This window comes from Sinohyriopsis cumingii, chromosome 3 (assembly GCF_028554795.1).
Source record: "Sinohyriopsis cumingii isolate HCF-2022 chromosome 3, ASM2855479v2, whole genome shotgun sequence".
NCBI lineage: Eukaryota > Metazoa > Mollusca > Bivalvia > Unionida > Unionidae > Sinohyriopsis > Sinohyriopsis cumingii.
Window position 1 is genome coordinate 38830064 of NC_142963.1, and position 72089 is coordinate 38902152.

The 72089-nt window shown below is 35.0% G+C and overlaps 2 long non-coding RNA genes across 2 annotated transcripts; both read right to left on the reverse strand.

Annotated features, from left to right (window-relative positions):
• Positions 1–42157: 42157 nt before the first annotated feature.
• LOC149802725 (uncharacterized) lies at positions 42158–44455 on the reverse strand. Its single transcript, XR_016419933.1, has 2 exons — positions 44340–44455; positions 42158–42615 (listed from the first exon to the last, which is right to left on the reverse strand). It is a non-coding gene; the product is annotated as an uncharacterized LOC149802725 (long non-coding RNA).
• A 2422-nt stretch (positions 44456–46877) lies between these two features.
• LOC149802726 (uncharacterized) lies at positions 46878–49778 on the reverse strand. Its single transcript, XR_016419934.1, has 3 exons — positions 49718–49778; positions 49253–49383; positions 46878–46973 (listed from the first exon to the last, which is right to left on the reverse strand). It is a non-coding gene; the product is annotated as an uncharacterized LOC149802726 (long non-coding RNA).
• Between the last annotated feature and the right edge of the window lie 22311 nt (positions 49779–72089).

The window sequence follows — 72089 nt, forward strand, 5'->3', positions numbered from 1 at the left end:
TAGAATAAATATTATAAATACGTGTCCAAATGTAAACGATCCTTCATTTCTAGATTGCGTTCTTGTTTGATTTACGTTTCATGGTCGTTAAATCCAACATTGAGAGGATTGTCATGTTCTGTCTACTATTCTTATTGAACTTTTCTATCATGCCAGGTTTCCATACCACATAAATTTTCAGATGTATGTTCTTGGCTTCTTTTCCCTACGTCTAAAGATTATTTAGCTACACTCGGTAAAGGCGAGTATCCATGAAGCTGATTACAAGTTTATTAATCAAACATGAATCCACTTTGATGAAGAATGAATGAATGCAATCGTTTAAAAGAATTACAGTTAGCAAGAAATACATGTCCAATTATGCACAAATTATTCTTGTTTTGTTTTCCTGGTCCATGACATCTAAAAAAACTTCATCGTCTCTTTCAGCCTCAACACGCACGAGGGTTTTGGTCACTATAACATGGCGTGTTGATTGCATAGAGTATGATCTTGGATATCAGCTGATGGGTTAATGGTCAGTAAACACGGCGTGCCGATCGTATATGATGGGGTGTTAGTAGAGAATTGAGTATTGGTCACTACACACGGCGTCTTGTATAGTATATGTGGTGATCGATCGCAATTTTAAACAAATTACGTTTGCATCTATGTTTTAAGCCTTAAAAATTATTTGAGTTCAAATAAACATTTGCGGCCATATACCACGCATAGTAAATTTCTGTTTGAGACCAAAGCGCCCCAGCCATATAAATCTGTGGGCGAATGTTGAATCCCGTTTAAGGCCCAATCCTCAACCCCGAAGATAACAACGTATGCGTGTTACCTACTGTTGTCTCTTTGTATAGGTCACCAGCAATTGAGATAACTGAAGAAGAAATATTAAATAGTGTTACTGCAAGTGTTAAAATCACCAACCACTAAATACCGAAACTCCCATTTCAAAGAAATCACTTAGAGGTATCGTGAACTGGTGGACCTGCCAACTGAACAAGAGCTTTCGTTCTGTTACTATTGGCCGTTAAAGGTGCGGGTTTAGATAGGTAAATGGCAGGGTACCTTTCTAATACATCGTGTTATATTCGTCAACGACGCATTAATCCAATGGTTGAGGTCTATTTTAAAACTTCTTGAGGATTCAGCTGTCTTAATTCTTAGCATGTGCCCCAACCACGAATGTCTTTTGGCTAAACTATCAATATGTGTGGTATGTGCATTCAGTCGCTGATATGCAATAATAACAATAACAACAACAGCAGCAATACTACTACTACTAGTACTACTATTACCATTACTACTACTAATAATAAATATATTACCGTTTTCGCGAATGGAGTCTATGGGTACGTCATATCATGAATGCATGCAAATATAATTTTCGCTCTTTACAAAATAAATTACCATAATCAGTATAAACAGTTACTAACCCTTCTCCAAAAGGATTTTTTAAATAAAACGTAAGGGGGAGACATCTTGATTTTGGTGACTGTATTGGGATTTTCTTTTGAGCCAGGATAGTTTAAAGCTCAGGATAAACAATTTTTATGTCAAGAATATAATGACTTGGACTTGTTATAAATCAGAGGAAGAAAATTTCTCACCCTGTTTGAGCCCTCAGATTTCTTTTTAATAGATCCGACACCACCCTTTTCGAAAATAAAATTGTATGTCTTCTATCCAAAAGATCGTCACTAACTTTTGTTCTCATGGGTATTCCACGGAATGCTTTTTTGTCCGGGTCTTACTAAAAGAATGCTAGTATTGGTTTGAGGCAATATTTAAAATCCGTTGAGTTCTAATTTATGTAAAACTTTAGTTTGGTGTAATGCATTAGCCAGAATAATTTGTAACAATGACAATTTTAAAGAAATTATCAATACTTGCAGGTAACACGCCACTATTTAGAATTGTTCTTGATCTGTATAATTCTTGCTATATGTTTTTAAATTGTAACATTTAGCAGTGAGTTGATCGTTAAGAATAATTAAGGGTTAATAACTTTGTATTTTAATCTATCACATAAATATGTAAAACAGAAATTATAGGCGTTTGTTTACATATCTAATTCTTACACAGACTTATTTTTACTTTGCTTCCATCAATCGTATGGATATTTCTGTGAGACCATTCTTAAGTAACGGTCACAATGCATTAGTACAAGCAATAGGTTTATATTCCATAGTTCGTACACTGCATTGAAGTCATCAACTATCTTATTGATTTCTTCATCATTCTGCCTTTTATCGTTTGCTCATATTACAATTGAAGCTGAGATTGTAAAGTATCAACATTTTCCAGAAATGTTTTAGTTTCCACCATTCTAGTCTCTAAGGCAGATGTCTCGTGGCTTCTCCTTGTTCAATGGATTGAAAGTAGTGTTGTATGCTTCGTATTTCTCCATGAAGCATTGTTGCATCTCATGCAACAGTCGTGAATAACTTGGATGTATTAAATATATTGTCCCATAAAGTTAAAAAGTATATATATATATATATTTCTACTACTCTATAGGCGGAAACTTACGTAAAACATAACAAGCAACTTAATTATCAAAGTTATAAAGGAAAAATGTGAGAGGAAATTGCAGTATTATGAAGTGAATCCAAGTTATTCGTTATAAAGGTCTGTTACAGTCCTAAATAAATAAAAAGTTCCTGATATATTTCAATAAAAGAATTATTCTGGTCTTATACAAGTGAAAGTTAATCTGCAATTAAAAATATTTTTGCCTTGATATGCCTAATATCAAAGATTTGTTCTTGCAACATCAAGCTTTATCTCAACCTCTTCTTGTTTTTATTTTTCATTTATGTTGATGAAAGTAACGGGGTTGCGATCAAATAATACAATAATCTGAGAAGGAGCTGAATTAATGCACATTTCAAGGTGTTGTAAAACCGAAAGTAGGGCCAAACACTTCTTCTTGAGAGTGGAATAATTTCTCTGGAGAATATTTAACTGTTTTTAGAAATATCCCGAAGGATGATCCACATTATCTTTATATTCCTGAATTAATACGCTACCACCCCGTACATCACTTGCATCATCATACACTTTAAATGGTTGACTGAAACATGGAGCTGAAATAAGTGGTGAACTCTTAAGTAAGGCCTTTAATTTATGGAATGCCTCCTCACATTTTCCAGACCAATACAACTTGGACTTCTTACATAATAAAATAGTCAGAGGCTCAGCAATTATGGAAAACGTTCAGAAAAATTTCCCATAATATCCAGCCATACCTCCAAATCGTATCAGTTGCTTTTTATTGACATGAACAGGGAATCTCAGAGATATCTTTAACCTTAACTTCTGCAGGCTTTGCCTGTCCATGTCCCACAATATGTCCTAAAAGTTTGACAGAAGCTCGGCAAAAATTCACTTTTACTTAGATTAGCTATCAATTTTGCCTCACTCAATCAAACGAGAAATATCCCGATAGTTTCCTGGTGATTAATGTCTGCAGGAATCGCTGTAAATACTGAGGTCGTCAATGTATGCATCATAGTCATTTATACCAGATATTACCACGTTTGTTAAGTGCTGGAATGTAGAGGGATACTTTTTCTTACTACATGGCTTTACATTATATTTGTAGAGTCCATCTGGAGTAGCAAAAGCCGAAAGTTCTTTTGTTCTATCCGTAAGTGGCATTTGTAATAATCCCTTTAACAGGTCATTCTTGGTGCCATATTTTGCATTTCTAATCTTGATAATGCAGTCATCAATTCTCGGTATTGGAAATAAGTTTGTTACGGTGTTGTTGTTTACTTTTATCTAGTCTGTGTACATTTGGAAATACTTATCTGGTTTCGGTACAATAATACTAGGCAAGCTCCAGTTACGTTTGCTTGGTTCAATAAAGTCATTCTACAACAAATATTCAACTTTCTTATTCAAACATTCCTGCTTGAGAGGATTCATTCCGTAAGGGTGCTGTTTTACAGGTCTTGAATCTACAATTTCACCATGATGGTAGATATTGTTTGTTCCAGTTGGAATATCTGGGAACAAGTACTCATATTCATGTATGAGCTGCTTGACCTCACTCGTTTCCTACGGCTGTAATGTATTGTTTTTCAGATTCTTTAATATTTTAGAATGTTTAAAACTGGTTGTACCAGATTCATTACATTTCGGTTGTGCCTTATCATTTAAATCACCATCGTGAGGGACAGTCATCTTAATTTATTGAAAGATTTACAGAGTTTTCTCGATCAACATACCCGTTTAACATATTTGTCTGGTGAAGGAGTCACTTCTGTTTTCGCCTCCCAGGAGTGTTGATATAGTGTAAACAACTTTAATGTACGTTTATAAGGACATACTATCTAGCTTGAAGGGGATTTTGGAGCAATGGCAAGAGAAACAGAACTTTATTACCAGGCTGAGACGTTCTTACCTTTGTAGTTTTCACCTTCCTCAATGTCAATTTTGAATGAGTACACAGAAGATTGTTTGTAACTATTTCACAATAAACCATAATCTAAAAGATTAATGTCATAATCCTCTTTTAAAATAAGTTTTTCTTTTAACAACTCCACATTTGCATGGACAACATATACGTAAGTTAGCGCAAAAGGAGTAAAACTGGTCAATTTACAAATAAAACAGAAGCTAGTATAACATCTGGAAACGTCACTTTTAATCTCCGGCAAAAAATGATGGAAGACGTTTTGGTAAGTCTTAGCGACTTCCGTATTACCGGGCTATACTTAGAATTTACTTGTTTATACGACTTAGGTACCACTCTAGAGTCAACGTTGCTAATAACGTTTTGAAACAAAGAAGAGATATAAGGATCTTTTTCCTTTTCGACGACAAGTGATTGTCGTTTGTCACCCTGATCAAACATGAGAATAAGTGGTTAATAGAGAATCACAAAGATCAATACCTTTTGATTGATTAGTAACAAGCAAACGTAACCTCATCAAAAGCGTGACCAACAGTTGGTTCAGCGAAATGGATAATTTCCTGATCAATTTCATTCTCAAGAGCTCTTATTGCCATAGCTCGAGTACATACACAAGCTGGGTATAAATCAAATATTTCGTTTTCGATAGGATCAACCTTTTGACACAAACAAGGCTTGTCAGTTACAAATGGATTAAAAATAACCTTATCTCCAACTAAGTTAATGCCTAGCAATAAAACAACACCATAAACGTATAAAAAGATCACTAAGTGAACAGAGACTGGCTCTGAAACCGAGTTTGTTGTTATATTGACAATAAAGAGAGGAATTTGAATAAAACCGCACTATACTCTCTGAACAAGAATACCATCAGAAGAAGAAGACTTCACAGACATAGGCAAGGTGTCTGCCAAAAAAAGACTCTAGGAAGCTCCTGTGTTTCTTAATATGTTAATCGCGATAGGATTGGTCGCATAACCTATAAGTGATACAGATCACTACGGCATGAATGGTGCATAATTCTCCATGATATAATTAGACTGGGGTTTGTTAACAACGCAAGTGTATTGTTTCCAATACATGAGCATCACCTAGACCTATGAAAAACAAGAATATCTGGAACTACTCTATCTTATAATGTTGTTTAATTTTTAACTTAAAGTAATCAGAAATAATAACTCCATTTTCTGACAATAAGTGCACATAGTAAGAGATAATGATTTTTTATCAGTCTTATCTGACGTTGGATTCTTGTTAGTTGTACCAGACTGGAATTGGTAAATACTAGCTTGAGATCTAACGATCTGCTGAGACGACAATTTACTGACTTTGTGAGCCAAGGAGTACTCGTTGGAAGTAAGAGCAACGTTTTCTTATGTAACTATCTAGTGTCCCTCACAGTAAAGTTTGACGTCAATATGAAGGCAGTTCTAAAACTCGTCGAATAATATGAGTTGTCCATTTTTGTCGTACTCTTTTTCCATCTTTTTACATTCACACCACTGGTTAACTAAGTGTTCTTTTTCCTTAGCAAACTCAACATTGGTTTGGCTATTTTTAAATTTTCCAGTTAAGAAAACCTCTACGGATATGCTTCAGGTACAAACTATATATATATATATATATATATATATATATATATATATATATATATATATATATATATATATATATATATATATTCATTCACATCGGGAGCTATTCCTATAAGTACGGTCTGTAATAATAAAGTCCAGCATTCACTTGGCCAATTCGAATTCCCCGCTATTTTAAAAAAAGGAAAATACTGATATACATCTTTCTCTTTAAAAGGAGCTACTGATCTAATATTTGTTGTAACATCAAATGCTGGACGTATGAATGAAGTGCTTTATTAGTACCATTTTTATTAGTTTTAAATTTGATTGCATTCCCTTCTCTCGCAACATTTTTAACTATAATTTCATATGCATCTCTTTCTTTTCTTGTAATTGCCATTTCATTTGCATCTCTTGCTTTTGAAGTTGTATCTCTCTTTTTCTTGCGTTTGCATTTTTGTTTCCTTTTTCTGCATTTTGTTCATGTCCATTTCTTTTTCTAATTTTTATATTTGTAATTGTTCTCCATTTTCTACTTCTGTAATTGCATTTCCCTTTGTTTCTCTCTTTAATATTTTTCAAGCTTAAGCTTTCTAAAAAAATTTTCATTCTTGTACCTTAATTTCAATTCCAAAACTTTGCAAGGTAAAACCTTATTCAATCTAACAAATCAAACTTAAAGCACTTTTCTCTAAAGTATTCTTTTCAACCAAATATGGAACCAAAATATTTCTTACTTCTTGTTGTAATAAAGATGGCTTTGCCGTTGAAAGATCATTTTGTCTGTCATATTGGAGCAAAATTCGTACTTTTGCAAGGACTGTTACCGTTCCAGACTTGGATTTAAAATACAGTTATCCACTGTAGTTGACATTTGTGAGAGCTTCCTGGTTTCAATGTGTAAAGAGAAAAGAATAGGTAAAAAGATAATTCCGAAATAAAATGAATAAACATTTCTAACAATATTAGTTTATCTGAAATTCTTATCCCGTAGGAGCCCCTAATTTTCTGTTACTAATCCCTGGTCACAAATTTATGTAACAGAAAATAAGGAAAACCAACATGTTTTACAAAACTTCACAAACAACTTAATTCTCAAAGTTATAAAGGTAAAACGTGAGAGGAACGAACAGTATCATGAAGTAAATTCAAACTAATTCTTTTAAAGACCTGCGAAAGTCATAGAGGAAAGAAGAGTTCCGAATAAACTTCAATACAAGAATTATAATGGTCCTCCAAGTACCGTGACGTTGTCAGGATGGCGTTGTCCAGAATTCATTCGAATAATTTATAACAGATTCCGAATAATAGTATAGTCCAACTAATCATCAGTTTATATTCCCACTAAGCAGTCAAAACAAATGATTTTTTTTCCTCTAAGAAATTATTTAAGAACAACTGAAAACACGAATGCTGACTTACATCATTAACACAATAAGTGTGAATGATTCCAAAAATTGAAATGAATTTGATTGCTTAATTTTATCTTTATGTACAATGGATATTTATCACTAGACCCCACACGACAACATATCCTATTGATTTTATCCGGACTAAGTATATTGACATTACCTCAAGCAACCAATGGGAATCCACATAATTATTCTCAAAACATCGATATCATATCATATCATATCATATCAGTCACTGAGGAACTATGCCACAGGCGACATTTTAGTCTTATTATTAAGATTATTATTACTAATTGTCAACAGGTGTGTGTGTGTGTGTGTGTGTGTGTGTGTGTGTGTGTGTGTGTAATTTTAACGTACCTTTAACATTTTTTCAGCCATATCGCTACGATGTCTGAAGTGTAACAGTTACTAGTGATGTGTAGCACAGGGGCATCATGCCGCAGACATGTAGCATGATGTCCCACCCATTCACATGACACCAGGCCGACTACTCGTGAAACTAACCTCTATCACATGACACCAGGCCGACTACTCGTGAAACTAACCTCTAAATAATGAGAACCTAGCAAGGCAGATGTTAGTAACATTTTTATGTCTTTGGTATGACTCGGTTGGGTTTCGAACCCGCGACCACCCGCATCCGAGGCGGACGCTGTAACCATTAGTCCACTGGAGGGGTCCAACAGGTAGTTAATCACATATTTATAGATCCTATGCAATTTGTGTTGTTAACAGAGTAAAATCGCGGACATAATTTATAAATAAATATTTACAACCATGAATAAATATTACAAACATTAAATCTTATACAACAATATATATATATATATATATATATATATATATATATATATATATATATATATATATATATATATATATATAACAATAAATGCATGCACTACAATCGCACTGTGAAAATGTATTACTTCCTCACTTTCATTTTTAATCTGACATTCATCACATTTATGAAAGACTGTATGTTTACAATATTTCCATCAATGTGGATTGAAATGACTTTGCAAAAATTAGTAGCTGTCTTTGAATATTTTTGTGTTAACAATTTCTTCTAAGTCACTTGTACAATTGAATACCACCAACAGTCCTTGATCATGTAGATGTAGATTCGTATATATGATTACTGAATCCTACTAATTAAGAGTTGTAGTTAGTTACGCAAGCTGTACATCGTCCCACATATGGGGTGGCTCCAGCCAGTGCACGGGATGAGTTCATTCCTTCACATGTCACATGAACTGAGGTGTGGGAGAAATAGTACTCATCCCACCAAAGATACCATATAAAACCTAATAAGTACTCTCTGAATTATAACAACCTAACATCACTATACAAGTAAAGGGAAACGCACGATCTAACCCTAATAATAAAATCTCATTTAGGTACAATAAGTAATACAGACAATGGACAGAGAGCCTGTATATCGAATGAGAAATGAGCGCAGATAACACGGTGTTATATCAAATGGCGTCCAGGAAAATCTAGTAGCAGAATATGGAGAAATAAACAATAAAATAATGGAAAGCAGAAGTGAAATAATAAAAACGTTTTCCTGACATCAACATCGATAGACTGACAAAAACGTATGGAGAAATTTCCCGGCATAATATTTTATTTTAATTTGATTTTCTGTCTTTTAAAAATTAAATAACAGAAAACAATAGTGTTTCTACTGCATTAAGAAAGACCTCACATAAAACAAAATTCTAGAAAAAAAACAAGTACAAAAAAACAAGTATTGCCAATCTCATTCCAGAGGACTCCATCAGAAACAAGGTGAGAATACTGAAAACCAGAAAGATGGTAAAAGACTACTCGGATGGAGTCGAAACAAATGTTCAAGTGTTTTATTTATTTTGGAGATGACACGAGAAATCTATCTGCATGTTATGTTGCGTTGCAGTGTCTGAGGGAGGAAACTTCCGACCAGCACTTGGCGGACGCATAACCGAAGCAATGATGGACATAATATATCACGTCGCTGGAGGAATTTAAAATGAGTTTGTACTCCCCAGTCTGGAGATAGACGGCTTCAGGTACTTACTCTCAGTGACAGTTATCTCGATATATGCGAGTTACATTAGCCGCAGAAATCCCGTGAAATACAATTTCCAAGTTAAAAGGCCAGTTTAATGTCAATAACTTTAAACAATCCAAAAAGGAACAAAAACAAATACCAAAATCAATAAATACCTAACTAAATAAATCAATAAATAAAGACCTTTTGTTAAAAAATCAAAACAAAACAAAACAGAAATGTAGACAACCAGGGGAGAATGTTATACAACAGCCGTCCTTACACAATTATCTATAGCTTACAAACACTATATCAAATACACATATAGCAAACACAGGACTATTGGAGATCCTTGGCAAAGATCACTAAACAAAGGAGAAAGGGAATCCGACATAGACAATGGTCTGTTGGACGGTTAAACTTCCCCATTAGCTGCGAGGAACCAGCTTGGGTATCTCAACATTAGGTAGAAATGCCCAAATCAAAAATTATTATTTAAATACATTTTTGTGTTAATTTTTTTTATTTAATCGCAGCTCAACAGAAACAAACCTTAGGGGACATACTAACACATAAAAAACTTCTCTTTTTTTCGGAAATCAGGGAGTAGGGACACTTTTCAGGTGCCCCAAAATAAAGGTTATTGTAATCACAACACAGCTTGCTGCTACTGCACTCCAAAACATTGCATTGCACTACAAATCCACACTTAGGATTCCTATGCCAAAAGTATAAACTGATTTTAATATCCATTATTGATATTTCTAAAATTCACTTTGCGATTATTTGTTTTATATTTGTGAAATGTTGTAGTTTTCTTAGTATTTTCAGGCTTAATGCCGGGGGCCATATCACTAGCTCTGAGCCCTTATCTTCCAGCGTTAGTAGTTCAAACTACACAGAGAAGGATGAAAAAGCCACAACAAAATGGCTAACATTCCTACTGAAATGGATACAACACAAGAAGATCGAATTGTTCTTGCATATAGAGAACCAGAATGCCAGATATTAAACCTCTCTCCATTCCAGAGAATGATGGACCAAGGCCGGTTTAAGTACTGCAAAGCCTCGTGGCCTAGTGTACTTAAGTCGGCGACAAAATTACAGGGCTTAGAGTGGGCGGGTGAGGGGAAAATACTTCCTGCTGGAGCGGTGTGAAATCCGCTGATTAAGAATGGAATCTTTTTTTAAATAAAAGCGAAGAAGATAAGGATTCAAGCCCAGCAACTATTTATCAAAGCTTTATGGGAAAGGTCGACAACGTTAACTTCTTTGGACTCCTCAAGAAATACCCTTAGCTGAATTAAAGATCAAGGTAGAACAAAAGTACAGTGTAAATGTGCTATGAGACAAGCTGGCCACGTTTCGGGGATTTAACGCAGTATATGTAGATATCCGAATCTTATATATGAAAGAGAAAGAAGTAAATATTGCCACCATTAATGTACATTATGGGTTTCCTTATTAAAACTTCGTACAAAGGATGCTACCAACGCCGTATATGCAGTAGATGCGGTCTCACGTGGCACCCGCCTGGATGGAATAACTATTCACTTTTTCAGTGAACTTATGCTTCCAAAATAAGGATAACGGAGGAGACATTGAACTCTAAACTTCCGGGGCATGCACACCATGTAAAGGAAAGAGACCAATAACAGAATCCTAAAGATGTATATTCCAAAAGAGGAAGATAGTAGTAACAGGATATCGTCAAAGACAAAAAGACCAACAAAAAAAACAAAAAAAAACAAAACAAAACAAAAGAACGGCTATTTCGAACATTTAGTGTCAGCTTGAAGCACAAAATTAGAACACATCTCATCAAACATACCCCAAACGGAAAATCAAAGAGCACATAAACTGATATGAGAAGGACAAAACAAAAACGAGAAAAAAGAAACAAATAAAACAACAAGTTATATTAGTTGAAAACTCGACTGTGCCCTTTTATGTCATAGTGGAACTGAATTCTCTGAATCTCTCTCTCATCAATACAATTACCCGTGGTGTGCGAGAGTGAAGATGCCGACAGTCCAAAGCAAACACGGAATTGTGAACCGACCGTCGTAAATGGAAAAGTCATACAAAATAATCCGTTCTAAGCGAAGACTTGAACTTCACTACACTTGAGACTCGAGAGACGAATGAGGACATAAATCTGATGACCACTGAACCTAAAACTAGAAGCACTTAAAAAAGCTAAACAAAACAGGATGAGACTGAAATTGAGCAAAGCATATCAGTTGTAAAGGACATGAACATGTATATATATGTGATTGAGTTCTTAGACCTCACCAAGGCCTTTAACCTGGTCAGCAGTAATGGGCCTAATTGAACTTTTAGGACGATCGGTTGAACCCCAGAACTCCGCAGCATGACAATCTCTTTCCATGCCGACATGTATGGAACAGTCGTCTATGATGGATCCTTCTCAGACTCGTTCCCCAGCAACAGCGGCTTGAAGCAGGGCTGCGTGCTGGCGTTGACATTTTTCGGGATCTTCTTTTCCCTGCTACAGTCCTACGCACATGCATACATACATACATACATACATACATACATACATACATACATACATACATACATATACATACATACATACATACATACATACATACATTACGGAATTGTGTATCGATATGTATATGTTGTCAAAAATGTATGTCGCAGAATAGAAACCGAGTGGGTTTTTGGACTAAATGAATAAGACAAACACAATGTGAGAAAGATGGAAATTTATGAATGAATTAATAAAGAAAAATATATGATGTAAAAATACAAGGATTCTCTCAAGCTCTCAACATACGACTGACTCAAATCACTCTACACAAACACAATATTCACACATTGAAAATAAACCATAAATATTAAATCAATATGAAGTACAGATCCAAGAAACCTCATGGACTGCAGATACGCTTCAAACAGTATTTTACACTACAAGAGAGATTCATATAATCTCGAATATGAACTCCTATTAAGATTCAAAATAATCTTATGAACATAACTAAGATTCAAAATAATCTTATGAACACAACGAAGATTCAAAATAATCTTATGAACACAACGAAGATTCAATATAATCTTATGAACACAACTAAGATTCAAAATCATCTTATGAACATAAAAATGCAATTGGAACAACAATTGAACCGAACGTATGCTTCTAGACCCCTTGTACAGTCGCACGATTCCTTGGATTGGCCCACACTCTTATCGGCCGCTCGCACCCTTTATGGATCCACCACATGTACAGTCATACGTATACACACGTACAGACAGCATACAGCACCCGTGGCACAGACATACGTACATACATACATACGTATGGATAGCACGGAGCCTTAAATACTCTGGAAACTCCAGACAGCTCTAAACAACATTAGACAGCTTCAGACAGCTCTAGTCATATTCACAGTCACAATCACAGTGACAGTCACAATCAGAGCGACAATCACAATCATGGCCACAATCAGCTACAATAAAACCAAATTGGTCATAATAATAGTTTCTGCATAATCTCTAGATATATTATAATACTTTAACCTCTAATAGTGACTTGTAATTCAAAGTTCAAATCTGCGTTGTAATAAATGCATTATTACGTGATAAGACATTACAAACCGAATAAGCTTCGCACATCAAATAAAATGTAAATTTAACACTTATCCCTATGGCTGGAGAACAATGGAGAGCGTACACTCCTTGACGTGATCCAAAACGACCAGTGTCGGTTTTAGAAATTGATCTTACTTAAATCCATAGGAGAGTGAGAAAAAGTCACGGTAAAATACCCGTGCATATCATGTTATTAATGTTCCTTCGTCACAAGTAATTTCTGGCGAGGTACATGTTAATACAGTCGCTTACCTGGAAAAACACGTATTCACCCTAGATAACGTTGTACGCATGTACAAAGAGAAATAGTCAAATAGTTCTGAGGCAAAACCAAGCTATTTCTTTGCCAAATTCTGTGACAATGTACTGTGGTTTCGTTGGCGCGTACAGCGTCACCAGAGGGTGGTATATTTTTCGGCTCTAGTTATTTCGAAATACTGAGCGAAACTCAGACCATGCTGCACGTGCGAATTGCTTGCAGCGGGAAAACCTAAGTACCTAGCTGCGCATGTCTGTCACAGCTAGTGTACATATAGAGCAAATTCTCTATAACCAAATTACATTATGTCGAGTCTTGTCAGGAAGCTTACCCTTTTACGGGAGCAAATCTCCAGCTGTAGAGCTAATGAAATTTAAGTATTCTTTATTACTATTCGGTTTATGACAGAATTGTTTCATACTTTAGATGTTTTATAATTTTTTCTAAATTCTGCAGAGTCAATACCTAGGTTATACACCGCCATGTTAGAAATACTATAGACTGGTTCGAGTTAGCTATTTGTTGTAACTGAACAGGCAAATTGAAATTTAATTATACGCTGCATGCATTGAACGATTAATGTAATGGGTAACGAATTTATGTGCGCGCATGCGCAACATATATCAATGCAGAAGTACTTAACCGTGTCATATGTACTACACGGTTTAGTTGTTATAATTTTAGCTGCCTTATGCCATGCCTTACATATGGTTTGATGTGGAGTCACCAGCTGTAGAGCTGCTTTATACATGCCTGCCATGCCTTATACATCGTTTGATGTGGAGTCACAGAACTCTGTGTGGTTTCGTGTGACGTATACGCTGTGTTATGGTGACGTTGGATCGGAAGAGTGTACTGGTTTTCTCGATGCGAGGGACCAAGGCTTCGCGAACATCGGGTCTATGTTAAATGTGAGGGCTCTCGAGGGATCCTTCAACAGACTGAGAGGGGCGGACCATGCGTGGGCTCTTCTCTGACCATTGACTAGAGCGAGTGGAACCGGAATACATGTTGGACGTCAAATGGGCTCCATGATATTTATATATAGTTTTCCATGTTATTTCCACTAATGCTATTTCAGCAAATTTTCATTCCTATTGCAATATCGTTATGTGAACGATCGATAGGTTCATAATTTCATTCATTCCTATCGTTATATGAACGATCGATAGGTTCATAATTTCAGTCATTCCTATTTCAATATCGGTTTACGATCGATAGGTTCATAATTACATGCATTTCAAAATCGTTATTTGAACGATACATTTAAATTTACATTCTTTTCAATATCGTTATATGAACGGTACATTCAAATTTAGCTGCATTTCAATATCGTTATATCAATGATACATTTAAATTTACATTCTTTTCAATATCGTTATATGAACGATACATTCAAATTTACATGCAATTCAATATCGTCATATCAATACATTCAAATTTACATGCATTTCAATATCGTTGTATGAACGATACATTCAAGTTTGTTTATATTGGGGTGTAGATCAAATAATTTTATTTTGTTGATCGGTGATAGGACTTAATTCACGTTTGTTTGAAATTCCATTTGTTAAATTCATGTTTGAGCTTTTTCTTGTTGAGTTAATTGTTGTTGATAGTTCCATGTTAGGAAATTTATAATTTTCCTTGTCTTTTTGTTTATAATGGTGTCAGATTTGTTAATATTTAAATTGCGTTTATAAATAAACATCTTGCAACCGCATATGCTTTTTGTGTCTTCCCTAATCCAGTCCCAACCCGGATTCATCCTGTGACAACATACATACATACATACATGCATACATACATACATACATGCATACTTACATACATACATGCATACATACATGCATACATACATACATACATACATACATACATACATACTGGTCAAAACCATGCTTAGCAATATCTTGTAGAAAACTTGGATATAATAAACTCCATCAATAATGGATGATATAAAGCGAATTCTCTAAGCAAGTACTATTATCCCCACACCTAAGAAGTTGGAAGCTGTATGTCATTTTTTCAGGTCCTCCCTGCATTCATTTGTTATTTTTATTGTTAGGTTATTGTGCTTGTTTGTTGATACATGTACTTAAATGGGCCATATTCAGAAATTAATGGTGTCCGGGTGCATCCCGACAATCTACTTTCAATAGAGGTTAAGAATAGGCAGTCGTTGCCAAATAGGGCAAATATGTTGGAATGAGCCTCTAAAGTTGAAGACTCAAACTTTAAATTTGAGGAGTCAAAAGAAAGTAATATTTCAAAGGGGAGTATAATATTATTATAATATTTAGATGCGTGTAAAGAAAATGAAAAAAAGTGTTTGTATCCTGAAGACGTTTAAATATATGTGCAAGTGAGAAGTATTTTTAAAGAGATTTTTGAAACTCGTCTCCTGCAAGTTTTAGTTAATCTGTATTAAGAACTTAATGTGTAAAATCAGTTTATTTACATAAAGGATCTGTATATTGTGAAGATGTGCGTGTGTGAGTATCTGCTGTGTGTGTGTATGTGTGTGTGACAGAGGGAGAGAGATGAGCTTTGCACTTTTGCTAAAACTTAAAACTAGTTTATTGAAGTTTATTTAAAGGTTAGTGTTAAATATATGCACTCATATTTTACAACAATGGTCAAGTACACTAATATTAAAACAAAACAAATACTGTTATTTTTTAAAGAAAATATCAGAAATTTCTTGATCTGAAGTGCGATGCAATTTTACCTTTGAATTTGACAATACGTCGAAACTGCCCTATCGGTGACCTTTATGTAGCGGTCACCTGGTCAAAATAATCCTTATTCCCCTTACCTCTGCAATTTGCTATGGAAAAGATGCTTATATAACTTATGATTTCTACGGCCAGCAGCAAAGTGTTTGCTAGCCAAACATTGGTTTCACCCGTCATTCAGTGGTCACTGGAACATATTTACAACGATTTATGTGTGTGCGTGTGTTTGTGTGTACGTGTGTGATTTGGATTTTTAAGGTAGCTTTAACAATTTTCCAGTCATATCGATACAATGGCTGCAGTGTGAGTTTATAGTGAAGTATAGCACTGGGGCATCATGCCGCATACAGGTAGCATGATGTCCCACCCAGCCACAGTATCCTGACACCAGGCCGACCAGTCTTAGCACTAACCTATTAATGTTGAGCGCCAAGCGAGGCAGCTGCTAGTACCATTTTAATAAGTCTTTAATATGACTAAACCGGAGTTAGAACCCACGATACCCGCATCTGAGGAGGAAGCTCTAACGTCTAAAAATGACTTCTCTGTGTAGGCAAATTGAGCCTTTGTTAAGTGAGGAAATAATTGTTTTATTAATTGTACAATAAGCGTATTCCAGTCGCATCGGTAATATATCTTAAATATGTCAAAGTCAAGTAAGAAAGAGGGGATAATTTTATCATAGAGGAAAGGGTATAATCTGTTTCTGGACGGTGGGAAATATAGTGCAGCCACAACAGAGATGGGAGTGCTTTTGTGAGACCGGTATATTTCAACATAAACACATTTGCATTTGCATTAAAGTTGTCTCAGATGGTGAAGATTAGTCTTTGAGTAGAGATACGATTTAGGGTTATGGATCATTCAATATTTACTAAAATTATCTGGACGTCAGGCGGAGTTTTTGTTCGTGTGTTACTTGCAATAGCCACATTTATCTTCTTTTCAATCCCTATACACCACAGTCCTCTTGCATCAACCAACTGTCTATTGATCTCGGCGAGGTGAGCAACTGGATAATAAAGATAATATTGGAATAGCTGTTTCTAAACCTAATGTTTTAAGATGACCCAAAACAAAATACAGTTATTCCTCTGTTTCATGCTCTGATATAAGGTATTATACTAATGTATTGTTATTGTGAAAATTTAAATAAAATTCTTAAGATGGGTTAAATGGGAAGCAGTAATCTTGTGCGAAATATAATTTTAAGTGATATCCAGATCTATATGTATTTCATGATTTATTTATAATAGTGCATTAAATTAAGTATTTTGATTAATAATAATAATAATAATAATAATAATAAAATTATCATCATCATCATCATCATCATGATGGTCGTCGTCGTCGTCGTCGTCAGATGATCGATAGGACTGACTCGACGGGATGAATGGATATTCCAGGAATTCAGTAGCATTTATTCCTTTTAACTACTGCGTGATGAAATAATTTGATATTCTTCTGCTATAGCAACACGTTCAAATTCACTGCTGTGTTTTACTTGTTAAACGTCAGTTTGTATAATTTGCATTTAAGGCTAGGAAGTCTTCTGCTGGAAACTCGTGTTGATATGACTTTCCGTTTGGAGGAGAGGAGACAACACGTTTTTCAAGATGGATGCCGTGTTGGTCATATTTAATATCAGATTGGCATCATTGGTATTTTGTACCAACGAGATATCTGTTATATCTAGGGTCTTACACTTACGTAACAAGACAAGGTAAACCCCAACAAATCTTCAAGTTTCTATAATGTAAATTTATTTCCTTAAAATATAAAATGCAACAAAATGAAAGAAATAAAAAATAACTTACAGTGTATGAATTCCTAGAGTATCCTAAATTGTTCTATCAATTTCACAACAATACCAAAACTGTAGAAAGGTGTTATGAATGAAGATTATGATGTGTTTATGTGGTAACTTGGAGTTCTGACTCCAAAGAGTTTTACTTCAAGGTAATCCCGTGAAATAAGAGATTGATTATTGTGCACCAAAGTTACGTGAACTTGATCCAATGCCACAGGACTGCTGCTTGAGTGCTTAGATCTAATATTGCCTTCACTAACTGATGTTATTAATATCTCTCTATCATCCGGGGAATTCCCATCATTTTCAACACTGCCATTGTAAAGACTCTGCTGAAGAAACCAACATTCTACCATAACTATATTAAGAACTACAGCCCAGTTTTTAATGTCCCATTCATGTCAAACAAAAATTAGAAAAAATTCTTCTATTCCAGATTGTATCTCATCTGAATTCAAACAATCTTTTAATTAATGTACAATATGTATATCGTCCTTGCCACAGTACTAAAACAACACTTCTGGAAGTAGTTAATGACCTTCTCTCTGCTTAGAATAGAGGAAAGATTACATTTCTCACCCTCCTTGATTTTTCTGCAGCATTTGAATCAATAGACCATGATATATTATTACTTCTCCGTCTTCAGCATGTATTTGACATTTATGATTATGAATGATGATAAGATTGAAGCCATTCTGATCACAATACAAAGACTTTCTCATTCACTTCCCTCATCTCAAAGAAGAAATATCAGCAACACCAACATTAAATTCACAGACAGTACGAAACCTAGATGTTTCGCTCGACAGTACTCTCACATTGCATTAACATGTCATGAACATAATCAAGGTTTGCTTATGCTGAGCTGAGACGCACAGTTCCATTCGCAAATATCTTTCATTTGATGCCACTAAACACTCGTGTGTTCATTAGTACGTTCAAGACTGGACTATTGTAACTCCATTCTGTCTATTTCGTCTCAATATCTACTCCAGAAACTTCAAAAAGTTCAAAACACAGCTGCTCGGATCATCCTTAGCGTACCATGATCAGAGCACACCTCCCCCGTGCTCTGTACTCTACACTGGCTATCCATTCAATCCAGAATCAATCTCTGTGCCATGTTTTACTGACGGACTCCAGTTCAACAAACCTATCCGGCCTCACCCATGTGGAAACACCAGCAACGTACTTACGCTCCTGTCCTTACAATCCTATTCTCATTGTTCCCACTATGGAAACTAAATCATTGGGACAACGTTCTATTGCACATCAGAGTCCAGCAACGTGGATCGAATTTACCACTGAACTAAGACACAAAAACACTGTGATATCATTAAAGAATGCTCTTAAAACTCACCTTTTCCGACTGCAAGAACAAATTTAAAGACGTAACAATATTTCCTACCTTAAATATTTGAGCATGTTTTATGTTTTATAATGTAATTGTGTTCGTTTTTCGCAATGATATCATTATAGATGTTTTTTTTATGTTTTAGGTGTTGACTAATATTGAAAAGCGCTTAGAGCTTCTAAAGATTAGGTGCTATGCAAAGTCCTCATGAAGACTAGTTTGCAAACGTGTACAGCAGAGTAAGAACGGCCAATCCAAGCGAGATCTCTTACAGATGAAAATACATACACATGTCGTTTGATATGTACATATAAAACCTGTTTTTTCTAATGTGGTGTGAATTAGATCCAATTAAATATTACAAGTTTTCAGTTTGTGGACTGCCAGCAAGTTGTTTTCACATTCGAAGTCTTTATATCAGCTCGTATAATTAGCGCTCTATTATTCCGCAACCTAAGCAAGCTAAATCGACGATCAGATTTAGTTTTGGGTTAAAGACCATCGCTCTACATGTATTCAAGCTAAAGAGACCGTATTAAAAATGGGTATAGAAAAGAATGCTGCTTTTTCCGTAATATTTACAATGCAGCTTTTACTGATTGAAAACTAAATGGAATTAAGAAATTTGATTAATTTACATTTTGAAGCCTCCTGTACTCATATCCGTTGTTTTAGGCATTTGTTTTTATAAAATCAAAGTCTTGATTTAAAGAGCTATATACGTTTCTGCATACATTTTAAGTTTTAAAAGCTTTGGGCCATAATGTCATGATTTTAAAAGTTGAACATCTTGACGTATAGAAATCCCTTCCAGGACACACGGTACTAATTATACGGAAGAACTGTGAACCAGTCTAGAAATGGGAGAAGAAATAATAGAGTATTTACGGGTTTGGTGGTCCATAATTGGTTAATAATGAAAATTAAAATTTTAGTAAAAATATCTTTTGAGAGCTTATCCTATATGTAATTTTAAAAAAATATAGACAAATTTCTACTGATGCAATTTTAGCATTCTTACAGGCTTGACTCAGGAACACTCAATAATAAAAGTAGCACCTGATTCATTTAATGCAGAATCAATAACATGTGTTTCATGCACATGTATGTAAACAAAATGCAGCGGGTCATATTGTGTTCTCCACACATAAGCTTGCACCAAGGTTAGACGTGCATGGAGAATTATAGGTCTCATCATCAGCACCCAGAAATTTTAAGTTACTGAATTTTGATAATGATGGTGTTTCCATATGTTTACTATTGGAGTTGAATTAGTACCGTGTGTCCTACATGCGACCTATACCATAATAGGAGCTTATTGTTTCCATGGTTACCATGTGCATCCAGAGTATCATTTTGGTGATTTTTGCATATGACAATCATAATGGAATCTAATTTTCATGGTTTGCATGTGATTTTGGAGAAAAATTCTATAAAAAAGACAGATGGGGATGGTTTTATACACTGGACAGTGGCAGTAGATAGCTCAGGCCATGGGGAAACGAGCATAGTATGGCCTGATGGCAGAATTTCATATGACGGTGCAGACAGATTGGCCTATATGGTTAAATACCATTTAACACATGCAACAATTTCCCAAAAGGGGGTGGGGGAAGATTTTATATGTAAGCCATTTATGTCACGATCACTTATGTGTCAATACTGATCATTTAACTTTAGAGACACACTCAGCAGATCAAAGCAGAGAACATTGTAAAAATCAAGGACTGTGCACAAAACTGCACATGCTGCATTGCCTCAACCTGTAAATTGCATTATTATATGTCGAGTCACATTGAATATCAATTATATCTGTCTTATTTCTTATCATAGAATTAAACTCTTTGACACCTATTCTATGTTCAGCATGTTTCTCATATTGGTACATTAAATTTTTTGGCAAACAGTATTGGAACTTTTCTGTATCCCTTTTGTTGAGGGAGCAGGGAGGGACATTTTCACTTAAAATAATAGTTTTCAACCCTTCATTCCCAATATAAGTCTGCAAAAGTCCTATCAGTATTGCATTATTTAAACAGGCAGTTTTTCTTCCCCAACCTCTCTTCATACAGTTGAAACATTCTTGATGTATAACTGCATGGTGAACATATTGCTCTCTCCCACCACACCAGACCTCTTTTTTCTTCATGTACCAAGTCCCATGATAGAGAACCTTTATAGTCAGGATGTTGCAACTGGTGCTCTCAGAACACATTATAGCACATCTCAGCATTTTTTCCTGTGTGCAGTAAGCGATATGTGTTTTGTTCACCATATATGTTGTTGTGAATAGATGAAAACAAGCTTCATGTCAGAAATATGGTTTCATATTTGAAACAAAAGCTATTTATAAAGCGAACATTGCTCTGCACTTGCTATATTAAGGAATCATTTAGCTGTAAATTAGAGCTTGCTATTTGGTTTGCCAAATCAAGATGTATTGCCTCCCCTTTGACTGTAATTGAGTGATTGCAAGGTTTGCTATGTTTCTCTTTTGTTCAATAATTTATGCATTTTATTCAGCTTTATATTAAAAAGTAAGTAATTTAACACTGCTTATAGTGGAAAGTAGCCACAGTAATGATTTTGAGACTTTTTCTTAACTGTTTATGAGTTTTGGGTAAATGTAGGTATAGATTTATGTATTAGACAACTTTAATATGCAATTCAATTCTATTACTTAAATTTAACAAGTAGTTTATGCAGTGATAAGTTTTATCAGTGTCTGCATATTGCATAGAGACATGTCTTGGCATCGCAAAGTTTTTCACACATTTCTCCACCTCCAGCATACTTAATAGCTTGAGGCGTAACAGTTTGTACATACACTTTCTGTCTCCAACATCAATGTCAGCATTATAGGAACTTTGGATAGCTTTTTCAAATTTTGTCTCTTGTTGTACTTATGTAACATACCTCAAGTTGCTATGTCTTTTGGGTTGATGCACATTTTCCCCCTTGTTGTGGGGAATATTACCAGGCTTGAAGAAATTACTATGTCTATTCTTTGCTTTCTCACCCTTCCCCATAGTTTTATCCTAAAAAGTAGCCCTTTGTTATTTAATTATTCAGTATAATAAAGCTTATGGAACTTTTCTTTGGCTTTTATACCTTTATATTAAGATTTGGGGGTGATGAATCACTTGTGATGATAGTTTAAATAAGTTTGGAATGTCAGCATCTCTTGATGCTTCATGGGTGTGTGTATTTGTTTTAGTCACAAAAGGGCAATGACCTCTTATAATTTTGACCTGTCATGTGGCACACTTATTTGTTTTGGTTGATTGATGTGAATAGAGATGCACTGCATCTTATTTCTGTGAGAGTCAGCAAGAAAAGAAATGCAATTTTGAAATTTAAAACATTTAAAAATTGTCTTATAGCCAGTGAGAGATCAAAATGCAATGCGTCATGTAATTTGATACCCTGTGATGTCATACTTGCTGATGTCAGCATGCTTGTATTTCTTTGACCTGTCATGTGGCACACTTATTTGTTTTGGTTGATTGACGTGAATAGAGATGCACTGCATCTTATTTCTGTGAGAGTCAGCGAGAAAAGAAATGCAATTTTGAAATTTAAAACATTTAAAACTTGTCTTATAGCCAATGAGAGATGAAAATACAATACGTCATGTAATATGATACCCTGTGATGTCATACTTGCTGATGTCAGCATGCTTGTGTTTCTTTTGTGTAGCATGCATGCCATAGAAAGATGACATGAAGATACAAAGGCAGAAAACAATTATTTTAATAACAAGAATAAGCCACTAATAAGTACAATACAACACAGCAACATGTAATGCGGATGCAATTTAGCTATAGGCATTGGTATCACATAAAATACTATTGCACTATTATCCATGCATAAGCATGGTCAATTCTTTCTTACAATTATGTTCCAATATCAATGAGTAAAATACAACTTTTTCTAAAAAATTTAAATATGGTTATAGGACACACGGTACTAATTATACGGAAGAACTGTGAACCAGTCTAGAAATGGGTGAAGAAATAATAGAGTATTTAAGGGTTTGATGGTCCATAATTGGTTAATAATGAAAATTAAAATTTTAGTAAAAATATCTTTTGAGAGCTTATCCTAATGTAATTTTAAAAAAATATAGACAAATTTCTACTGATGCAATTTTAGCATTCTTACAGACTTGACTCAGGAGTACTCAATAATGAAAGTAGCACCTGATTCATTTGGTGCAGAATCAATAACATGTGTTTCATGCACATGTATGTAAACAAAATGTCGTGGGTCATATGGTGTTCTCCACATATAAGCTTGCACCAAGGTTAGATGCGCATGGTGAATTATAGGTCTCATCATCAGCACCCAGAAATTTTAAGTTATTGAATTTTGAATATGATGGTGTTTCCACATGTTTACTATTGGAGTTGAATTAGTACCGTGTGTCGTTTAATAACCAACAATTTCTACATATGCTGACATAGTTACAAAGTAGACGTAATTACCAGCTTTGTCATCACCAGCCCTTCTAAAAGACACACGGGTCATCTAGAAGTAGCTTGCTATTTGTAAAATTGCATGTATGAGTTAATAGTAAAATATCGTTTCTTAATTCAAAATCACTGTTATGACTCACAAGCATGTTAATAGTCTCACTGCTGCTGAGTTCATTCCATGAGAAGCAGTTCAAAAGAACGGTGAGTTTGACAAAAACAAATAAGGGGAGTTACATGCTATTTAAATGGTATAATCGGCTTTACATTTGATAAAAAGGTAATAACGTACATTAATTCAGAAAGTATCTTTCTTTTGTTTATTTTGGTGATTTGCTGGAAAGCACTAGAAATATACATTTTATTATAGATATTGAATCACAGCATCGGGTTGCAGCAGAGTGTGATTAAAACATTAAAACATAAACCTAAGATGCGATATAGGCGTAACATGTATTCATATAATAAATTAATTATGAAAATAATCAATCAAATCCATTTCAATGTTAAGTTGTGATTACACATTAGGCAAAACATGTTTTGTATCCACCTTAATCATCTAAGATTGGAATCGGGGATATTTTTATAAAGAAAATTCGTATAAAGAATAAAATAAGTGATTCAGGAATATAATATAACGAAATAAAATTTTGGCGTATATCATACACCTTGATTATTTAAATAGTAATTCGAATTAAAAAAAGACTAATTAAGATAGACAAGGAAATAATTTCGTATTACTGGTGTTTATTTGCAACAAAAAGGCAACAAAACCCCACAAAGAAGTAAAAGACAAATGTTCCATTTTACTGAGAGGGACGTATACGTAAATGTAGGGTGACCCATTATTGTTAAATACACATTAAACCATCATCATGAATAATAATAATAATAATAATAATGATAATAATAATAATGATGATAATAATAATAATAATAATAATAAAATAGGGACAGAATATAACTCGGGGATTTTTGAATTCCCGATAGCTGTCAGATATAATATTTACCCTCTTGACATGCATGTTATGTTCCAGTTTGATAGATTCAGCATTAACATCAAAGTTCAAGCAGTGGTTCAGTTGCACTTGGGTTAGAAGCCTAGCTACGCTTACCTATGTAACAGCTTCAAGTGATGCGTCACAATTATCTGATACAAAGCAATGTACATTTAGTATCTTTTTCTAATATCATCCAAGAAGAAGCCTCCTCTCTCTCTCTCTCTCTCTCTCTCTCTCTCTCTCTCTCTATATATATATATATATATATATATATATATATATATATATATATATATATATATATATATATATAATTTCTTTACCCTCGTAGTTTTTCTGCAGAGTCTTAACTTGAATGGAAAATAGTTACACGAAGTCTCTCACACCTTTTGCCTTGAAACGGGTAGCGATATGTACATTTAGGGAGTAAAAAAAAGGAATCATGGACCAGTGTAGTAAAATCATTTCATTAGAGGGTTCTGAATGACCCTACCCCTTAGTCTATGATAATACACTCCTAATCTAAACACCCCATTAAAAATACAGAAAAAGGAAAGGTCTTGCGCATCATTATATTTTCCTACGTCTGGAAATTATCAACAATTTCACTCCTAAACTAAAGAGGATTTACCTATGTTGAACCACAAGTTCACATTACAACTAAGTAGATCAATATGACCAGAAACAACAGTTTTATATTTTTGTTAGATTTAGTGAGCAACTAGTGTCTAGCTAGGTTTTCGACGGAATTTTAAGGTGGAATTTAAAGCATGATCTGTAGATAACAATGAACCCTTGTTTATACAGCGGTCAATTTACGATAAAATATGTACAACCCGTCGGAGAGTTTTGTATAACGGAGAACAGGGTTTGGCGCGAGCACAAAAAACTAACCTGATCCTCTAATGTGGATTGCGATTTAAACAATAGAGACATAAATATGTTTGTTTAGGATTTGCCTACGTGGATATGGTTCTGTCACAGTGTAATGTATTGACAAACGACTGTTGAATTAATGACTATTTAAACATAAAACGGAAGAGTCCATTCTTTCGAATAAATAAAATAGTCTCTTATATCGATAAAAATCCCTCTTGTTTGTACTTGTTCTTGCTTTTAATACATTGCGTAATATTACGCAGTCTTAATAAACAAGTATTGTTATAGCAGGGAAAGAATGAGGCGTATCTTGCAAAGATTTCCTTCTTAATAAAATTTGACAAATTATGAAAAAATCATGAAAAAGCAATATTTGCAAATATAATATTCCTATTCTGACTCTATAACCTTTGCTCATCGATCATATTACATATGTACGGTAAATATTGCAGACGTTCTTTAAACTGAATGAATGATAACAACAAAAAAATGTGCAAATATAACACCTTTTACATTCATTTGTTACGAAAGGACAATATCTTACAAATTGAAATTGGAAGAGAATGGAATTATTACATCTAAGACGATGTATGTTGTAACTATACATTTTAAGTGGTATAGTGGGAATTGTATCTATTGAGATTAAATGCCATAGAAAGAAAGCTAAAACTATCTGTTAAGCTGCACAAATGATTTATAAAATTCATTGCTATGACAGGCCCTAAATAAATTGTATCCCTGGTAATATGACACCCCATTTGAATGGCCATTTGCTATCAATATGACTCTGAGAACCGTATGGATTCTTACTGACTGGTACTATCTAGTGTATACCTTCGGTTATCAGTCCACATAGTGACCTTAGACACACGATCGATGCAGGTGTCTATAAGTTACAGATGAGTGTAGTTTGTATGCATAGGAAGCTTCTACAAAGGTTATGTTGCCTCATGTAATTTCCAGCCACATTTCAAACGGCTTTAGGAACAATCTATTAAAATGGTGCTATCTCCTACCAGTTTCTAATTTGTTGGTCTCATAGAATGATGTAACTATATTTAGCCTAATTTCAAAGGATGTGCATTTTAAAACAAAATGAATACATGGCAATTGAGGAAACTCTAACACAGTAGACACAGACATTTATGAAAAACAAAATATTTTATACGCCGTCATTTCTACAGCTGCTATAACGATAGACGTGTATACCAATCACATATATCTAGTCCAGTTCTTTTTCAAGCCCCACATGTTTTGGGTTTCAAAGCGTGCAAAAGCACACTCTTTACCTGGTGTCATCATTTTAGCACCCATTCCAGATCTTGCGTTAATTGTGGTGGTTCTTTTCATACGCAATTTTTTTAAAATTCAGACTGTGGACGTTGCCATAATAATACATCTTCAGAATTCTATTTTGCAGCCTTCACTTATGACGGGCAGTGTTCATAGTTGATTTGTTTGCTTTCACCAGGTTGAAGCTCTGTTTCTTTTGAAGATAGGCACATAACTGATCATGACAAATACGATATGGCAATCTTCGAAACTGTATAGACTATCAAGTTGATGCGATGTCACTTGCTTTTACATAGCATAGTGGATCTCGTATATTAGTCGTTTGAAATTGACCAAATTTTGGAACAGCTGCTTTCTTGAGATATCTGTGTTCATTTTACAGACTTTGACTTATACTGGCAGCTGATGTTATGACATGGTAGTTGATGAACAACGGATATGTAATATATTTTATGAGTCCTACGTAATTTCTGTTTTGCTCAGTTTTTACTCAAAGTGGCAATATAAAGAGGACAGTTTTGTAGTGTAGAAATCTTCTGATGATCAACACTTTGCGCTGTCTTCATTCATTATTATTTCTTCCAAAAAATGCTGTATTGGTAAAGAAACGTATAATACATCGTTGTTTTAAAGTGATTCACAGGTAAAGAGTCAACATATCAATGTGTATCCTCTTAAAATATTGAAAGCGAATGGAGCCATGCATTCTGCATTCCTCTCGGAGATCCTGGCCACCCAACCAAGATTAAATGGAAAGAAAATGTGGCACGAGTTTTCCATATTTCATAAGCTGTCTTGCGAGGCAACTCTCACCAGAGAGAAGACACCCTTGATGAAGCGTGATGGGGGCATGGTGACTTTTCTTGAGTGAGACGAACTGTCAGAGATATTGTTACGACTGTTTCCTACCGTTCTTTCAGTCATAAAGTATTATGGGTTCGCCAGGTACTGGCTTGAGGTGAAATGAATATAACCTTTTGATTGTAGTGTTTGTATTGATATTTCTGTACAATAAAAGGCTAGAATGACAGAGGAGATTATAGAGAAGAACGAAGAAATGTGTGCTATTTACAGAATAAATTATGTTTTACTTTTTATTGTGTTCTCTTATTTCCTTTTTCTAATTCTCACAAGATCACAATTACATTGACATACACAATAATAATTTTTCTTCATGACCATACATTTTCTATACAACACAAGCCAAACAAGATTATTGTTTTTAATACGCCAGTGTTTAGTATATTTTAAGAAATAACAATTTTAGCATAAATACGTTTTTAAATTAGATTTGATGTAATATCATCAAAGTTGAATTCTATTAGTACATGTATTTGATTGTACTAACCCTATTAATAGAAATTCCGTCAGATAAAACCTTTAAATTAATTCTGGGTAACTCCGAATTTTCAGACAACTCTGAAAATTGTACAAATTTAAAATCTGGGCAAATCCGAATTTTGGACCAATCCAGAATTTATATAAATCAAAATTTGGGTAAAATCCAAGTTTTGGAGCAATCCGAAATTTGTATAAATCAAAATCTGGGTAAATCTGAGTTTTTGGACAAATCCGAAATTTGTATAAATCCAAATCTAGGCAAATCCGAATTTTTGACAAGTCCGAAATTGGAATAACTTTAAAGCAGGATAAGTCCGAATTTTGTATAAATCAAAATCCGGACAAATCCGAATTTTGATATTGGTAGTAACAAAACACTTTCAGAAAAGGGCTTTTACCTGAATAAAAGTAGTCATGACTGATACAAATTTTGATTTAGAATTTCATCCGAAAGGAGACAGACGGTTGTGATTTCAATATTGTCAGTCCCTCGTCTGCAAGGACGGGGGCCTTATTTATACTCTCTATACCCTTGGAGAACCTCGGATGTTTACACAAACATAAACAACGGGGATACTCGAGGTTCTCCGATACGGGTTAGAAACGAGAACGCTACCATCTCGCGCTCAGGGGCAGGGTCCAGTTTTTATGTACAAATTTAATGCCGCAATCAGTGACCTAGTATAAAAATCATAAAAAATCAAATACACAAGTGAGGTCAAAAAGGTCCATACTTTTAGATACCTATATTAAAACAAAGCATAAGAATAGTATTCACTCGACCAGAGAAGTCAATGGCAGTTCATAGCAGAAGAGGTTTATGCACCCCACCCCCTATTTTATACATGCATTTTTCACATTCAAATGCCATTTTTGACAGCATGTGGTGCTAACAGTGCAAACGCAAGCCCTTTCCCTGGATGAAAATTTTTAAAAACATTGTCTACTAAATAGTTTGATGCTATTCAGAATAGTTGTCATCCAAGCCGTTTTTGAGATACTCTGCTTGCCTTGAACCCACGTGTCTACTGTTATGGGAGGCTAGCTCTTCTTCCTAGCCAACTATTGGTATTTCACTATCAACATACTGCAGAGCAACTATGGAAGGTGTACATGCCTGACATCAATTTCAAGAACAATACAAGCCCAAAACACCTAGTTCACAAATATATCCATATCTATAAATACTAAACAATAATAGCTGAAAAAGTCACACCATAGCCTTAAGGTAAGAAATTTGCCAGGGGCCAATATACGAAACTGGTCCCTGCCACCTTAAGAATTTGGCTGAAAATGGTTTATATCAAAAGTTGTGTACATATCACATATTTAGACATTATCTAGTACAATGGTATAAAGGAAAACTTTTTGTGCACAAAACTAAAAATGGTATTATGCTTTCAAGAACGTTACCTCTTTGCGGCAGAAAGCACTGCATTATTTACATTGTGAATTAAGACTGACTGCATTTCTTGAAAGATTTCAAATTGTTTGCAACCTACAATGCTTTTGGTCTTTGTTTACCACCATAGCATCAGTACAAAATCAAAATTCCTTTACAATGTTTCATGAATGTCAAGAAGAGATCTGGAAGTTATAAATTTTAGGACGGAATGACAGAAATGCTATGTTAGGTGTCAGTGACAGAAGTAAAAAGTTTCTCTAAACTCTTCTAGCAAACTTAAAGAAATCACACATTTAAGTAAATCATGTGCTTTAGAAGTACTCTTAGGCTGATATAAAAGAAGTGGTTCCTAACTTTTTATTATCATTCTGGAGATGCTAATAGCAGCATCAGTGTTGTGTCAGTGTATATTGGGGGGGGGGATAATCGCAACACAAGTCTAGCTAGTCTGGAAGGTCAAAGTTTAATCAATTAACATTAGACAATGCTGGAATATTGATATACTGATGTGTAGGACCCTAAAACTTACAAAGAGTGACATATCAAATAAATTCATTGATACGTAGCCAATGAAATTGACCATACACATACAAATTACTCAATACAATTTAACAGAGAAATTTCTTCTCAGACACCAATTTACTTACAACTGACTTTAATGTTTTCTGGAGTTTACAAAATCATAGTAAATAATAATATAAGGTATAGAACAAATATTTATAGTGGAAAATCCAGTTCAAGGTAAAACGCATATCACCGGCTTGGCTTTTGATAAGCACGTACCATAAAATAACTCCTGCAGAAGCTAAATCTGTCCGTCAAAGTCACTCTCTTGTGCACTTAGATCAGAATGAGTATCTGGATGAGATTGAAGCTATTGTTTCTTTCAGCAGGACTAACCGATTAATAATAATCTCTTACCATGCAAACTGAGACCTGCAAAAAGAAAAGAAACAAGTGATACTGATGTACTTTTAACATTCAGTGAAAATATAACACTTTCAGAGGAGAAACTGTATGTGCGTTGTCAAATGCATGAAGCTGCCACTTAATTTTAAGCTTTTCCCCCTTTGTTAACTGAACCTAGAAATGTCAAGATATATACATAACATTGAAACATTTTCTATTATCACCCAAGTGTGAGATATGAATCTCTTATGTCAACTTAAGAGTGGGGTCATGAAGGTAGAAACTATGTCGGTGTGCTAAAACTTTCATTCTTCTCACCAAAATATAACAAGTAATATGCCATATGCATCATTATTTCTAAGACCGTTCCACTGGTGACATTCAGTATTCACAACAGTATGTTTATGTATGATTCCTCTGAATTCTATCTGCTCCTGTGGTGTTAAATACTTTAAAGAATACATATTGACATGCTATACAATTGTTTAGGTGTGTCTGTACTGAAATGTGAATATTATTCATAAAAATAGGGGTGCAAAACCTTGACAGCTACAGAAAGTGCAAGACAATACATTACGGTTACCATTTTGTTCCCATATTTAGTAAGTTATGTCCAAAATATGCTACTTTGTCATGATGTAAACAGTTCTCACATGGAGGTACAAAACACAGTTACCTCCCTCTCCAAAGAACATCACATGCAACACTAAGTAATATATGGAAAAAGGAAGGAGATATAATAAAGCTAATGCATAAAAATTATTTAAATATACACAAAGAAACAGAAAAGTATAATAGATGTGGCTGACTGCACGATCAAAAAATTATCAATTTTCCTTAAGGGGGCAGGGTCCAGTTTTTATGTACAAATTTAATGCCGCAATCAGTGACCTAGTATAAAAAATCATAAAAAATCAAATACACAAGTGAGGTCAAAAAGGTCCATATTTTTAGATACCTATATTAAAACAAAGCATGAGAATAGTATTCACTTGACCAGAGAAGTCAATGGCAGTTCATAGCAGAAGAGGTTTATGCATCCCAACCAGTATTTTATACATGCATTTTTCACATCCAAATGCCATTTTTGACAGCATGTGGTGCTAACAGTGCAAACGCAAGCCCTTTCCCTGATGAAAATTTTGAAACACATTGTCTACTAAATAGTTTGATGCTATTCAGAATAGTTGTCATCCAAGCCGTTTTTGAGATACTCTGCTTGCCTTGAACCCACGTGTCTACTGTTATGGGAGGCTAGCTCTTCTTCCTAGCCAACTATTGGTATTTCACTATCAACATACTGCAGAGCAACTATGGAAGGTGTACATGCCTGACATCAATTTCAAGAACAGCACAAGCCCAAAACACCTAGTTCACAAATATATCCATACCTATAAATACTAAACAATAATAGCTGAAAAAGTCACACCATAGCCTTAAGGTAAGAAATTTGCCAGGGGCCAATATACGAAACTGGACCCTGCCACCTCAGCAACCTACAGTACTGCGAACAATGGCGCCATTACAAATCTAACGGAACACGATCCGGGAGGCCATATTTGATTAAAATACACTGTAAACAAGTAAGGCAAAATAAAATATTGTCTTCTAATAATACATAATTATCTAACAGTTATTCGAAACATAGTGACGAGTCGAAATAATCATCAGAATGGATGAAATGAGTGTCAGTCGATCTCATTCAAAGCCGACATGTGCTTTCAACGAGGGACCGTCTCAAGGCAACGTAATCGTGTGCAACAAGGTACATGTACGCAACATTTTAAATAATTGTACTAAACATTTAGATAAAATAAAATTGTGAGACTGGTATTGCATAGTATAGAACTGTTAGAGATATACCATCGTATGTTTCAACATTATGTTGTAATTCCGAAAATGGGTACCAATATGTTTTTCCTGCTTCATTTTAACACACATTTTTATACTGAAAACATATATTTTGAAACTGAAGCTTAGGTATATCATTTAACGCATTCTATGTGTCTGTTGTTTATTATACCCTGTTGATGGTTACTTACGGATTATTCTTAATTCCATTTAATGCATACATCTGAAGAATATTTCGGATACATATCTTCCAATAATTGACTTAGTTCTTGTACCCTTTTGGCCAACTATTTTCAGAATCCACATAGTGACCATTTTCTTTATTTGACATTCATGACCAGATATTTCATATAAATTACCATCATTGCCAGCTGCTTCTTTCATTTAAATGAATTATATTATTACATCGACTGTCTGAGTACTGTTTTGATATTATTACTTATAACGCATCCTCAAGGTGTAGCTTGTTAGCGGTTTACTCTGTTATTTACATTTAATTTATAGTATTTTTTTTACCATTGTCCGTACTTGCAAGTAGAGTTTTGTTCTAGCTGTCGTTTGTCATTTTAGAACAGATGTTTACTTTGAACTGAGATCGAGACCAGATGTAAACAAAGTCTTCATTCTTCTTTTTAATATCAGTCCTTGAGTCACTGAGAATCAAAGATCAGAGTTTATAGGTGTGTACAGAGATATGAGAGATATGTTGAGAGGAATTATATTATTATTTGTAATTAAAATGTGTTTGTTGACTTTTTGGACTTGGGATTATTGTGAATTCATTTAGAGACGAAGTGGATCATAATACATCAAGGCGTATGGTACATCATCACATACAAGATTATTCTAATTTATTCGGATTATTCTCTATGTTTGGACTTGCGATAGAGCATTTTGGATTATTTTGGGATTTATTTCAAAATAGTGTAAGTTCATTTTACTGTTTTATTTTATATGGTCGAGAAATATATTTTGCTTCTTGAATTTACTAAACTTATTGCTTTGGTTTCTTTCTGTTATATCCGGAAGTACAAAGAGCTGTAGCAATTCATATAGACACAAACTAAAAGTATCAAGAGATGCTAATTGTTTATACAGATGACATTTTGATTTGTTTGAACTTTTGGAAGATGCTGATGGTCATTCTAAGTGCCTACGTCTTGCCAGTTTACAAATATGGTAGCCATCATAGTATGGAAAAAAAGACAGCAATGGAGCCAATTTTCTTTTCTCAACTTCATATTGATGCGTGACTGTTGCTTGCACTAGGTTTGTGTCAACTTTTATCATATTTGTGATTAAACTGCTTTTATAAATGCCTTTGTCAATATTCATTAAAACATATAGTTTAATGACCATTGCCTATATCGGTGTTGATTCTAATGTGAATTTAGCCTTATATTTTTGACATTTACTGTTTATACACATTTAATATACCCCAAAATATTATCATGCCGTATATGCTTCAACTTTTATATACTTTGACCAAGAAATGACCAACATGTGAGAAATAAAAGGATTTATACATTGGGTTTCTTGATTTGAATGAAACTGACATTATTTAGATATTTTGGAAGGCTTTGTTAATGGTTGTTCTTTAGAAATTGGAAGTTACCGTGATAGAAAACTATTTACATTTTTACAATTTCAGAAATATATATTTATAAATTAAAAAAGCTCTCAGAAGATTGTTGTTGTTGTTGTTGTTGTGGGGTTTAACGCCATTTTTCAGCACACGATAGGCTATACATGGCGGCCAGTTTTAATGGTGGAGGAAGAACCCGGAAAAACACCGGAAAGAACCACCGACCCACGAGAAGCTACTGGCAAGCTTTCTCACATACCCACATTGGCTGAATCCGAGACTCGAACCGACGCAGACAGAGGTGAGATGGCAGTGATCCTCTCAGAAGAAGGTGTATATATGTGTTATAATGATGCTGGACAATGCTAAATACAAATAATATAGTATTAACATTTTTTTTTTGTCATCTCAGAATTCTTGAGTGTCTTCTAGCTGAAACTCAGTATTTGTGCATAAAGGTTGCATGACTCTAATAACCACTTCTTTGGAATGATTATCAATCAAACACAGTACAGCAACAGTCATCGAGTCTCATTTTGTACAAAATATAGACCTACAGATTAATAAGCCTAAATAGATCATAGAAATCCAAAACTTACTTTTGTACTGTATATACACAATATATCCAGTCGGAGCATGTTCTTTAAAATGTTCAGTTTATTATGCACATATATGACTATAGCATATTTTCATTGCTTTGTTATATGTGTGTTAAATGTTCTGTTTATTATGTCCATACATAAATATAACTTTCTGTCAGTGCTTGTGTGCTTATGTTTAGATATATATTTATGTACTTTTAATGTGCTCTTCTGATTGAAATATCTTCCTGTCGATAGATGATTTATATCTGTATGATTACTGGTTATTTATCCACTTACAAATTTCTTGTGTGTGAATCGGTGTAAATATTACACCAGTACCTGTAATATAATAAATTCATCATTGATTTATAGACCTAGATCGGCAGCGTGCAGTTAATAGAATGTTTTTATATGCGTATGATTGCGCCATGGTCGGAACAAAATTTGATACAAGAATGTAATTGGTTATCAAGTTATATTATACCAAAACTTTAAAAGCCACGTTTTTAAATTTACGTGATATCACACACACACACACACACACACACACACACATATATATATATATATATAGAGAGAGAGAGAGAGAGACAGAGACAGAGAGAGAGACACAGAGAGAGAGAGAGAGAGAGACAGAGAGAGACAGAGCGAGAGGGAAATAGTTATATGTATGCATGCATATCTACTCTCATATAGAAAGTTTAGTTTTCAGTTATAGACAACCAGGAAGCAAAATACTTTCTTACACCAAGTAATATTTCCAGAAAGTCATTATTGCTCAAATGTATATTTAAAAGAAGGTGCGAGTTGTATGTTTGTATGTTGATCTGAACAGAAACTATTTCACCGTGCTTGGAAATGGAACAGAGGGACGTGAACCCCGATTTCAAAGGGAAAGCTAACGGTGAAAGTAGTAAGTTGAAATATTTCCCAGGGAAAAATGTTTTAAATTAATACCGACCTTTGGTTGAAAATTGTTCTTTACGATTTTTATGACGACCACAGTGTCAAATGCTGAAAGCGAACAAACGTATTTTTTTAGCTCTGATATTATTGCAAATTTTGTTGAAGTTCCTTCGCAAATGGATACAGTGTTGTTATCAAATATTACACCATAATGCCGAGAGAGAATTGTGTAAGGTTTTTGTGACGATTGTTTCAATATCCTTTAAATATATTCAGAATTACACAGAATGACAAACTGTCATATGTAAACTAACGTTGTTTATTTTAGTGACGTCATTCCCATAACGTCTAGTTTGAAAACTATCTCTCAGTTTGCTTGATTTGTTTATAAATAGAATAAATTAAAATAAAATAAAGGAACAGGAAAACAAGAGCAAAGAAATAATACCAAGAAGAGGAAACGATTAGCAAACCGCCACGCCGTGAACAAAGGACAATAACAAGATGGCGGACTGTTCAGATGGACGTTGCAGTGCTCATGTGCAAATCATGGATAATTCTGTTTATGAGACTCGCTCCAGAAAGAAATATACTGAATTGGAAACAGAAAATGAAGGTGATTGTACTGTACATGTTTATTGTGGTTTAAATGCTTTTTATGATGCAGATTTTGTGAGTGATGAGCCTGACAATGCAAACAAGGCAGATCTATGCTCGCAACCTCAGTACACGAGTACACAGAATGTTGACAATACATGTTTTGACAGAGATGCCCAAGATTCGAGTCACCGTTTTAACAGCCCAACATATCAAATGTCATATCTCAGGTTCCCAATCAGGACTATATTAGAAGACTTGATCAGGAACTAGATAATCTACCCAGAGACATGTATATTGAGAAATTGCTAGAGGTTTCACACGACAGTGAAGATATTGGAACCTGGTATAGGTCAGTTTTATTTAGTAGAGCACGAGGTTTTCCTGGCTGTCCGTCTGGATATTTGGTTGTTAGAAAGAACAGAAATGGTGTAAGTAGTTTAATAAAATATGCAAGGGATTGTTTTTCTTTAGCTATATTTATCAAAGGGGATCCTTGCGAGATCGATTCTATTTTTAGCAAGAAGAAATCAAACCCTAATGTACAAGCTGAACATTGTGAACATGACGATGAACATAGCTCAGGGCAAGCAGAACAAGTGATTAATTCAGCAAGATTCTCGCTAGCGGAAATCAAGAGTGATTGCGGTCATCTACAACAAACTGTTGTTTCGCTCAGAGAAGAGATTATATCTCTGAAGGCAACCCAGATCACATTGGTGACTATGAATGACCTTAATGCATTCCGTGCTGATGTAAACAATAAGGTACAGGCACAATCTCAAACAATAGAACTGCTCCGTAATGAGATTAAGTCACTGAAAACTACTCAAAGCGTGTTGATGAAAGAAAATGAAACTCTCCACATCATCACCGAGCAACTTAGAGTTAAGCTGATGAAATCTTTGAGTAAACCCATGTCTTATGCGGATATCGTTCGCACGAATAGTCCAGTTGTAAGTAACCTATCGTGTAGTCCCAATGGATGTGGTGATCAACGATCTCCATCAATTGCTGCTCAGAACAAGATTCATGTGTCTAACTGTTCATCTCCCGTCTTGATCGACTCTAACAAAACTGGTTGCGATACACACTGCTGCCTATCAAGTGAATCTCAGAACAGAACTGCAGTGTCCAACTGTTTGTTTCCCGTGTAGGTTGAGGCTGACGACTCTACACCAGGTACAATGGCAGTGGAGTCACGAACCGGCGTAACGGCCCAACCAGCTTTGGAAAAAAGTGGGGTCAGTGCTCTGCAAACTCTGGTTTCAAAAAGTTCGGATATAATTTCACAGACTTTTGATAGAAGACATATCGCCCCCTTCGATGGAAATATCCCACAGATTTATAAAGCCAATGTTCATCCTGATGTGACAAATGTTGTACGCACACCCATTCGGAATCAAAATAAACTGTTAACCCACACTTAACGGCTTTCTGAACAGGGGACTTCGACTTCGACCAGGATAGAGAACGTTAGGCATCCGATTACTAGCAACAGTAATGTGAAAGGTATTGACTTGAAAACCCCTCCTAGCAAGATACCTACCGTTATTGGGGGTCAGGTAGAAAGACCTAGATCATTTGGTAAATCAGGTTTAGAAATAGGTTCAGAGAGTATTGTTGGACATGAGGATGTTGATGACAATAATGAGAATTTTGTATTTGAAGGTGTAGTTAGACGTAGAACAAGGCTCTTTTATGTGGGTGGCATTGGCGTCAAATCTACTGCTGAAGGCCTCGGTAAATTCTTGAAAGAATACGATATAGATCCGTTATCCATAAAGTTTATCCACAGTAGACGTAATTGTCTATCGGCCAAGCTGACTGTATATAATTCAGACTGCAACACTGTTGAAAATGATGTAACATGGCCAAAAGGTGTTTATGTAAGAAGGTGGTGTGGGAATCAATCTTGGCGAGACAGGTTTAGTAATCGCGATCAGGAGGCAAATGAAGGTGCAGGATGCGATATTCCGTGACTAGGGTGACAGTTAATTGTTCATAAATTTGCTATTATGTTCTGTCGTAAGTTAATGTGTTTTGTCATCTTTCATTTTAGGCCTGCTTTCACGATGTATAAGTATTAATATGCCTATATTGCAAGTTAATATGAATCTTAATATACTGACCTGGAATGTTAGAGGAATTATGTCCTCTGCTCTTAGCTTTAGTGCAATGCTGGATAAATATAATGTTGACGTAGCTTGCGTAACTGAACATAAACTATTACAACACATACTTCCATTTTGCGATACTATTCGTTCTGATTATAAATGCACTGCTAAGGCAGAGGATAATTCCTCTAATAACACGTTAATAAAATGTGGTAAAGGAGGAGTTGCAATCTTCTGCAAAACTTCTCTCATGAGATATGCTAACTTTATAGATGAAGTTAATAGTGACAGAGTTGTTGGCATAGAATTCAAATTTCCCGATATGCAAAATGTACATGTTTTTTGTGTATATATGCCGACCCTATTATATGGCATAGATTGTTACAAAGCGCAAACTGAGTTGATTCAAAATCTCTTTGATCAGTACTCACAGCTGGGGGACGTGTATTTTACTGGTGATTTCAATGCAGTAGCTGGACCAGACACTTTCAAAGATTACAAAGATAGGGTATTTCATGAGTTCTTGCGATATAATAATCTAGTGAGTGCTGGACATTTAATAATATGCACTGGTTCCCGTTATTCATTCACCCCAGCAAGAACGATGATTGATCATTTTGTACTGTCGGATCAATGCATAGGTAGATTACGAAGTGTGCACATTGTTTCAGATCACGAAGAGCACGTGATATCTGACCACCTCCCTATCCTTATTTCCTTTCGTACAGTGACCTGTGGGAGAGACTTCAGACAGTCTATGAAGAGAAACAACATAGCCTGGAATCAATTAAACGCTGATATCTTGAAAAACTATCAATCTGAGCTGGACCTTCGCCTGAAAACTTTAGATATAGATACTATTTCGGACAATGTTGATAGCTTTTACCGGCACATTGTTAATGCAATACAGCAGTCAAGCGACATCGCGCTTCCAAGGTCTAAATTCAATTATCATGCCAAACCATATTGGTCAAATGAACTCAAAGAAGCACATAAACTTCAAAGACAAGCTAGGTATACTTGGATAAATGAGGGAAGACCGAGGGGTAGTCAATTTAATTCTTACAGAGAATATAAAGATAAGAAGAGAGACTTTAGCAACGTTCAAAAACTGGCTGTGGAAAAATATATGGGGGAGGTGTATGAAGAAATTGAAAAAGCACATGAATGCGATGTAAGACACTTTTGGAAAATGATCAACATTAAGAGAGGGAACAATATAAATTTTTGTCAGGAACTATCAACTGATGGAGTTTGTGTCCGTGATGATGATTCCATCGCAAATGGCTTTGCCAGATACTATGAGGACATTCACACGCCGAATTTAAACCATAGTTTTGACGGAAACTTTTATGAATTTATAGAGAGAGAATTAAATCGGGGTCTACAGGACGAAGTAAGCCATATCGAGGCCTTACTGACCAGTATCAGTTTAAACGAAGTAATAGAAATCATTAAAGGTCTAAAGAAATCAAAAGCATCGGGCCATGATCAAATTTGCAATGAACATTTGATCTATGGCAGCGACTACCTCATCGAGTGCATGACAATTTTATTTACTCGGATGATTGATCAATCTTACATACCTGTAGATTGCAAAAAAGGGTTAGTAATACCACTGTACAAAGGTAACAGAAAATCAAAGAACTCCCTCGAAAGTTACAGGCCCGTTACTTTACTGCCTGTTATCTACAAAACCTTTGAGAAAATTATTCATGAACGTTTGATAACTTGGCTCAAAGATACTAATTCTAGTATACCCAGTTCACAACAACATGGTTACCAAAAAGGTTTAGGCAACACAACAGCGAGTTTTGTGCAGTTGCAATCAGTACAATATAATGTAAACATGGGTTCACGGGTTTTTGCTGCTTTTCTTGATACAAAAAAGGCATTTGATACCGTGTGGCACGAAGGACTGCTTTTTAAATTATTCACGTTGGGAATTACGGGTAAATCCCTTTTGATATTTTTTAACATGTATACAAATTTACAGAGTAAAGTTCTTGTAAATGGGCAATTTTCAGATTGGTTCTCAATTGGCCAAGGAGTGAGACAAGGGGGTGTTTTGTCAACCTTGATGTACACAATATTTATACATGACTTGCTGCTACAGTTAGAAAATAGTGGATTTGGAGCAAAGATTGGATCCTTAGCTGTGGGAAATCCAACCCTAGCTGATGATATTTCACTTTTGGCTATATATCCTACCAATCTACAAAAGCTGTTAGATATAGCATACGACTACAGTAATAAGTGGCGATTCGAGCTTAGTGTCACAAAGTCATACATTATCATTTTCGGACCCCAATACAAGAATTATATCAATATGGAATGGTATCTTGGCCCGTCATGTTTGCCGGTTACCGATTCGGCAACACACCTGGGTCACCGGATTAACTCAAAGCTGACGTCGCATGACGCAATACTCGATGCATGCAAGAAAGGGAAAAAATCTTTTCACGGTCTGTTTGGTATTGGCATTAAACCGAATGGTTTAAATCCTTTGGTTGCTGCAAATGTAATTAAAAAGGTAATTTTCCCTTCAATGTTTTATGGAAGTGAATTATGGTGTAACATATCAAAAAGTGACCTCGCTTTATTGGATAAAACTCTGAGGTATTTTGCCAAACATTTACAAGGTTTTCCAATACATACAAGATCAGACATTGCCCTGGGAATGCTAGGATGGACATCAGCGCAGTCCGAAATTGATAGAAGAAAATTGATGTTTTTACACAGATTGTGTTTGATGCCTAACAATGTACATACTAAACGTGTGTTTAACGTTGCGTTATTTCACTTCATTTTGAGCGGATGCATGTCAAGCTGTGGGTTAATTTCAAATTTATATTATACCTCAAAGAAGTTTGACTTGCTTGGGTATCTAACTGATTATTTACATCATTCTGAAATTCCAGATAAACATAATTGGAAAGAAATTGTAAGGTCAAAAATTGTTGGTCTTGAAAATAGCCTCTGGAGAGTTCGTATGTCTAATCAAGCAGATTTTGATAGATTCTCTTCGATACTTACGACCTGCCTCAGTGTGGCAGTCGGCTAAAACCAGACAACACACTAAGGTATTTACATATGTAGCTGAACTATGGGCTGCTGTTCCACAAACACAGCTTGATATGCGTATTAGATGTGGGAATGTTTATAAAGACTTGATACTTCATTGTTGTGTTAGTTGTCCTTATATGTCGAACTTTCGAAATTCTTTCTGGGATTTCCTTACTGATAAATTTCCCCTGTGCCTGCACATTACGTTATTTATTGCAGAAGATGAGCTGCAACTACAATATCTTTTAGGTAAAAGGTTACCATCAGGAGTAATCGACAAAGAAAACTCCAAGTTATTCGTCCTGTATGCAGGATACTTTGTCATGCAGTGTGCAGCTATCTTCTGTAAATAAGGTACTGAAACTTGCAACTTATGAGTTGACGAACACTTTGTTGATTGATATTGTGTAAGAATTTGTATTCTAATATAGAATTTTTTTTTGTTTTAAAATATTTATTGATTGTATTCAGATGATTTATTCTTATATCATGTAAACTTCCATGGAGGGAAATAAAGATGATGATGATGAGTTATAGACAGCCAGGATGCAATATGCTTTCTTACACCAAGTAATATTTCCAGAAAGTTATTATTGCTCAAATGTATATTTAAAAGAAGGTGCGAGTTGTATGTTTGTATGTTGATCTGAACAGAAACTGTTTCACCGTGCTTGGAAATGGAACAGAGGGACGTGAACCCCGATTTCAAAGGGAAAGCTAACGGTGAAAGTAGCAAGTTGAAATATTTCCCAGGGAAAAATGTTTTAAATTAATACAGACCTGTGGTTGAAAATTGTTCTTTACGATTTTTATGACGACCACAGTGTCAAATGCTGAAAGATGAAACCTATCACAAACTAGTTAATTTTAGGTGGAAGTAATATTCTGCAAGGGGAAAATGAAAATAAATAACCATATAGATGGAAAATGTTTATTTGACAGATACTTTGAATGCAAAGGTCCAATATGCAATGTTTTATCTGCCCTCAAATGGTGGTTTGCTTTGCTCAATGGTTCTAGATGTCATTTCGAACGGCTATTAATATGGACACTATGAAATTAACATTGTACCTGTTTAAATCTGTATTTAATCGGCCTTGTCTGTTTTGTCATATTAGTTTGATAGAAAGATGGAACGATAGATAGAGAGAGAGAATATTTGATAAATCCGAGCTAATGAGCTAATCAATCAAAGTTCTATTCTGTTTGTTATAATTATACACTGAGCCGATCCAAGAGTTGTCTTGACAAACGGTGCTTAGATATTTGTACATTCTACTTCTCCCCTCAGAATGCTCATGGTGTCTTCATCAGAGTGGATGTATTGATAAGGTACAATATGAAAACGTCTGCTGCTGACCAGTGTACCGCTGCTGTCTACAGATCCTAAAAGAAAAATAATATAATGCACATTCTTATCTTTCTACCAATTTATACATCATTTTGCTATTTGGATCTTTTGACGATCTTTTATATGTTTATATGGGCGATTTCCGATGTCCTTTGTCTATACCTGTGAAGTGTCTTCCCATTTTGGACACTTCACTATTTGGAAATTTACAATTTCGAACTTTGTGTTGTTCACAGAAAATACATTACTATTAAACAAATATGACATCATAATGAACAATAAACTCTTGAGACATGTATCGAAAACAGCACGTGTAAGTGTTCGTTATGATAGCAAGGTTCTATAATTGTTGGATTTCTAATATTAGGTTTCTTCTCAACCAAGGTATCCGTTGGTTTACTGAGTTATTTATATTCGATTATCATTTTAAAAGGAATGATTTGCACAAGAACTGAGATGGCAGCTTCTATCAGTTATGACAATACCACTGAAATGTAATGAGACAATTCACTTGATCAGTGAAAAAGAAAAACAAGGCAGCATGCACCACTGATACTTAGTCATAGTATTAGAGGATTCATATTGGGAACACTTAACTTTGTCGTACAAGACACTTCTGTTAAACAATAAACTGTTCATAGAGAAAAACAAAGCGTTGTTTCTTCAGCTTAAGCTGATATGTTCACTCCATGGAAGGACATATCTAATTGTATAGTCTCCTGTGTGTCCTTTACAAGTGTCGTTGTACCTTTTCAGCATATACTTCACACCCCTGAAATATTATTTTCTAGAAAAGGATATGACCGGCTGTTGCACTTGTGAGGATAATGCAGCATAGAAGTGGTTTCTACCTTTCCTGTTAGTTTTGTAGATTCACTCATCAAATATTAGGAATAATTTAGAGATAATGATCACGGTAGTATATATGTCAGCACGTGGAATGAGGGACTATGTGGGCCACATCTGGCAATACAATCATGAAAGTTCCTAATATATTTTGATAATGTTTGCTCTCGCATCTAAAGTCGAGTTGAGGAAGACAAGCATACCAGCATATATTTGAACATTTAACTCCGATCTATTTTATTGGAACGATAGTATTGCTCAAGTGTGTATTTCAGTATAGGTGAAAGTCGTATAGTGACAATTTGAATTTGGATTAAGTATTGAAAACACTTACCAGAGGAAAGAATATCGATTAAAATACTTTAGTTCAGTATTTTCATTTATATGATTAGATCTTTTAAGAAAACTCTAATCTATGAATCTTCAAGCTTATTAATTTAAGGACAGTGTAGGCCAATGAGAAAAGATAGGATATATATATATATATATATATATATATATATATATATATATATATATATATATATCATGCACGTTCAATGCGACTGACATATTTTCCAATACTAGTTTATACCGTCCATTTAAGACATAATACAAAGAGTACCAAAAAGTGGTAAGCTGCTGTTACGCATTGTGACTCTCTTGCACATAAATAAGGTCCCATTTACATTTTATAGTTTTTAGGTTATTAAGCTCAACGTCAGCAAAACACCTTTCCCAACCAATCACGCCTATCAACGCTAAAACTGAAAGAAAACTCGAACTGTGTATATGATTCTATAACAATGTAAATCTGACTATAAAGTTAAACAATTAAAGAATCAACACAGAATTGAAGACCTTCTTCGAGTCATACAGAATACTCCGGGTAGCTCGGGTAGCTCACGTTTGGTTTCAAAGTTAAATATCTTACCAACAATAACATAGTCCTCGCTGTCTATCAATGTTTGTCCACAATCAGCGACGTTCTGTGGAAATAACAGAGAGCCACGCATACTGTCCAAAGTTAAATCCTTATTCTCCTCCTGAAGAGATCAATGTGAAACACTGTTGAAAAGAATATGCCAAGTCTGCTCTTCTCTCTGGAGACTCTTGCAAAGAAAACAGTTGAGATTTTGCATCCTATGTCGGACTCTTGAATGGCTAATTCTCTTTTGTATGGAGAAAAATAGTTCAATTATTCTTTGCATAGGCTAAAATAAATTTTCTTGAGACTCATGCTTTAGAATTATTAAAGTATGATAATTATTTGGTAGACAATGGTAATCTAGACAGAATATTTGCATTCGAATATGTTTTGACAGGTAATTTATATATTAGTTCATGATACAAAATACGCTAAATGCAAGTCATGGCAGTAGCCATCCAAAAACTGTTCTGTATGATCTGGTTTCGCTGCACAATTGATATCGGTAAATCGATTTGTTTTGTTCGTAACAGATTCACACACATTAGTTTGTGACAAGTGTCCCATTGTATAAATAGTTTTGATACCGTCAGGCAGATGTTATATGTTTGAGCACGTCTGACAATATAATTACTCGTGATTGAATTAAAATTGATATATTCTCTACCACAGTTCATTAGGCATGGAATATTTGAGGCTACAAGGTCAATATACACTATTCAAACAATTGTTCCTTTTGTCTCTATACTCAGTCAATGACATTTGATGCATGTGTTTTAAAGCTAGCAAATTGATCTCATCATCAAAATGAAATAGAAACTATATCTTTAGTTGCTATTATTGGTTGTAGTCATTTCATAATTAAAACTTCAATATATTGATTGACCACCCAATTAATACAAAGGAGTGATCTCTGTTAAATAAAACATTTAACTTTCTCACTTCATTCATTGATTTATAATTTCTAACTCAACCTGATCATAGCAGTGTCACCATTTTCGCGATTTAAGCATAAAGGAACTTCCAAACGAATAAATGGCCGAGTTTGTGCTATTCATCCGAAAGGAGTGATGTCTTTCATAGTTTTCTGTGTCCACCAGACAACTTCGTCAATGTCCGTTACGCTGAGACTTAATGGCATATTGTTACATCCCTATTTAAACTTTTTTAATATTAGAATCGGACACTGGATACATTGGATGTAGACGACAAAGTGATTACTTTTTATATACTTGTAGTCTTACATAAACCGTTCATTGAAAGCAGAAAATTCCAGTAACCTGAATATGTCAGTGAGGAGGCTTATGGTTTACACTGAAAACGTCCATTACGTTTGAAAAGCGAAGACGATGACAATAATTGGGACAGCTTGCTGACAATAGAATTAATACATTATAAGTTAAAATATGACATTATTAACTTTCGTGTACATTTTTAAACCTTGATTCCTTTTGTTTTCTAAACCAGTACGGGTCGATATGATACCATTGGATGACGTTATTTTAACATGATGCATGAAATGTTTATTGCCGTCCGGTTGGTCGATCAATTTTAACGACGATCAAATTCCGATGTCGAGGGAGCAAATATAAGGCAACGTTATTATTCTACAAAGTTCAATGTTTCTTTTTCGAAAGCGGTAATTTTGGTGAGTTCATTATATGTGTAAAATCACGAGGTTACCACAAAGGTATGATATAAAAATGCCAGTCTAAAGTGCAATGAGGAGAGAGCTCAGCTTGAACTCCAACGGATATGAATATTATTCAGGAGAATATTGACAAAATTCAATAATGATGAAAAATGACAAGTACGTAAACTAAATCTTCTTCCAAGGGTCGGGAATATAAAAAAATCCTCATCAATATTCTTTCTGAATTTAAATATTTTGAGAAATGAAAATGGGAACTTTACAATTCAAACTATTTCTCTGCACGAAATGAATGATGTTTGTAAATTCAAAATGTATAGAACTGATTATGCGGTTTCAATTCAAGTTCTCAAGGAAACAATCAGTTTTGGAAATCTTTAACAATATTTTCAGAAAAATTTAAAAACAAGTAGTGTATCACCATATTTTGAAAGAAAGATAAAAGATTACAAAATCAGTATAGACCATTAAACACATCATCACATTAATATTATCTTTATCTAAAATGCTATTTGTTGTTTGCGACATGAATGATATACAACGTGAAAGTAATGCAAATGACAAAATTTAAAAACAATAGCAACCTACTCAAGAGACCACAATTTAAATGTGTATTTTGTACCCTATAACCAAGCGAATGTTGCATAAAATGGGTACACCAGGTATTCGTTGACACTTTTTATGAATATTTACAACACATTTCCTTCTCCTGCTAATTTGAACTGTTCTTTGGTTGCTCTATATTATCGGAAGAATTAGACTATGGTTAAGATAGTAAATGTTCTCTTCATTTTTGCATACTTTGTCCTTCAGCATCAGAAATTGAATATCAGAAACAAAGCTCAGCTAATGCTTGAACTCCAACGGATATGACTACTGGAGTTATGTACTTACTGCTTTGAATATCTCGTTCACATCGATATCGTATCTTGTATATGGAACACTTCCTACCATGGTAGATTCCCCACCTGAGACACGTGCCAGAACAACTGCAGTAGAGAAACAAAGTTTCGTAATATAGTTCCAAAACTATGCATTAAAGGTTTCCAAATGTACCTACAATTACCTATGTTCTAAATTCACAGTTTTTTTATGTGTTATTATCGGATTTTCCTGTACATGTATGTATGTATGTATGTATCTATGTATGTATGGTATGTATGTATGTATGTATGTAAATATATTTTCCTTTAAACAGATATTTCATCCGGTTTATCAAGTTCGTGATAATAATACCTTAATGTGATTGAAATATAATAAAATACAAAATAATACAAACAAATACGTCAGCTAACGTGTATAAACATAATGAAACATGAAATACACTAAAACTATAAAAACATATTTCTCGAGAAACGACAAAGTTGATATTTATTTTGCGTTCCTTAAACGTTTGCTTATTTCTCCGTGATACAATGTAAATGTACAAGGTATATTTTGTTATATTTGTAACATTACTTTTCAGGTAGTAGCTACAAGGTTCTAATGCATTTTCTGGAATATTTTTAAAATTAATGCCATAATTATTCCAGGGTTTGAAGCTTGGCAACTTTTACTTACTCATTTATATGGACCAATAAAAATTGTACCTACTAATAACAATTGTAACGGTTATACAACAATGAATTTTAATGCTGTTTTAACTTAATTCAAATTTGTATGGTAGTAAATACAGCAAATTAGGCAACAAACTTAATCACCATAATTCGCATGAACCATATATAATTGTGTAATTATAAATTTAGACATTGTTTGAAGAAGTGATATGTTTCCAAGTGAAAAACATGATACATTTTTCACGTACAAAATCAGTTTTGCCAGCGTGTCTTAGTTATTTATTAAATTGTTTTTCTTTTTTAATAATGAGAATTTAGAAATTCGAATAAAAATGAATAATCCTCTCCGTAGTGCTTCCCTCGAAGACCTAATATTTATTCTGCAAAATATAAACAAGCTCAGAAAAATGAGGGGTATATGTATGATGATCAAAAGGAATCTAGTATGGCCATCTACATGCTTTGGCCGAATTTTGAAAAGGAACATGGTTGTCACGGAAACCTAATGTGTGTGTGTGTGTGTGTGTGTGTGTGTGTGTGTGGCCTTGTTGTTCCTACCAAAGTGTAATTTTATATTACGTTTGCTTGAAATCAGTCTAGAAGACGGACACTTTGATCGGTCATATTTCGTCATATAATATGCAATTATTAAATATCGCACATTGGAGTTACCGTCTTTATCTCCACTCTACCATTTGTTAAATGTAATGAGATCACTTTCCTGGCTTACAATGTTTGGATTTAAGGCTCATACTGTACTCAGCGTGGCACAAGTAATCATAAAGCCAACCCAAAATTTACCTTTTAGCACCTAATACCAACTGTACAGCAGGTGTTCCGCCCGTCAACGTGTCGGAATTAGATAATTTGCTGTACATTATAATATCTTGTTTTGAAAATTAGCACGTAAGGACTCAGTCGCAACATTTTATTGGCAATACCTCAATCGATTTAAAATGGGAAACAGAACAAACTGGACGATCTACGACGAGTAAAAAAAAATCTGGTCGTATTATTAGGTATCTTCGTTTCCAACTGATTCCCTAGAACAAATGAAGTTTAATCTAGATAATAACATTTTGTGGTAGCATATTTATTTGTCATACGCAACTATACGAGATATAATTGTCCACATTTTACACAAGGTTTGTTATTTATTTTCAGACAAATGGGAATGTGTCATTTACCACATTGAATCTGTACTATCAATGAACATTATTTTCACTAAGTTACAATTTCCATTGCTCTTTCGAAGATGGTCATTTGACTCAATTACACACTTTTTTCTTCGTTTTCTTTCTTGAATAGTTCAAACGGCAGGATCATACATTTGTTGTATTCGAACGATTAACATTTCGACATCGGAAATCATACCAAATGAGTTAGTTTTATTGAAGGTAATACATCGAATTTAAATAATGCCTGTCGTAGTATCAAAGCAATTTAAGAATACATATATTTTCCATATTGGAATTGCTTATTGTTGCGACAATGGTTCGTGTATTTATGAGGTATCTGCACTAGTAAGAGCAACATCAGCAGATGTAGTGGTTGCCGTCATAACATTAGTATCAGTCTTCAGTATAAGAAGAAGCATCATCATTTGAATCTTTACCAATACTACTACCACCACAAAACCCATGAAAGGTATTCGCGTTATTTCTGATTTTGGTAATTGTCTGAAAGCATTAAACATTTAAACTATTACCAACCTGTTTTTGAACTACACATGGCTTCCCCAAGTGTCAAAGGTTTGCACTGGCAGGCCAAGGTCACTTGAATAGCCACCAGCAGCACCAATAGAAAGTGTAGAAACATTGTAGACCTCTCCATAATACGATAGCTTTAAGAAAGGAAGAATTCAATTATACCAAGTACACATAGATATTTAGATTTAGTGCACCAATACGTTTAGAACCCTAGCTAATAATCAAATTAAGCATAAATAAAACTACACTCCCCTACACATATAAAATAAATCAGTAAAAATATTGGACATAAAATGTACAAAATAATGCGATTTGTGATGTTTTATGGGGTGAACAGGGAATAGGTAATACTGACTACATTTTTTAAAAATAATTAAGTTACAACGTTTTGTCTTGCACATCAGTAATTCGTTCAACTATTTGAAAGAAGGAATTGTATATTATTAGAATAATAAAATGCAATTTTACCTTTTCCCAGGGCGAAATTAATTGAAAGTTTGTTTACACAAGTCCACCTGCTACAAACACCTGCTGATCTAGCTTTGTGCCAATAAAGGTTTTAGCGTGCTTTTTATAGTGTGCGCACCTCATGAAAGTGAAGATCTATCGGCTAAAAGGTCAATAACTAACCGTCGATGTTAAACTTGCTCATTCAAACTAATACGTTTGTTTTCTTTTCTTCAGTGGACCAATTGCTAAACTACACTTTACTTTGATATTTGATTGAAGTGAAAGGGTCATATCCTTGTTTACAAGGTTCAATCGTTCAAAGATTTCCGGCAAGTAAATATATTACATTGCTATTGTGATATAAGTGAACTAGATTATGTTATTTATCAAAGAAACAAAGGTGCAAATAACTATTTATTTTACATGGGATACATTATAGTTCATTGGCTGGGTAGACCTCCTATTCTTCCTCTCCTACTCCGACTCTGTCTCTTTTGTGTTTGTTTATGCTTCAGGATATTCCAAACATAAAACAAGATGCTAAGAGAGAAAATTGTAGGATGCATTTTCTCTGCTCTCTGATTATTTAAGGGACCCCAAATATCCATTTAGGGTTTGCAGTTGAGAGTTGTTAGATATGGTGACCTTGTCTATACTGGTATCCTTTATCCAAATATGTCAAACTATTTGGCCATATAAGGGTTTTTAAATGCATGGTAGATATGTATAATACTCAAATTTGTATTTATTCAGAAAATCTTTTTTTTTTGTTCAAATTCATATACTTAGTTTGCAATGTTTTAAGTTAGACTAAGTGAGAGGTCTTTTGAGTGAATGAGTTGAAATCGATTTAACGTCCGACAAAAGCTCTTAAATAGTTAATGTAAATGTACACAGGCTTCTGGAATTAGTGTTGTTTTAAATTTCTGGAATTTCTATTCTTTACAGGGGACAAGCCAATAGGTCCCTAACCAACAAACGTGATTATGATGGTATTTTCTTATACGAAGTTTTGGTACTTGATCACTGCTCAAACAGTTAGGTTATCGACTATATATTGTTATTTGATTGATAACATTCTGGTACTAATATTAAGTACTAATATTCAAATGGAGTTAATCTATGTTTAGGTCTTCCACAGGGTCTGTTCTTGGACCTGTTCTCTTCATTCTATACACTCAGCCACTCTCAAGTGTCATAGATCATCATCCAGTGTCTCACCAATTGTACGCTGATGACACCCAAATAGACAAATCTAGCCACCCAACTGAAGTTGATGGCACCATCCAAGGTGTAGAGAGGTGGATTTCGGATGTAAAATCATGGAGGACATGTAACAAGCTGCAGATGAATGATGATAAAACTGAGGCCATTCTGATCACATTGTAGACATCGTAGCGATATGACTGAAAAATTGTTAAAGCTACGTTAAAAATCGAAATCACATCACATCACATCACATCCTGATACCCAACATGCAGTCATACTGTATTTTACATCTTCAAAGAAATCAAACTTCTCGTTAGGATATCTCACTTCACCATGTCTTCATTTTAAACAAAACTGACATCCCAAATACACAATTGATCGTTTTTATGACCGGATTCACAAAAGGAAGAGAAAAAACATAACTTTTGCGAGCGCAATGCCAAAAAGTAGTTTGTCATTGGGTTATAAAGGATTCTATTCATCTGATAGAATAGTAAATATATTCATGTATGTTACACCTTAATTGCACTAGAATCGTCGAAATTTAAATCACTTGCACGTCTCTCTGAGAACTACAGTACGTTTGTTTGCTCTTTTGCAAATTAGCACTGATAATAATATATTCCTTTCTTGTATACCTAAATAAGTATATGAATTCGAATTACGATACAAATAGCGAAGGTGTCTGATATACGGATTCGTGACACACTTGTATTTTGTAAAAGTGTTTTTGTATTAGCAAACTATCTCCACGTCCAATTAAAATGGATGTGATTAATTATTTTCAGTACTACATTCTTGTATGCGTATATATTTCGCCCATTTCGCACCTTAGGTTCATGTTTTATTATTTTAATCAAAGTCTGCGCTTACTCGATGCTGTGATGCTGTTCAATATCTATAATAAAATGTATGTTTCTATTACATTCCAGACAATTCCTTCAAATTAAGCAATGGAAAGATAGCGCGTGATCTAAATTACATAATATACCTTTTTCCAAGCATTGAGCCGTTTATATAATATCAATAGCATGTGCCACCATCAATTTATTTTGTCAAACTCTCGTGAATTCGAAGCAAGAAACAATTTTACTATTGATTCAAACATGTAACTTTATAAATAGCAGCTACCTCTAGCTGACCCACTTCTCTTTCTGAAGGGTTGTTGAAAACAAACGACACATATCGGCTACCTGTAGACGACCCGTGTCTCTTTCTGAAGGGATGTTGAAAACAAAATACAAGTAATAGCTTCCTCTTGATGACCCGTGTCTCGTTCCGTGCGACATCAGATGATATAGAAACTGTTAGTAGTCGAACCAGATTGACAATACCTGAGTATCTACATCACTTTAAATCTTGACGTTATGATCCGAAATTTTTAACACTTTAAAAGGTATGCCGAAATATTTACAGCCCTTTAGATCAAGATTCATTCTGATTTGATAACAACGCCTAAAACAATTGATTTTAAAGTACAGGAGGCTTAGAAATTCAGACTAGTAAAATGTTCCATTTGATTTGTCAACCACCAACACTTGTATTGTAAATATAATGAATAAAGCGACATTCTCTTCTGTACGCATGTTTAATATGGCCTATTTATCTTAGACCAATGTAGAGTGGTGGTCTTCAACCCCCAAACTTAACCAGATCGTCCAGCAGTTTGCGGAATAATAGAGGGTTTATTATACCGGGTGATATAGTGTCTTCAAAATTTTAAAACGTATTTGCTGACTGTTCACAAACTGTAAATATGCTGTAGAGTGTGAGGTGCTTAATTTGTTGGTCTGTAGTTTCCAGTAAGATCGATCATAATGTGTTACTGATTTTGACAGAACAGTGTATTATATGTCTCTCACAGATGGATTAAACACCTACTGTAGATATAACGAACTTTTTCGGATGAAATATTTTACGTAAAGTGCAGACAAGTCCTTTAATCTGAGTTTCATATTAATGGCGAACCCGTGGAAGTTTTCCTCACTTATGATTGCTTTAATTGGTTAAATAGACTTTATAAAACGTTTAATAATCGTATCCTGAAATTAAAATTTCGACGATTAGTGAATTCAAGGTATGTGGTACTATATTATATCTATTATGCATTTAAAAATCTTTATATGGCAAAATGGGTTGAGATGTTTGGATGAAGGTTTCCAGTATGGACAAGGTGAGCGCATCTAGCTACTGGATCATTGCAAACCTTGAATGAGCGCTTGTGGATCCCTTTCATAACAACCTATCAGAGCAAATGTATCCCATAATTTTTCGTGAGTCCATCTTGTTTCTTCTTTGGCATATTTTGAAGCATGCACAAATGCGAAATAGATTGGGTCGGGGTATGGGTGTGAGAATAGTAGGCCTATCTGGCCAATGAAATGTAATGCATCGTTTGTAGCATAAATACTTATTTGTAAAATCGTATCTTTGATAAATAGCAGAATCTAGTTCATTAATATAATTATAACAAGATACTGTATTTAGAATTCGAAAACGTTTGAATGCTTGAGCTTAATAAACAAATTATGATCCCTTCATGACAATCATCAAAGTAAAGTGGAGTTTGGCAATTGGTTCACTTAAGTAAAAAAACAAAAACAAAAGGTAATAGTTTGAATGGCATAAGTTCAACGTCGACGGTTATTTATTGACCTTTTAGCCGATAGATCTTCTTTTTGATGAGCTGTGCACTCTATACAAAGCAAGCTGAATTCTTTGTTTTGCATACGAAGAAATCAGCATGGGCATGTAGACGGAGGACTCGTGTAAACTGACATTATAGTTTTAGTGCACTGTGAAATAGTTAGGTTCCAGTTTATTATTCTAATAATACAAAATTCCATCGTTCAAATAGTTTAATTACCGATTTGCAAGACAAATGGTTGTAGCTTATTTATTTAAAAATTATATTCGGTAATGATTATCCCTCCTTGTACATTTTTAACAAAAGGAATCCATAAGAAATCGCATTTATTTTGTTGATTGCATGGCCAGTATTTTTTTAACTGATTTCATTGTTATGTGTGTAGAGGGAGGGGAATTTTATGCTTATTTTGATTATTAGCTAGAGTTTCTAACTTGTTGTTGCACTAAGGCTAATTATGTGTGTGTACGTGTCATGATTAAATTCTTCGTTTCTTAAGGCTATCGTATTATGGAGTGGTCTGCAATGTCCCTACACTCTATCTTGATGCTGCTAGTGGCAATCAATTGACCTTGGTCTGCCAATGCAAATGTGTTACACTGGGACATGCCATGTATTGTTGAGACGCAGGTTGGTGAAAAGTAAAAGAAAACTAGTATGATTCATACTTTCAGATTAACAACAAACACAGATATAATGATAATAATTTTGATGGCGATGGTGGTGGTAGTGGTCTTGGTAAAGATTCAAAATACTGCTACTATTTCTTATCTTGCAACCTCGGCTATCAATATTATCTCACCCACCACTGCGTCTGCTGATGTTGATGTTACTATTGCACATACATCTGAAATACACGGACCATTATCACAACTAGTAGTACAGCAACTACTAACACTTCCAATATAGATAATATATTTTATTGTTAACTTGCTTATTTACTACGACAGTCATTATTTAAACTTCGATGCACTACCTGCTCTAAAACTAAATCATTTTATATGATTGTCGATGTAACACAAAAAAATGTACGACTGCAACAAATGTGAGAGCATACTGTTTTGGACATTCTTAAAAATAAATTAAACATATTTATGTAATTCAACCAAATGATAATCTTTGGAAAACCAATGAAAAATGTAAGTAAGCAAAAGTAACATTCATTCGTATTACAGATGTTGTAAGGTAAATGACAAAATCGTTTATGGCAGAAAATAACTTATAAAACTTGCTTAAAACGAAAATGCACGAATATATGGTACAGTTGGTTATTAGAAATATATATGTTACCACAAAATGTTCTCATCTACTTCAAACTTCATTCGATCAAAGAAATCACTTGGAAACAAATATACCTAACATGTCTTAATATCCCTTAGCATCAAATTTATTTTTACTCTAAACTTGGTGTCTAGTTTGTTCTGTTTGACCTTTTAAGCCGGTCGCGATTGAGTTATTACAATTAATCAAATACGTTTGACTGAGCCATTGAAAACAATGTATTAAACTGTAATCGTGCAATCAGTTAATGTAACGATGTTTCATTACGCTTGTTATTTTCGGCTGCGCTTACATATATATATATATATATATATATATATATCGTTTAGAAACAATCCTGCTTCTTCTGAGATGATATGAGAAAAAGTGACCTAATGTGCATTGCTTTGTAGCAGAGCATTGTTGCACATAGCTTCAAGCTGTTACCTTAGGCAAAGTTTCAAGACGACACATTGGACGAATATCTGGGAGGAGCATGGACAGTCATTTCAAAATAGCAGATTTTGAGAAAGCAGTATATGGACTTGCGTGACCATTCTTTGCCTCCATTCACTTCTCTCGCGACGAAATGCATCGAAGCTCTCTTGCAACACAGTACGGAGACTAACCGTTGTTCATCGACGTACTTCACATAACAAAAGGCATGTGGGAATTGATAACTTATCGTTGCCAGTGAAGGAAACGACGAAAATGACGAATTCCTTGATCTCCATAAATGTCTGACTCGATGTTGAACACATATTTTTGAAGTCAATTGGCGTTTGCTAATGATGAACTTCCACATTGAGATCCAAAAGGTGTTCAATCCTATGTCATGAACACAGATAAATGACATCGACCAGGTACACATTGTGTGGCCGTCTAGTTTCCCAAGGATAATAGTGTGGACGATGCTAGTTTTGATGAATTAACTCCTCTGGAAAAGTATTTCATTCAGTGTATGAGAAAAATACCGTATCTGCTCAATTCATTATTGTGAGTTTACAAGGATCAGATTATTATGTGTGAACAAGAAGTTGTATATTTTGTTCATGAATGCAATCATGGACCTCTCTAAGAACATATAATGACTGGTTTTGACAGTGAGTGCTCTAGAAACGATGATTAAATATTGAGGTGGTCTTGATAACATTATGAAACTTTTCTTTAGCACTTAAACGGAGCGTGTATCGATGACAAAATGACATGTATTAGATTATTGAAAGCATCTTATGACTACCCAGCATTGACAACTTTGTCAATATGTTCATGCTTAATGTGTTTGGTATTTGTAAATAAAATATTAGTGACGTGCAACAACCCTCCTTGTTCATAACTGAGGTTTCATTTAGCGGGTATGATGCGAAATGTTAATTTGAGAACAAATGTGTAGGCTTGTTACTTAAAAACAAAATATTTCTTATGGACGTGTTCTTTTGAATTCAGTGTGTCGATCTTTCAAGAAGTTTTCCGAAGGAAATGTTTCCCTTAACGTCTCAGCCTCCTTTGAGTTTTTCTTAGTAAGTTAATATGTGACGTTAGTCAATCAAATTTATCATTTTCATATGTACCTTTGACAATACCTTTTGTAAACAATTTAAACTGAAATTGCCAACGGATTTTTTAGTTATAATTAAATTCATAATAGTTAGTTATTTATCTTTTGTAAATTTTTTAGTATATACATTTTCACTTTGAAACCTTTTAACACTTTGAAAAACAATTTTTGTACAATTTTACTATTTTGAAATCCACTTCTTTCTAATATTCAATAAATTCCTCACCATTTTAGAAACTTTTCATTGCAATTAGTCTCGAACATATTTTAACATTGTTCCGGACATATTTCAGTCTCCGCTAATGTCTTCTGTAGTCTCGAATTTATTTCAATCTCCGCTAAAGTCTTCTGTAGTCTCGAATTTATTTCTACATTTAGTACAGAAAAATATTTTCCGGGATTCTTTTAAGTCGCATCTAAAGTCCACGACAGTTCAGAAATTTAGTGTTATTATTTAGTAATTATTTTTTCTAGGTCACTATAATCTAATTTTTATTTAGCAAGTCTCCACTAAAGGCCATGACACTTTCGGGATCTTATTTTTGTCACTTCCGTATTTGTATTTCATGAGTTAACTCCTTTGATTAAAGCTATTTATATAATCGAGAAGATAAATCGAATTTTTTTATACATCCGACATGATCCGTGGTATAGTTAATATTAATCTCTGTTATATACATATTGTCATTATTCAACAGGTCACGGCTTGATGATGGCATCGTATGGGGTGTTTAATAGTAGGGAGCGGGTTGTGGGTCACTACACACGGCTTTTCGGATATTATATATCACATGTTGGGTAGCAGATGAGGGGTTTTGGCCACTGCACACCACGTGTTCATTGTATATGTGGGGCATACATCATAAGGTATTGGTCATTACACACGACGTGCTTATGTTATGATTTGAATCGCAGGAAGGTAGATGACAGGGTACTGATCGGTATACAAGGCATGTTGGATATTATGAATTGAGTATTGGATAATAGATGATAGGATATTGGTCAGCGTGCTGATGGCATATTGTAAGGTTATTTATTGAAGCTGATGTGGTTTTGATCACTAGAGACTACGTGTTGACAGATGGTATAGTAGGGTATTGGATATTATATAATGTGGTATTGGTCACTGCAATAAATAACTGAAATAAATCCGAACAATATCCAAGGGTGATCATAGTATAGAGTTTCTAAAAAGATATGATGAATAATGTTTATTTCATCCAGATGTTGAGTATATATATTTTTTTGTTTTACCCGCTAGTGATTTATTGTGTGGTCAAATAGTGATATTAAATAACATTGATTCAAAATGAAACACGTGGATCTTTTTGCGTTAGCTTGAAGAACTCGATGCCATTCCGGCTCTTCTCTAGTGCCAGTGGATTTAGTCAGGTAACGGATGGTAACTATACGCAGCTTTCCCTAAAGAAAACGATCTTGCACACGCCATCATTCAAGTTCCCCAGCCCGACATCGCCAAGTTATATGGCGATGAGCAAGTGAGAAGTAAAATGTGTAAATATATTGGGAGCTGCAGACCTGCACACAGGGAGGCGCAGTGTCGCAGAATAGAAACCGAGTGGGCTTTTGGACTAAATGAATAAGACAAACACAATGTGTGAAAGATGGAAATTTATGAAAGTAACTGATAAAGAAAAATATATGGTGTAAAAATACAATGATTTTCTCACGCTCTCAATATACGATTGACCCAATCACTCTACACAAACATTCACACATTGAAAATAAACCAAAAATATGAATTCAATATAAAATACAGATCCAATAAACCTCATGGACTGCAGATACGTTTCAAACAGTATTATGCACTGGAACAGAGATTCACATAATCTCAAGTCTGGACTCTGATTAAGATTCAAAATAATCTTATGATATTCAAATATGTTTCAAAATAATGTTATAAACTATGCGAGAGATTCACATAATTTCTTGGAATACAACTAAGATTCAAAATTATCTTATGAACACAACTAAGATTCAAAATAATCATATAAACATACAAATGCACCCAATTGGAACAACAATCGAACCAAACGTATGCGTCTAGACCCTTGTACAGTCGCACGATTCCTTGGGTTGGCCCACACTCTTATCCGCCGCTCGTACCTTCATGGATCCACCACATGTACAGTCATACGTATACACACGTACAGACAGCATACATCGCCCTCTAATTAGCTATCTCTACGTCCGTGGCTCAGACACACGTATCGATAGCACGCAGCTTTAAATACTCTGGAAGCTCCAGACAGCTCTAAACAGAATCAGATAGCTCTAGACACCTCTAGTCATAGTCACAGTCACAGTCACAATCAGCTACAATAAAACCAAACTGGTCATAATAATAGTTTCTGTAAAATCTCTAGATATATGCTAATACATTAACCTCTAATAGTGACTAGTAATTCAAAGTTCAAATCTGCGTTGTAATAAATGCATATGACATTACAAACCGAATAAGCTTCGCATATCAAATGAAATATAAATTTAACACTTACCCCTATGGCTGGAGAACGATGGAAAGCGTACACTCCTTGACGTGATCCAAAACGACCCGTGTAGGTTTAGAAATTGATCTTACTTAAATCCATAGGAGAATGAGCAATAATCAGGGTAAAATACCCGTGCATATCATGTTATTAATGTCCCTCGTTGCAAGTAATTTCCGGTGAGGTACATGTTAATACAGTCGCTTACCTGGAAAAACACTTATTCACCCTAGATAACGTTGTACGTATGTAGAACGAAAAATAGTCAAATAGTTCTAAGGCAAAACCAAGTTAGTTTTATTTGCCTAATTCTGTGACAATAACTCCCCCTAAGAGAAATTTTGTTTACATATTTAAAAAAATACTTTCACAGAATAAAAGAAAAATAACTACTAATGATATGTTACAATATTTACACTGGTTATACTGCAATCTGGATTTTCTATACTGGGTAAAAATTTATCCAAATTTTCAATCATGCCCTACTCAGATAGTCTGCCCTCATATTTTCAGCTTCTCTTATTGCCTCTACACGGAAGCGATAAGGTTGTAGTGTCAGCGCCCAACTCATCAATCGAGCGTTAGCGACCTTGGCCTTGTTAAAATACAATAGGGGTTGGTGATCCGTCTCGAGAACGAAACCTCTCCCAAAAAGATACGCATGATACTTCCCAATTCCCCACACTACGGCCAAACACTCTTTCTCAATAACGGAATAGTTTATCTCCATGTGCAGCAATTTCCTACTCGAGTAAGCTACGGGTAACTTATTGTTATCTTGCTCTTGCAGTAAAACTGCCCCCAACCCAGTTTCAGAGGCATCTGTTCTTAAAATAAAGGGTTTGCTAACATCTAGCAATTTTAATATAGGTGCACTGATTAGTTTTTCTTTCAGCGCCCACAAAGCTCTATCTTGTGGCGGTCCCCACTCTGCTACGTCGTCGTCGATGACTACAGTACAAACGACATTCAAGACCCACGTTTCTACATTGTCTCTCTGTCTCTTGATGTACAATTTAAGCATGTTAGCATGGAATGTCTTTAAATTACCGTCTACGTCAATTTTATAGTCCATGTCATTATTGACCTCTAACTTCGTAGGGACCTTTCCACTGGACTAGTAACTTATTTGTGCTAGTAGGAAGAAGCAATTGAACCTGATCTCCTACAAGAAATTTCTTATTTCGCGCTCTGCGGTTATAATACTTGGCATATTTGCGTCCCGATTTCATTAATTCGTCACGTGCCATCTGGCATGTATTTTCTACTTTCTAGTTTCTCTCGCAGATCTAACACGTACTGGTAGGTATTTTTTATTTCCTCGTTCGCGACGTCACTTGTCCATAGTTCGCGTAGTATACGCATCGGGCCTCGAACTATTCTTCCGTACAGCAATTCGAAGGGTGAAAACCCTAAACTTTCTTGCGGTACTTCACAGTACCGAACAGAACCGGCTTCAAATAGCGATAAATGTCTTGCGGACGTTCCGTGCACATTTTTCGTAGCATATGTTTCAGGGTACCATTAAATTTTTCTACCAGTCCATTGCACATCGGATGGTATGGGGAAGTGTTTAGCTGTTTGATGGACAACAGCCTACTTATTTCACCCATGAGGTCGAAGGTGAATTGGGCACCACAATCCGTAAGGATTTCTTCTGGCACCCCTACCCTACTGAAGATGTCAACCAATGCTTCAGCCACCCGTTCCGTTTCAATAGTCGGTAACGCTACGGCTTCGGGATATCTGGTTGCGTAATCCACAAGAGTAAGAATATACCGGTTCTTCCTTTCGGTAAATGGTTGTATTGGTCCTACAATATCCACCGCCACTCTTTTAAACGGTGTATCTATTAATGACATCTGTCCTAAGGGCACCCTTGTGACCCTTCCCTTACTTACGGTTTTCTGGCATACGTCACAAGACCTACAGAATCGTGTGACATCGTCATTCTCACCAGGCCAGTAGAATTCAGCGACTACTCTGCTGGTGATCATCGTTTTACCTAGGCGTCCTGCCCTGATAGACTCATGTGCCACCCTAAGTACTTGAGATCTGTATCTCTGGGGTACGACCATTGCCAACACCTCTTACCCTCCGGAGTGATAAACTCCCTATGAATTAGCCCGTTCCTCCGAACGAATCTCGAGCTGTCCCCACCCTTGCAGTGTTTAATTGCGCCGGACGCGATTTTCTCAACAACAGTTTTGATGGATTCGTCACGTTCTTGTTCTCGTTTGAATTCGTGACGCGAAATTCCGGAGATCGATTCAGGGACTATTAATTTCTGAAACGCCTTTTTCTGTCGTTGGGTTTGAGCTCGCGTTTTGACTGCCTGGGCCAAAAGGTATCCTGAAATCTGCCATGGTTGGAATACGGGAACCTTCAACATTACCGATCGTCAGATCGTAAATAGGCTTTTCCATACAAAGGGCATCAACAGTTCCGGTTAGGAAAGGTGTTTCTACCGTGATCCTTGCAAAGGGAATGCAACCGATCGTCTGATCGAGTAGCATACATGGGGACTCCCACCCGACAGTTTGGTTATCCTGCACGAGACTGCGTTTGATCATTCACCCTTGCAACCAGTGTCACGTAATGCTACGACTTCTCGACCGTTCACGAAACCTCTCGCGGTTGGTACTTGCGCTTCGGGGAAAAGACACGTGCCAAGTGAATGAATACCTGGTTCCACCTGCACAAGATTATCAGATACACCTTTATTCTGTATAGCCACGGCTACCTTATGCATAAGTCCCTTTCTTTTAGGACATTTTGCTTGAACATGACCCCATTCCTTACACAAGTAACATTGTATACCCTGACGACCTGTATCCCTAACTGACCTACCCTAGATAACGCTGTACGTATGTAGAGCGAAAAATAGTCAAATAGTTCTAAAGTGAAACCAAGTTCGTTTTTTGCCTAATTCTATGACACACAGGCTATATGGTTACAATTCACCTCCCACAAGTAGCAGTAGAACTAGACAGCCCAATGGGAGACTGATCAACCCTGTATAGCATCAATCAGCATCAAGAAGCGGCAAGAGAGATGCAATTAACATTGACCGCTACATTTTAACCCTGCGCAGTATACCGCTTCTGACAGGAATCCTAAATGAGCAAGAGAAATCCTAACAACACGACAAAGATAACGCAATGCAAGAGAGAGAGACAGAAAGATAGAGAGAAAGAGACAGACAGACAGACAAAGAGACAGATATAGAGACAGACTAATAGACAAGCAGGCAGATAGACAGAAAGATAGATAGACAGACAGAGCGAGAAGAGACAGAGAGAGAGAGAGAGCCTTTGCACCAATCTTAAAAATCCAAGAAGATACAGGGACACACGTTATGAAGACCCGAAGTACTTAATAAGTACCATGGGCAGTCAAGATCATTATCATTGTTGACTTCAGTGCTAGAATAGGCATAACCAATTGACGTGGCCAGGTGTCAGGTCATGTACTACAATATAACCAAACTCGCAACATGGCTTCCTATTTTCCAAGACAATATTGCGCCTGCCAAACCTCAAGACGTATTAGATAGACCCACGCTCCAAACACTTGCATTTGAATGCCTAAGTCATTGTCTACAGAATGGATAAGCGGAATGTCCATGCCACGAAAGCCATGGGAATTGCAAAATATATGATTGACTAGAGGTTCATAATATGAACAGAGCTCAATATCGAAAATCAGCCGAACAGAAGACGAGTCTATCACGTGCACAAAAATCGCAATGTCTGCACATTTAAACACAATAATGCGAAAATGGCATTTGTTGAAGATCTTAGTAGTCAACTACAAACCGATGATGCGAACTCCTCGAAGTAGAGAATACTTTGTTATTCTTTCGAGACTCTATGTACCGTACAGCATTACAAACTCTCACTCTTACCACGCGTAAAGATCACAACTGATGTGATAGAACGATGCTGCTTTACGGTGACTAATGACTGATAAACACCAGATTGGAAAAACCTATTTAGAAGACGGCGCTTCATCATCTGAGAAGCCATCATTTGCCACTATCAAGAAGATTGTTCAATGCATCCTCAATGAGTTCCCCGACTACTGGATGATCAACAAGGCTTGTTAAATTCAGTTCTACGTCGATGATGCTTTGAAGACAATATACGGGCCACAGTCATCTGGAACATCTTTAAAGCTAAGAATGTCTACACCAAACTGCTTAATGACAAAAACAATATACAACAAAAATGGACAGAACACTTCCATCACATCCTCAATGTACCATCATATATCATCCACAAGGCAAATGATCGGCTGCCCAAGTGGAAATCAATACATTATATGCTGATCCTCTAGAATCAAACGAAAACGATATAGAAATTGACATCCGTCAAATGGCAAAGCACATGGAGTGGATGATAGAGTAAAAGAAGTCTACAAAACTTGATCCTCGAACATGGCACATACACTAAATGAACTTCTGCTATCCACTTAGACTGAAAGAACAATAACCTAGGATTACAGGTATCCATCCATCACTTGTTGAAATGGAGAGGCATCAAGCAATCAATCGACAGCCATCGGTCAGTTCCTTCATGTCAGATAACTTCCAAGCCAGAATTCTGCTAAATAGCCTATATTATAAAATACTGAACAGGGTTACTGCCTGAGAGTCTGTGTGACTTCATGAAAGGACGAGGGACCACATACATGGTGTTTCCAGCTTGTTAACGCCAGAACATATACCAGGAATAGAGGTCTAACTTTCCAAGACATTAATCTAACTGTCATAAGCCTTTGACACAGTCAGTCGTGGGAACCTTTCGAAGATCATGGTCAAATTCGGTCGCCCTTAGAATTCAGTGTCATAGTTCTGCAAATCCATGATTGCGTCCTCGCTTCTGTTGCTCAAAATGGTGAATTAGCAATTCTCTGTCATAAAAGGAGTCTAACAAGATTGTTTTTTATCCCGGATCCTCTTCAGCATGGTGAATTAGCAATTCTCTGTCATAAAAGGAGTCTAACAAGATTGTTTTTTATCCCGGATCCTCTTCAGGACTTTTTCTACTATACTTACTGATAGCTTCCTTGACTATGACAGAGGGACAGACATCAGATACCGGACTGATGGCAAACTCTTCAATTAGTTGACACTACAGGCAAAGACAAAAGTTACCGGAAGTAACAGTTCGTGATATATTGTTTACTGACGACTATTTCGTAAATGCAAATCTAATTCGGACCTGAAAGAAAGTATGGACCATAACTTTTCAAATTATGGACACCTTCGGTCCCACAATAAGTATCCAGACAGAAATGACGCACCAACCTCATGCACGACGATTTTACACTAAAACTGCCATTACAGTAAACAGTCAATCCAATCTTGCAGTGCACAATATTTCCTAGGTCGGACGAAAAGTGTCACGTGCTGCTCACATCGGCATCTGAATTGATAGGGAAAATGTGGATTTGACAGAAAACGGCAACTGTGTGAGAGCTCAGAGGCACTGGTGTGCACTCGAAACTGAATATCTACAAAGCTATTATATATATATATATATATACAGATACTTCAATATGTGTATCTGTATGTATGTGTCTGTTAATCGCTGTGTTATTTTCATCTTTGCATCTTTGGCAATATTGTGTGTACTTAATGTACCATTTCCGTTGATAATTGTATATACGTCTCCCACCTTATAGTATGGACACAATGTATGGATGTTTGTTGGATTTCCGATTAGATCCCACCATATCATTGTTCTCTGCCCTTACTACCAGTCACTTACATTAATTGGTTAAATATTACCAATAATTTAGAGAAGATTCTCACAGTTGTACATGCGAGAACGTGAAATTAAGAAGTTTGTGAACTACTTGTACCAAGACCATAATAAAAGATTTAGAAATCTTTTGAAAATCTTTACTCTTGTATTTAAAGCCAAACTGAGAAGACCAAACATATTAGGATATATTTAAACATTTTCACTCCAAAAGTGATCTTTGTACAGGAAATATGTCATTGCTAAACTATATATTTCAATGTAGAAGAAAAGCGTAGTATTTATCTGGAGAGCATAAATAGTGCTGAAATAATGGACAAAGGTCCTTTTACTCAAATAGAGACGCAACTTCAACAATTTAGACTAGCAAGTGGAAATACTTCACAAAAGATCAACTATATGAGATTAAAAATACATGATGATTAATTAAAGATAAACCACTACCCAAAGCAAATATATCTGGCTGGAGAAATCACTCTTTAAGAAAAAGAAAATCCATGGAAAAGTAGACTGTTGGCTTGTTTTAGGAAACAATAGCTCCATGAAAAATTATAATATAAAAATATACAGAAAAATATATCCTGATAAATGTTGTCCATTCAATGGGGCTGACATCAATATTCTAACACTGGTGTCTACCGTACGCAGACACACACGCTCACAAATATATCCTGATAAATGTTGTCCATTCAATGGGGCTGACATCAATATTCTAACACTGGTGTCTACCGTACGCAGACACACACGCTCACAATTGAACCAAAACACTATACATGATTGAATGATAAGAAAAAATGAATATATATATATATATATATATATATATATATATATATATATATATATGTGTGTGTGTGTGTGGTAGTAGTGCAAAATCTCGTAGTGTTGAGCTAAAAGTAACTGTTAAAAGCTTTTGATCGTTTAAAGGATTTCGAGAATGCAGACACGACAATCCTTTAGGATAGAATGGAGACGGTCTTGCTAGTCATGCATAATACTGGGATTACTCATGTTTGAATTTTCAAAGTTGAATGTCCTACCTGCAATAACATAATCTACGCCTTCGATTAACACGCGTCCACATGTAACCTTTTGGCGTGGAAAGGCCGTATAGTTGTAAATACTGTTCAACGATGACAATATGGCCACCGTCCTGAAGAGAATAAAGGTGGACTATCATTTAAACGCATCAGCCAAACACGTATTACCATGACCAAATAATGTTGTCAATTTAAATCCTATGGTAGACCTTGTAATAAATAATTCTTCTTGGTATGGGTAAAGATGAGTTGATATTTTTTTAATCGGAATTTGGAAGTATTCGTTTAAGATACCAGTTGTGTACCTACTTAGAGAATTGACGGAACGAAATGCCATTTAATATATCTATGAACACGAGGATGATATTTTAACTAATTATTCTAATATATGCATAATACAAATCATGTCAGAAACAATTCCATATGTATGCTATTTCGGTTCATGTATCACCTTATACAACGAAGATGTAGCGTCCGATTCTGGTTTATGCATATTTGTTAGCTCAACGTGTTATTCGCTTACCGTCGCCTTAATGTCATTCAGCGAAACACGAGACGGAACAAATCTACTGGAGTCAGCCTGGCAATACCATTGTAACTGATTGAAATATAATTAATACGTTCTATACTACAGTCCATTAGGCAAGGAACCTTTGAGTTTGCAAGATCAGTTTATTCTTCATAAAAAGATTGCAGTGTACATTCATACACAGTCAATAATCATTGGTTTATGAATAATAGAGCTCTTAACTTGTTTTTTTTTTCTTTTTAAAATTTGATTACAAATATAAATATACCCTGTCTGTTTTATATAAAATTTCCATGTTGTCATTAATAATTAAAAGGTCAATATTTTTCCATATATCTATATTAATTTTAACTTTAGATTGCATACCAGATACAAATAGGTGTTTCAAATTAGTCGTAATAATTAACCCGAGTCCAAGTGTGAGGTGATTTCACATTGGATGATTCAGTCAGGTAGTTTCTGTTACGACGTGAAGTATTGTGAAATTTGTCACACAGGAAGTATTGCGACAAAGATTGAGAAGAAAATTTTGCGATACAAAGCCTAAGGGTGTGCATAAAGACGCAGATGGCATATAGTTCATTCCTATTTTCCTGTGTTGTTGGTTCAGTATCTGTCTGCAGATATAGTCAATGTAGTGTTTAGATAGTCAATGTAGTGTTTAGATATGATCTGAGAAGAGCCATTCGTTTGGATTATTCATAGGATTTACAAAGAGTCCATATGACTGAACTAAAGCAACATTTCGTGATTACTATGAATTCATTCAAAGGAAAATGCTGGTGTGATACATCAATATTGTTGGCACTTTAGCACATGGAATTCATTTTGAGCATTTGGAAGTCTGTAGAACAATTTAGGATTTTTTAGGATTTATTCATCGTATTAATCCTCTTCATTTAATAACCTAGAACATTCAATTATTTTGTATGCTTAAAAAATTTATTTTGGTTTTGCTTTTAGGAATAGTATAGTCGTAACAATATGTTGTTTGACCATCCTATCAAGACGTACTAACGAGTCCTGTTTATAAAATAATACGTACGTCACTTGTTTCCCTACGAGTTCATTTGCGGGGAATGATGAACTGAACATTGTCGTCTGTTGGATGAATTAAAGAAACGTTAAATTCAAACGTCAAGGGTAAAAATATAATAGAAGGTAAAAATTCTACAATGGCCGACAAATTTATTTAGTTATTTTTAGCTAATTATTCGTTGTATTGGAGATTTCAAGATAAAATTATAGTCAAGTGGTTACCACAAATGTCAAATCTAAATAAAAATTGAGATTGAGGTGTACTGGTTAGTTTAGGAAAACATCTACACAACACAGTAATGAGATAAAAAGTGACAAGTACAAAAACTAAAGTTTTTTTCTCCAAAAGCATCTCAAAGATTGATAAATGAATTGTTGGTAATATACAAATTTTCATCAAGTATATTAATTGTTAATTGTAACTTTTGCCACAAAAAAATAAAACTTCATAATTATAATAATGAATAGTGTTTATAGAAAAATATATAATGAATTATGAAATTCCTTTATTAACAATACATTTGCGATAGTATTCGTAGGGCTTGCTATGTATCTTTCTTAAGATATTTAAAATGATTTCTATAATTATTCCAATTGCGGAAAAATAATTCTGTTGTTTCCTATTTATGCTTGTATGCATTTATAACTCTTTTTCATATGATCGGCACTGAAACCAGTTTTTTAAATTTGGCGATTTTTACGGACTCTATCACGTAAAAAATAAACAAAAGCCATGTATTAAAGAGCATTTTATAAATTTTTCATATATGTACTTATTATGCTGTATCAACGCTGAAATTGAGTTTTAATTAACGTTTGTCAAATATTTATATTGGTGAATATATCAAAGTAACAGGCCTTTTATTCCGAGAATCGGAATTTATGTTCTCTGAGTATCTGACAAATATTTCGGCATTTTTAGAGGTGGTTTAAATGTTTCAAAGTAACTAAATATGGCACATTTTTGTTGTTTGCAAATACAAGTTTTGTTTATGTGTCTAAATAAAAAGTATTTTTTATTGTTCAAATAAAGATATCAAATAAAGATACACCATCATCTCTATGGTACCTCTTGTGAAGACCTAAGCATAGTATATACAATATATCGAGAATCATACAAGGCTGTTTACAGGATGTGTGGGAGCGAGGAAACATTCTTTAGTATGCCCAAAGAATTATAAATTGTACGGCGGCGGGGCCCCTGCTCGTTTTTGTCCCCTGAATTTTGCCCTATCTCTCCTACCCTTTCCGCATCCCTGTAATCAAACGGGAAATGGGTAGTGATACTTTCCACATTTATCTGCCTGAAGCAAGTAAACAACATTTGTGGACGTCAAATACTGCATTCATCAAATGTGTGTATTATGATCAAATGAAAGCGACCATGACCATTTTCATGTTTTGACAGTGCTATGATACGGAACATTTTTTCACGTTTGTTAAAGGTCGGTAGTTGTGTGTTTAACCTGACAGTTCAAACCAAAGCGTATTAGAAGATTTCTCTCTCGTAAAGAGGAAGTGCATGGCAGGGAGGTCGGCTGACTGTACTGAATCATAGGATATCCATTTTTGAAGTGTGGCAGATGAAAAGTGGTGATTTGGCTACATTCTACCATCTTCGTACTTTAAACGATAACGTTTTTGTAGTCTGGTGTTTGATCAAAATCCAAACAACCACCCACCCTGGAACAAGTAACCATAAGCCAGCCAAATATTAACTCGTTTTGTATGTAATACAATATATGCAGTTCATATATGGTCCGTGTATCTGTCCGAGTAAGATAATTTGCTAGATTATCACTTCGGAACTTATACCAGCTCAGTTTAAAATGCCGCCAACGTTTCATAGCATCACTTAATAAAGACACTGCATGATTTATATCAAGTGCATTGTTGTCAAACTCATTATATTACAATTTAATTGATAACGATAGAGGAATCAATCTTCCCTTCTACAAACTCAAGAGTTTAGAGAAGTAAAGAACATGTTAGGTGTTAGTAGCCATTAGAACATCTTAGCCATATTAATTTAGAAATTATTTTTTTTAGATCGAATGAATCTTGAACTGAATATTAACGACATTTTGTGGCAACATATATATTTTAAATGCGCATCTATATATGATTTATGTGTCTTCACCATCTTAAGTATGTTTTGTTATTTATTTTCTTGCAATAGGGATTTGTCATCTACATCATGCCATGTCATACGAACAAAGATTAGTTTAGATCTCAGACATTATTTCATTGGTTATCCGAAGACTACCGTTTGCGTGATTGATACACTTAATGTTTCATATATTTGCTAGTTATGGTTACAATTGCAGGCGCGTAAACATGATGTGGCTTGATAACATTCTCTCAGCTGCATGACTGGTTTATGTCCACATTTTTCTTTGAAGAGGCATGAGTTCATTTACTAATAAAAGTTGACATTTAAATCAATCTTAAATATAGGGTGAATTCCATGTTATAGGTACACCACCCACCACTCTCTCCATGCTGCTTATGAATTGACTAATTCCAGTAGTTTTCTTTGTTGTTGTTGTTGTTCTTCTTCTTCTTCTTCTTCTTCTATTTTGGGGTTTTAACGCTATTTGTAAGTGCATGATACATGGCGTAATGAGCCCATTTGGGATACATTAGTCATTATCAGATAAACCTGACCTATATCCCCAATTCTGTGTCGTCAATCTTCTAGAAATCTTGCCGCCAAATTGTTTACTGTAACAGTAAACGTAAAACTTTCCAGAAGTGGAGTAAGAACATTTCCAACGATCACAGCCAATCAGTAAAGGTAATACTTAGCGAGAATTTTGTGGGCTTTTCTGGACTAATCAAAATAAAAAAGGTGATATTTTAACATGTTGTCATATCAAAAATATGAAATTGAACATAATATAGGCAAAGTGCACCGACCATGTGATAAATAGTCATAATTGTATTCCACCTCTGAACAAACGCATGTTGTTGATATCATATTAGAATGTCAATTTAAAGAGTTTAACCTTTTGCTACAGATTTATCTTACGTTTGATAATCTACAGGATATATAATTTAAAGGTTAAACACATTGCAGATAGTCAGCTACTGACAACTTTTGTCTAACCTAGAAGTGCTTGATCGTCTAAAAGCGCTTCAAATCATATATAAAATAACATGTCATTACCACCACAAATAAACAAACAGGGTCATCCACAGGTGACTGTTATTTGAAACAAGTTATTTATTATTTAACAGTGAAATATCGTATATCTCACTTTACAACCCAACTGATGTCTCAAATTGCAAGTCCATAATCTCAGTTCAGCAGAGTTCCTTCAGGTGAAGGCAGATCAAAAAAACACCAGGCTTGACACAAATAAATTGCAAGGAATAGTCATTGTTTCGGATAGCAAAGTATCAATAAAGTCGTGGTTGTATTGGTTGTATAGAATTGTTTTCTTGTGTGGTTAGGATGAAAAATAGCTGAAAAGATCATTTGGAGCTGTAGTTCCAATATATATTTGATTGTCGAAACATCGAGTTCTCTTACTTCAAAAGGTTTGCTTGAATATGCTAAATAAAACACACAAACGGACTATCTCAGACTTTGCTGATAAGAGGATATAGATGATACCTACCATTTGGGGGTATCAACACAGAACTCTTTCAAGATTGAAATGGATTCGTTGTATGGTAGACAGTTCTTCCCCGCCCCCATGTGTTAGTCTCAGGTAGTTGCAAAAATAGATCCCTGTACTAATACAGATAAATATTTCTTCTTCATTATTTTTCACTCCTAAAAAGTTTCAAAATATTACCCTCTATAAAAAGGAAATTCACCTCATGTGTTGTCACAAGCTGGCATTGCATATTTTAACATTCGGTGAGTAAACAGTGCCCAGCTTCGTTTGTGACCAGATTGTATCTTGGAATTTCCAGCATGATTTGAAACTAACAATAAAACCGTGCCTACGCTGTGATAAATGTGAAATAAACTATGTAGAACCCATTTTAAGAATTACGTTTAATTTGGGGCATGATTGTTGGTGCCAGCTGAAAATAAATAACTTCACTTTCTAATGATGATCGCGATTTTAACTTACAAAGACACAAACAAGTTTACTTAAGATAAGCTTATTTTGATACGGGTTTGCCACTGGAATGTTTAACAAAAGTTTGTTATTTTAATGGATAACATGCCATCAAAAAGAGAGAGCTTATTCTTTGAGTAAAGAAACTAATCTATTTCTCGAGACATATATCGTATCTACCATATATCCATTGGGGATGGTTTTAGGGAATTGTGTAATGTTAACGAAAATAATTCAACCAAACCAAAACTAGGTCAATGTGATCCATTTCGTGTCTGTTTGACATACATTTTCACCACTCTGTTCCTTATGAAAACATAATGATTATTCACCAGGGTTGACTTAAAGTATGATGTTTGTGCAAATATCGCTAATATTTGATCCGAAAGAACCCTCAAGAACCCTCCTTTCTCGCTGCAGACTCGTTGGTCCAGAATTTTCGGTTCCTGAACTCAACTCTCTTCCGCCAAGTCAACGTCATTACCAGCAGCAGCACACATGTTATAAAACAAAACACCTAGCACAGCGATTCAGCATTCAAGCTATTAACTCTATGGATAAGATAAAAATCGATAAATTTCAGCAACATCAAGGCGCATTCAAAGGGACAAACAGCTCTAAAGCTGCAAAGCATCCAAACATGAACAGTCAAACAGCTCTACAGTTGCCAAACAGAAACAACAAAACCGCTCTTCAACCGATAAACAATACATTTTGCTACATCATCAATGATCGGGATGCGCAAAAAGCCATCA